We start from the raw sequence: 61,357 nt of genomic DNA on the forward strand, positions 1-61,357 counted from the left end.
CAAAAAAAAAAAGATATCACCCTGAATAATTTTCGTTCTAATGATCCGATTTTCACGAACTAAGTGTCAATCTTAATGGTTCCTGGGGGTGACCTCAAATATGCTAATTAATTAGTGCTAACTATTAATTAAGTTACGAAATCAGACACAAAAACGTACTTTCTCTGAATAAACATATATTTTTTTTTACATATTTGGAATCTAGACACTTGAATTAGGGGGGGTAGACAAAATTTTAAAACAATTGGGTCGTAAATTGGGTTGCAATAAAGGTTTATATATTTGGCGATAGTCCAGAAAACCGCCAAAAAAAGTCGCCTGCGCAAATAAATATTTTAAGATAACCCTTGACTGATTCAAAAGAGAAACGCTTAATTTTACTAGGTTGCTAGGCAACCAATTTCTGACTGTAAAAAAATTGAAATAATGTTTTGTGATTGCTCTGAGAGGTTTAATTAATAGTTAATAGAAAACACCTCGAAGTTTCTAGGCAATAGACAATTTTTAAGTTCATTTATGTCCAAAAAGCAAAAAAAAAAAAAAATAAATAAATAAAATAAAAAATTATTTTAATCTCTTTTGAAAAGAAAATTTGAATCGATTTATAAGTTTTCAGAATTTAAATACATGAACTTTTTATCTGATATTATTTAGATTATGCTATTTTTGCTATGTTTATTCGAGGATTTCATACTAAAATCAAATTAACATAACTTTTAATAGCTATATACAAAATTTTAGGGATAATGATTTTTACAGCTTTAATCGAGTCTTCTAGGCATGAAAGTTTGAAGGAAAAAAAAGTGCATGAAAAATAAAATGTAGATTGTATAGTAATTCTAATGCACATTCACAAGGTTTTCTGTAATTTACGATTTCTTTTTTCTATAACTCAATGAATTGCTGAATGTTTAGTGGCATTTTAAAAACATTGAAATATGTTATGTTTAAGAATAAGATATAGAAATAATATGTTGCATATTGTATGATTCATTGTTCAAAAAATTGCTTCATTTTGCTAGATATTTACGTTACATGGTTTTCTTTGGATAAAGATGATTAGCAAATAGCATCCACATGTTTCGATACATTCTGAAACTTACGTTCGCAAATTCACCATAAAATGTCGCACAGCATATTCTTCAATTACGATAAGCTACATTTACCACCAAATACTGCTACTATGATTATTTTTGTTATATATATATATATATATATGTAACATAAAAAGCTTTTATTAATCTTTTTATGTTAGTTTCTTTGCTATGAAACAACTCCTACTTTATTCCTAATTAATTATTCTTTTCCAAATTCTTTCTCACACTTTTAAAAGCCACATCCTGTTCTTAAATCTATTTTTGGCTCAACTATGCATTTAATTAAGAGCAGGACATATCTCCCTATGCTCTGTGTGGGAAACGCTAGATTTCTTTCATAAACCAATAGTAATCCTTATCACTTCCCTTTTTCCCTCAAATATGACTGCTACCCTTTCATATATATATATATATATATATATATATATATATATATATATATATATATATATATATATATATATATATATATATATATATATATATATATATAGCGTTGTTGCCGAGTGGAAGGATTAAAACAGGTCATAGGTCGGGAAGGAGGGTACAAAATTTATTTATTAATTATTAGACAAGAGCAGTCATGAGAATGAGTGAAAGTGCACATGAAAAGTTGCGCTCTTTGGTTATATGTTAGGGAAAATCTTGCAAAGTAAAATCCGTAATATGTCTTTATTTAGGAAAAGAGGGAACTCTTAGTAGTTGCTATTGGTTTATGAAATAGATCGAACGTTTCCCACACAAGAGCAAAGGGAAAAATGTCCTGCTCTTAATTAAATGCATACTTGAGCCAAAAATAGATTTAAGAACAGGATGTGGTTTTTAAAAGTGTGAGAAAGTATTTCGTTTAGAATAATTAATTAGGATGAAGTTTTATAGCAAAGAAACTAACATAAAAAGATTAATTGAAGCTTTTTATGTTACATATATATATATATATATATATATATATATATATATATATATATATATATATATATATATATATATATATATATATATATATATATATATATATATATATATATATATATATATATATATATATATATATATATATATATATATATATATATATATATATATCTGATATGATACTCTCTTTTTAAACAGAGCTCGTAAGGCCCTTAAGATACTGAAATGGGGGCACGAAAACTTAAAAGATTTTTTTTTTCCTAATGCCCGCCTGTGTTAACATCAGTCAATTCAGGCATCTACAGGGCGACAGATATCTGTGTGGCCTAAGGATTCCTAACGAGCATCAAACATTCTCAAAATTAAGTGTTCATTCACTGGAAAATTTAGTGTTTATTCAATTTAAGAACTGTTCCTTCACTTGGTTATCTTACTACTTATTATTTAAACCACCAAAAGCTTAAAACAATATTATGTAAGTTATCTAAATTTTTTTTACATAATTTGCATTTAATAACAAATATGTCGACATGCATTTAATAACAAATACGTCATTTAGCTAAAATTACAAATTTTGAAATTTTTATGATTTTTTTTTAAAGACAAGCTAAGCTTAAGTATTCCTTCACTGGTTAGTTTACCCTATAAGATTTTGAGAAATTTGCGATGTTGTGAGAGATGCTTAAAAATGTTGACTGCGTATTTTTATTAATATTTATAAAATATATATTCAAGAAATTGATGAATATTTTATTCCAAATTTATTCATTCGTATGTATATTATTGAAATTTTATCAGTTATTGAGAAAATAAAAAAAAAAAAAAAATCACATTAAAGAAGCACAATCTGTTGTATAATCATATTCTATCAGAAGCATGCTTTTATAAAACTCCACATTCTCTGAATAAAATGTATTTTATTCAATAAAATGTTTTATTCAAATTTCTTTACTAAATTGCAAATAGAATTTTAGACGACTAAAGAAGAAACATCGTATTTTATAGCTTAAAAAAATAAAAATGAAAAGATAAGCAAACGATTATTAGCGAAAAAAATATGAATGAAATTTTATGCTAAGCGCGCGAAGTCAAGTTCCTCGCAAGTTTATCACATTTTAATATTAATCGCTCCATTTAATCATTTCTTCATTGTCGCCAAATTATTTTTTTAAAAATAATTAATTTTAATTTTTCTCAGCTTCTAATAAATAAAAACAGTTGAAACTTTAGATTTTTCAATTGAAAAATATGTAGATTAATATGGTATAAAAAAATTCATACCTTATAATTCAAAAATTTTTCATCCTTAATTTAATTAAATAATAAAAAATAATTAACAATTATTAAAAATTATTTTTTTCGTGAAATTATCTTTGGGTAAATGAGTTTTATGACTGGGTGAAATTTTCTTCGAATTGCTTTATTAGTTTTTAAAATATGACTAAAAACGTAAAAAGTTAAATTAACATTAAGGGGTACGAACTTTGAATCGCTCTCCTGACCAAACTATGGGGATCATATTTCCCAGATTGCGGCTACCCCCTATATTTTGAAGGTTAAGAATCCAAATATGTAAGAAAAAATATATGTTTATTCAGAGAAAGTACGTTTTTGTGTCTGATTTCGTAACTTAATTAATAGTTAGCACTAATTAATTAGCATATTTGAGGTCACCCCCAGGAACCATTAAGATTAACACTTAGTTCGTGAAAATCCGATCATTAGAACGAAAGTTATTCAGGGTGATATCTTTTTTTTTTTGCCGACTGTACAGTGCTCAAATATAAATAAATTAATAACTAAATGGACCACCCTAAATAACTTTTGATCTATTGATCGGATCTTCACGTTCTAAGACTCAATCTTAATAAGCCAAGAAAGTGACCTGAAATATGCTAATTAATTAATGCAGACATTATTTTCAGTTTCGAAATCAGACAGTACTTATTCTAAATGAACATAGCTTTTTTTCGTTGGATTCGGATTTCTGATCCTAAAAATATTAGGAGTTGCCGAAATCTGTGATATATATTCCTAATAATTTGGTCCGGGGAATGGTCCAAAGTTCGAACCTCTAAATGCAAATTTCACTTTTTGCGTATTTCAAACTGCCTCAAGAACTTTTTGAAGCGAATTGAAAAAAATTTTGCACCCAATCATAAAATCCTTTCATCCAAATATAATTCCATGCAAAATGTAACGTTTTGTAAATCTTTATTATTTTATCTAGTAACAGCCGAAAAATTTTGAGATGTAAGGTATACAAATTTTTGCATCATTTCAAAAAATGCAATTTTAAATGGCAGAATACAAAATTAAGAAAAATCTGTTGAATAGTTCCTAAAAAATTGGAATTTTAAATATCCTTTTTTTTTCAGAATTCGATTTCTTAGGAACTATTCGATCAATTTTACTCAAATTTTGTATTACACTCTTTTAAATGATATACGTAATTGTATACCTTGCAATACAAAATTTTTTCGACTATTATTTCATAAACTAATAAAGAATAATAAATATTTACTATTAATTAATATTTACTATAAATAATTGTAAATATTTATTACTATTAATAATTACTCATAATAAATATTTACTATAAAATTTAAACAAATACTAATAAAAAGATAAAAAATATTTCAGGACAGTCAGATATTTAAAATTTGAATTCTAAAGATCTGTTTGAGCAATTTACCGCAAAGTTTGCATTTTGTCATTTAAAATTATATTCCTTAAGATGATACAAAAATTTGTATGCCTGACAATTCAAAATTTTCTTGACCATTATTAAAAAAATAATGAAAAATTATAAATATTTACTAAAAATTATATTTTGCATGGAATTATATTTAGATAAACGTGTGTGCAAAAAATTTTCCGTTAAAAAATTCACAAAATACTATGGTGAGATACGCAAAAAATTAAATTAACATTAAGGGGTCCAACCCTTGAACCACTCTCCTGATTAAACTAATAGGACCATATTTCCAAGATTGTGGCCACACATTCTATTTTGGGGTCCAAAATCCGAATCCGTCCGGGAAAAAAAAGATGTGTTTATTCAGAGAAAATAAGTTTCTGTCTGATTTCATTACTTCAAATATTGTATGCACTAATTAATTAGGATTTTTTTGGTTAAACCATTAAGATTGAGTACTAGGATGTGAAGATCCGACCATTAGATCAAAAGTTATTCAGGGTGGTTCGTTTTTCATTTTACGCACCGTACAATATATCTGTTTATTTTTATTTTTTGGGTTCATTTTTAGCTTACATGTTAGATGAGTGATGACATCTAGTTTAAAATAAAATAATTATCTCTAAATATATCACAAACTGTCTGGTTCTGCCATCTGGTGTGTAGATTGAGAAATTAAACACGATTCAGGGCATATAAGAAGTAGATTGTTTTAATCTTTTTAGTTTAGTTTACTGTTTATGTTGTTGAACTCTTCACCTCTCTAATCCTTCACACAAAGTTCAATGGCAAAAAGAATACTTATTCCTTCCTTCATATCAAATTCATGTCCATAAAGTTACAGAAAAGTGAGAGGCATAGGGGTATGTTGTCGAAAAACAATGTAATGGGGGTAATGAGGGGGTGTCATATTCAAATTCAGGAAGCCATTTTTTGTAAGAATCAGCTAAAACAGTGTAAAAGCTTAGATTTATTTATTTATTTATTTTATTTACTTTATTTATTAATTAATTTTTTTTTTGGCTGCAGAGTGTAATTTACCAGTATAAAACAATATTTATTTACTTCGGTACAGAGATATTTACAATATAGCGTTAGCAATAAAAACTTTATATATTATGATTGTTGACTACAACTTTATCTGGAAAACACAAAACAAACTTTCTTTAGAATATACGAGTCATATTTAAAGTAAATTTGCTTAAAATACACATTATAGAAGGGGGGAGAAAAACGTTTTTTTTTTAAACCTAAATTAAATAAGCATTATTATTTTTTTTACTTTAAAAACAAGCTATTCTAAAAAATAAAAATAAAATAAAAAATAATTTACATTCAGATAAAAAATAGAAAACCGAAATTCAAGTTACAAGTTTTGAATGTTAATCTTGCCACAAAGGCTAATAATCATACGCAACTAATGAATTTCATCATTTCATTTCATCATTTCATTTCATTTTCTATGGGAAATTATTTAAGATTTCTGTAATTCTCATCTTTTCTTTTCAATCTATACATTTTTCGAACTCTTGATAAAAAGTGACAGAAACTTAGACACTATATTTTGCGCATTAATATTGAAAGGAATAAAATGCGAAAGCTTTGTTAAAATCTTACACATCATTGTCGAAGTCAGTGAAAGTAATAAAGGGCTAAAAATAAATACAACAAAGTTTATTGTTTGTATGAAAATGATGTTTGTATGACGAAAAACCAACTTAAAACCGAGGATTAAGAAAAGACGTTCTAAGATAAACCTATGGGTCACGATTAGTTTTTTTTTTATATTTATTTTTGATTAAAGTGAGTAATTTATTATACTTTTATAAATCTCAAAACAATACTTTTAAAACACATACTTTTACAATACTTTTATAAATCTCAAAAATTTCTTATCGAAATATAGATTACTACTATTCGGTGGTAACTCATACCTTTGCCAAACTTAGTTTTCTGCCTTAGACTTAGTTTGCCATGAAGTAATATTGCTGAAATTTTAATTTTTAAATATGGAAATGGGACTTTGCTCTTATTGAAAAACGAAGAAAAAGTTGGGTCTCACAAACAAAATAAGTAATAAAAAAGCTGAGAATGAGCAGAATAATTTGATATGGAACCTCAAAATCTAATTTTTTGATGGTTAGAGTATTAAATCTCTGTAATTAAAAAATTCATAGTAAAGCAATTGAACTATAATTCATACTTACATTTTAAACGTAATAACAATAAAAGTACTCCATTTTTTAATTTATTCAAAAGTGAACTTTAAAATTTTTTATTAACTTTGAAGCAAATATTATTGAATTGTAAATTCTAGGCAGCCACACTCAACAAAACATAAGAATCAAATGACAATTGTGTTTATGAGACGAATTGCATATTAAACTACTTCACGAACAATTTTTATGACTTTCCATACATATTATACTGCAAATAAAGTCGAACGCAGAACATTACAGTGCAATTTTAAGCGAATGATGTAATTTATTCAATTGTTACCACAACAGTTAACAAAGCGCACTTTTGATTTATACTGACATGCTAATTATACAGTACCAGTAACAACTAACCAATAATTGAAGATACTTAAAAGCAAATGTAGCAGTATTGACATCTTAGCAATAGTTTATGACACCTTTTATCACATTTTATTTCTATTTCACTTAAAAAAAATGAATTTAGGTCAAAATATGCTCCAATAATAAGCTATTTAATGCAAACGAGTGTAGTAAGAAGGTAATTTTTGTTTCATTCAATATAAGTACACTTGTTCAAATTGTGCTGTTAAATGATAATGTATGTTCATACTTGTTAACACAAAATTCGATAATATTAAGGGTGTTTTTCGAAGGCTTAATATGCATACTTTTTTAATAACTTTTGTAAGTTTGTAACGTTTATTTATGACTATTGGGTAAACTTTTGCCCAACTTTAGATAGCCTCTTTTATGCTAATCATGAAAATGGAGCAGCAAAATGGCAATGGGAAGTAAAGCCACTGTTATGTGAAATTGAGAAGGTTTGCAATCTAATTTTTCTACAGTTGAAAAGTTACCATAACATTGCCTGGATTAATAAAAGTTTGCAAAAATTGAAAATTATAATTTGATTTTTACTGTTCTTATTTAGTTGTAAAGATGCTGCAAAAATAGTCCTTTTTTAATTAAATTTCAAGAAATTCTAAAATATATAAGGTACTTAAAAAAGTCTTGATAATTTTTTACTGCAAGATATTTACTGCTTTCGAGTTTAAGGCACTTAAACTGTGGTTTTTTTTTTCTTTGTCGAAAAAGCCTAAAAATAAAACGTGTACTTAAAAAAAAAAAAAACATAGATTGAGTGTTTTAACTTGAAGAAAAGCTTTAGTTTTAAATGATGGATGTTACCTTGTTGAAAAAGCCTGGACTCCAAAACAAACAAATATGTTTAATATCTCTATATAACATAAAAGCATAATGGTCTAACATAATTTTCCATTGTTGTCGGCGCATTGTTATTGACCGGAAAATCACGTGGCAGGATCCAGTTTTCCCTCATTCATTGCCATATTCTTTAGGTTGTCATCAGCATTAAATTAATCAAATTTATAAAGGTATTCGCGATCGCAACGACTATAGGGGGCGTTGTTGTATTAGACTAATACCTGCGATTTCTATATGAACAGTCATTCAGTTACTCTAGAGACGTCGTTAATGTAGCACGTAGCATTGCAACGTTCCTTCTTTATTGTGGCTAATTAAATTTAAAAAAGAAAAATGCTTGATATTCTTTCTTATGCAAACGAAAACAAAATGGTATCTCTTTTTATTAGAGAAGGAATATCCAAAACACATCCGAAAAATATTTGTACATTAACAGAAAAAAATATGTATATTCTTATAAGAGTTAAAGCCTAATGCCCGAGAAATAGTTTTACTAAATTTAATGATATAACATGAAAGGCCCATTTAAACTTTACATTCTATAGTTTTAAGAATCATATTACTTCAAAAATTAAAATGAACAAAAAGTATACATAAGCCTCATAATTTTATGTTACGTTTATTTATGTTAAGTTTTTTGACAACAATTTTTATCAAAAAATTTCAAGTTTCAATAAAAATCATTATTTAGAAACTAAGAAACGTAAAATAAAGAATGCTGACGAAACAAAAACAAAAAAAAAAAAACAATTCTTTTTTGTCGCCATTTTTAGTGCTGCAAAAATTCGTCTTTGGGATTTGCCAAAAACAAAGCAAGATGCAATTGTATTTTTTAGGAGGGAAATATTTTACCGAAAAAACGAAAATGTACCAATTCCCACAACATAAAACTTTATCTTGGTAAACGTACGTTTTGGAAATATTATTTCATTTGGAATCTTATTTATCAGAGTTCATATGGCGATATGATTGTTTTGAATCTATGCTAAACTCTATATCGGCTCATTTTCCACCGAAATCCGATTGACTATTTTGATTTTAAATAAAGTGTTTTATTTTATGAATTATCGCAAAAATTTTAAGTGTAGATTAGCGGCACTTAAAAACCGCCAAATCTGTAGCGGCGGTGGCGTTAATACGTAAGTACCGAATTTTTATTCCGTACTTTTCTGAATCATATTACTTCAAACATTGGAATATACAAGAAGTATACATAAACACATAATGTTATACCATTTAATTTTTCAAAAAAAGTATTTTGAGAACAATTTTTATCAAAAAATTATAAACTAAAAAACGGAAAATAAAGAATTCTTAGGATAAAAAAACGATTTTAAGAATTCTTTACATTGAAATAAAAACTTTCATATTGTTTCTTTTTTTATTATTCTTATAGTTCTTAATCAGACGTAAAAAACCATTCTGTAGAGAACCATCATCAAATGAAAAAAAAATATTTACAGGCAAATATTTTATTGTAAAAATCAGTGCACTTACCTGATTTATAATTCCCGGAGAATTCCAAAATGATAAGTTCCTTGTTTGAAAACTTTATTCTCAAATAATAGATACATAGTTTATCCCTTCATTACTTTTAGATAACATACTACGCAGCAAAATTTTATAATTGATATGAATTTGAATATGTAGCTAAAAACAGAATAGCTGAATTCTAGTTGAACTTATTCTTTCAAAACTAAAAAATACTTACCAAGAAAACGATTAAAATTAATTAAGAATCAGCACAAATGGCACTATTTCAAGTAACTTGGATAATTTTTTATTGTTGTTTTCCGAATTATATGGATACAGAAATATATACTATTCTATAACGAAGAAGAATATGTTATAACTAAGGCCCGGATTTTGATGACATTTGCATTTTTTTGCAATTTTTGCATTTTTTGCATTTTTGGACATTTTTTGTCCTTTAGAGCATTTTTTTAGATTTATAGGGCATTTTTCATTAAATTTATTGGCTTATTTTGCATTTTAAAACATTTTTTAAATTTTTTGTTAGTTTTTTCCAATTCTTATTATTTTTTTATCATTTTTTATTATTACACTGGCTTCCAAACAGTGAAAAAAATCTCTAGGATATTAACAGGTGAAGCAACATCTTTTCAAATTGAAGAAGAATTGTCAGTAAGTGAGACCGTCTTTTTCAAGTAAGCACCAATAACATCAGTAAACGTTGAAAGAAGCTTCTCCAGATATAAAAATTTACTTTCAGACAAGAGACGCTCATTTACATTTCAAAATATCAAAAAAAAATTTAATAATCCAATGTAATTCTGATATTTAGTAATATTATGAGATGGAAGTTGTTATATTCATTAAAGTTTCTATACAAAATGAAAATGTTTTGAAGTCAATCTATTTTCCTTTTTTTTTTGTTATTTTAGGATATAAAACATATTTTTCAAACCTTAATGAACGTAGAACAAGTATTGCATTGCTTTATAATTTTTGAAATGGCTCATAATAATTTTAAAGAGTAAAACATTGTTTTAGTTCAATATTTTTACTTTATTTAAGTCATGTCATAAGGCATTTTTAGCGCAATTTTCGCATTTTTAAGGGCATTTTTCGCACTTTTTAAGGGCATTTTTCGCACTTTTTAAGGGCATTTTTTGCACTTTTTAAGGGCATTTTTTGCACTCTTTAAGGGCATTAATGGGGATTTATTGGGTCATCAAAATCCGGGATCTAGTTATAACTATTACAATTCTGTATGTTCTGAATTCATATTTATTCACTGGAATGACGAAAGCAATGTTGACTTCACTTTAATTCGTAATGAATTGAAGACAGAAGAAATGCATTTTACCTTAATACACACATCTGTAACAGTATCCGAAATCGGAAGTCATCAGTTGCAAGTTTGTTGATAATAGAAATTAAAAATTATTGAGGAATTTTTCTTCAAATGTTTGGCGTGTTCTGTTCCTGAAAGATTTACTAATATTCTGGAGATTTTTTTCAAGTTCTTCGGCCTTTTCCTTAGGGAAATTTTGTTTCTTATTTGCTCAAAAAATATGGCGTCTGATTCTGTCAATGATTTCAATGGAACTAAATGAAAACGTGATAAATTAATGTCTGATATTTACAGGCTCCCGCTAGACGGCATACTCGAGCGTTGCGATCGCGAATTGTTTTTCCATAAGTATTTGTGTATCTCTAATTTAAAGTTATTTTCCTTTACCGCTATTATTACGCTTTGAATTCCAGAGTTTAAAACTAAGAAAATAAATTATTTTATTATTTTAATATAATTATGCCCTACATTTTAAGATAAAGTTGTATAGAAAGGTGGTCTAATATTATTAACCATTTTACAATAATTATTTTTGTGCAAATAACATTAATATATTCATTAATTAATATAAATTACAGTTAAAGAGATCTGTTAAATGATTTAAAACTTAATGATCAGATTCATGCATAATGAGATGCAAGCAGAAATTGTATTTAATATATCCGCCCCTTTGGTAAACGAAAATATTAAATTACGGTTGTGAACTCATAAACTCACAATATAATGTTATAGTAATATAAATGTTATTTTAAAAAATGATTACTTTGAAAAATTACTTCTGTTCATCAATCGATCTAAATATATATAATACTAATAGATAATAATATTTGGACGTGGAAAGTGGAGGCAGAAGCGTAAGCAAACTGAATTCCTTTCATTGCATATATGTAACGTGAATAATTTTAACTTAAGTAGAAAAACTGTTTTCTGCCAAGAAATGACGATTATTGCGAAGCAATCATCGGGGTTGGTGAGCGGCAGCGAACAGGGGTCTTAGCCCCTTAGTTTAAAACAAAATTATTACTTTACAAAACTAAAAAATTATTGATTAGTAGCTATTACGAAATTTGGAATACAAATGTCTTCATATAATTGTTTGTTTTTATGTGGGGAATATGAAAGTGGTACTTGGAAGTATCATCAGTAAATAAAGGATTAAAACATTCTACACTTTCCTGAACGATTTTCATATTGTATTTCGGCCAAATAAGCGGCCGATATTTAAATCGAGCAAAATTTAGAAGAGCTTGAAGATCTGCGTGAAATTTTTTCTTATGAACATGTTTAAATATTATAATACAGAAGCTATGTGTCAGATCGAACTTACATAGCAGAATATATATATATATATTGGCTTATTTGACTGTGGCGCTTATGATCATTTGCCTAAACTTGTTATTTCAGCTAGAAAATACTTTACATGCAGGTGCTTAAGCAAAAAAAATTTTAGCATTCCATCACAACTTTGAAACTCAGCATAAAGGAGGGCTTCCTCTGCTTGGTAGCGCTACGACGTCGTCAAAAACTTTATAGTGGAATAGTTTAACGAGGACTGATACCGGACACCCGCGGTCCATCACAAGCTGATCAAAGTTGTCATCCAGCCACACAATAACCGCAGTGATGCGTGACTTCCATGTTCTACTGGAAACCATGTCTTTATTATCAGTTCACTGCGGAACTCGAAATTTGGAGATTACCAGGCTTATTTCAATGTTATTCTATTTCAAGAGTCTAATGCATATAATATTATCAAAGCCGTGTTTGCTTGTGATACTACTATTAGTATCATGTTAATTAGAGTTAAAAATCGATTACACAGATTAAAGTTAATTTAAATTTTAATGATTGAAATTTCTTTACTACAAATTGATTCCATTGCACTTAGTAACACAATAAGGGGGGAGAAACTAAGATCACTCATCAGAGCGTCATGTCTATTCCTTCTTAATCACCTTGCAACTGCTAGGCAACGCTTCGACTGATTCCTAAATGGATGCAATCCCTACAACAAGAGGGAACTTCAACAAACTCACCCTTTGGCTCACTTTATCGATGTTTTTGGCGCATTTACTATTTTGGGACTCCTTACTCTGCATCACTTGCATCAGAGAAATCGCGAGTTTCTGTCACGGAATCAGCAGTATCATAAAATGAATTGAGGATGTGTCAAGGCATTATTAAATTTTGGAAGTTCGGAATTTCGAGACATGATTGTATCCATATCTCTTTAATGTCAGGAAGAAGCTCTTTCTCTCCTGAAATACCTCTGATCCATAGTTTTTTGGAATAGACAATAAATTCTTAGAGCATAAGGTGTCAAGAGTCCTAACTGATCTAATTGTGATTCTCTACTACTTTTAAAAGAAAACGCTTTGTGTTTTGAGCTATTCTTAAGAGCTCCAAAACATTGTTTGCCTATAACGTGAAATAGTCACTTCCAGGGTTTCAGCTAAAGCGGGTAGGTTAACAATAAACTCTCAAAAGTTGTAGTTTTTGGGCTTGTATCGCAGGGTTTTTGATTTTATTTCTTAAGAGAGATCTTGAACTTTAAAATAAAAAATGATTATTGCGTTATTTTAAATTTTATGATTATTTATTATCAAAAATAAAAAACACTGAAAAAACCCGCTTTGCCCTACAAGGGGCCTAAAGCGGGTAAGCCGTTCGGGCAAAGCGGGTAAGCACCATAGATTTTATAAATACAAGCGCATATTAATTTTCGTAAACTTTAATAATGAGATCTTAATCACACGTATAATAAACGTTAAAAATAACATTTAAATAACAATTTTAGACTTATTTTATCAGTCTCAAATTATGATTTGTTATTCTTGACATAGTTCGCAAAAATAAGACCCTCTTCCTGACTAAGTTGTGCAAGCTTCATGAGCCCAGCCTTTACAATCTCCACATTCAATCCTATCTTCTAGCGGTGGGTCCTCATAAAGCCCCCCACAAACAAGACAAAAATACTCTTTTACAATTTTTTTCTATGAAACTCTTTGTTTTTTTAGTTTTACTTGGTTTACTTGTCGAAGGAAGATTTTTTAAATTTTTTTTGAACTGCAGCATTGTTACTAAGACGTTTCTTCTTTTCTTCATTTTCTATTTGCATATTTTTAAATGGTGAACTTGTTAAGACTTCAGCTCTTTGAGTTTTACGTTTACGACTAGTTTTGTTCGGAGTAGGTTTTGGTAGCGGTCTAATATCCAAAGGCTTCACATGAGGTGTCAATGGCTCTTCTACTGACTGAAATGAGTTGTCACTAGTTGTCGTAGATCATGAAAGATCATCTTCAGCAGCAGGATCATACGAAGTTTCTCCGTTTGTGCGTCGTAGCGAAATCCTTGAAGCTTGAGAGTAATTGTGATCCATGTTTTCAAATACAGATGTAGAAGTGGAGCAATCAGAAGTATTAGAAAGACGACCAGCATCAGTAGATTGGATCTGCGATGGGCTATCGTTGGTGTTTTCAATAACTTCAGTCCTGTCTGTCAGATTAGCTGGCAAAAAATCAGCATCACTAAATATGTGTCGGTTCGTGGACCATATTCCTGAGGATTTAAATCCTTGAACAGCATTTTGTGCACTAGCTGCTCTTGAATATGCTTTTCCGACAAGTGAAGCTACGTCGTACTGAGTAATTATTCTACCTGCATGGCTTCGTTGAAAAGTAGAAACTTCTTGTTCAAAGTAAGTTTTGAACGGTCCATAAACGCAACGGTCCAGAGGTTGTATGCGATGAGTTGTATGAGGAGGCAGCGATACAGAAATTACATTATTTTTTCTAGCATATTCAAGGGCCTTAATATATTTGTGAGATTCATATACCCGCTTTGCGGGTAGGGCAAAGCGGGTATCTACCCGTTTTGACCTACCCGCTTTGCCCAGAAGCATATTTTTTACTAAAAAAATAAAAACCTTCAAGAAAAAAAATTTAACATCGCAGTTTATAGGAGAATAGTGTTAAAATAATATAATAATATTGACAATAAAAAAAATAAGCCGGCTTTCGACTAGCCACAAGTTACATACCTTGAGTTTTTTTAATAAACTTATTAATTTTTTTATTTTGTGCTTGGTTACGCCATGTCGCTTTACTTCTGCTCCGCTGGGACAGATTGAAACTCGCGAGTATTCGGGTAATCACGGCATACTTAGATATCGGCGCTTGCGCGCCATGCTGCGGGATACGAATGCCTACCCGCTTTAGGCTGCCCTCCTCTAAGCATAAAACCTTCAATGCGCAATGCACGAGTTTCTAACTAAACATTGGAATGATAAGAATGTGTATCAAATTCAGAAGTCTCCCATCTCTGGATTAAATTTGGATAATTGGAAATTTATTTCCTGAATATGATTCCTTCATTTTTCATGATACTATGAGTTTTATTAATGTTTTCAATTGCCTCTAAAATATTATTCGACCCCCCTATTACGCATCTATTAGGGACAGTTCAACGAAATGTAATACAATTTAGGATTTATAAGTAATGTTTAAGTACTGTTGCTACAATTAATTCCGAAAAGTGTGAATTAGTCGGTAATAACTTAGTAATTAATTTTTCTTCATTTTTTGAAGAGTTATCTACCTATTAAAACCTAATATCCATTAATTTTTTTAGTAATTGGCATATTTTATAAAATTTTGTTTCCTTTTTTTTTGCAAAAAATAAAGGAAAATATTAGTATGTTGAGTACGGTTATTATTAATAATCGCTGTTTCTGGTTATTATTTTTTAACAACAGAATTAATCTATTGATGTGAGGGACAAATTACAGGAACCTGCTTCCCCATACACTGATATTTTGATGTTTTTTTAAAGTTAAGTGGTATTGCTAGATATACCTCACACTTCACGGTCAAGTGCTATTACAATTGGTATTCCCAATATTAATGTATTTCTTAACGTACCTTAATCGATTAATTAATAATTATCATAACAAAATGAGAAAAGTGATGCTTGTGTTTGATAAAAAAATTATTTATTGAAGAATGAAAAGGTTTTTTTTTTTTTTTTTTTTTTTTTTTTTGTCGTCAACTTAACAACATTTTCTTGCAACCAAGAGAATTATTATTAACAATAAAAAATGTTTATGTGATTTTATAATTAGGTTTTGAAATACAATCCTTATTCTCAATAAAATGAATGTGTTATATTTACTTTTTGAACAAAATGACGCAGTCTGAAATTCAAGGTTATCTGTCAATCATGTTTAAAAAAGCCACGCGTCCAATAAAACGTAAAGAGTGACCGCGCAGCTTGTAGTTGACCTGACGATCAACGCTCTTGGCATCGCCAGAGATCTTGGTGGCCGTACTTACCCAGGTAGATAAGCTACATTGTTTCTAATGAAAAAATAAAAGATAAGGAAAAAAACAGAAGTAGAAAAGACCGCCATAATAAGAAAAAGCAAACCAGGGAAAATTTATTTCCATACTTCGTGGAGAATTAGTGTGGAACTCATGTAGTTAACAAGAGATTCGGCATTAATATGAATGAAACGAGATTCCAGGGCATCAAGATATGCGAATGTAACAGGAAGCTTATGTAACTATTAAAAATTAAATTTAAGCCTAAGATTCTAACAAGATGATGACGTAAATTTCTATCGTGCTCGTTTAATCTTAACTGCACGCCCGGTTTGTCCTATGTAGCCACTGTTGCTGTTGTTGTTGTAGATCATTCACGTCACACCAGAGCTGCACAATGGGGTATTGGCGACTGTCTGTGAAACATCCCAGAAGATGATCCGAAGATATGCCATCACAATTTCGATCCTCTGCAGAGGGGATGGCTATTCAAAAATGATTGCACAATGCTATTCTAAAACGAAATAAATCCATAATTGATAACAGCCTATAATCGAGTGATAAAAATAAATGACTAAATAAAACGAAATAAAATAAATGAATAAAAAAAAAACTTCATTTTTTGTTGTTTGTGGTGCTGTGTTATTTCAACATAATTTTATAATTTTGATTAAAAGTAAGCTTAAAGATGTTCCAAAAAAGAGTCTATGCAAGTTTTTCTCCAATATCTAAATATTTTTTATACACGAAAAGAAAAGTAATCTACAACTGCTAGTGCCTGATTTATTATAAGGCCAGTGAGGCCCTGGAATAGGGCCCCACATGTCTGGTGGCGCGTAAATGTTATGAATATTTTCTATTTGTGTTTTTCCCTAAGAATTGTCCATTAGAAATATGAGAATAAATATTGAAATAAGTATAAGCTTAAATTTACTAACATATCGTAATTTACTTTTGTTATAAATAATTTAAAAACAATTTTAATAAACCTAAATTTATGATCGATATAAATTTGTTGTCATATTTTGTAATCATAAAGAAATTGTGTTATTTTTTGACCATCATTTACTATTATTATTATCTCTGTTATTATTATTATTCATTATTATTATTATTATTATTCATAAACAACAAGTAAATTTGGTAATAATTGAGGAGCCTCTGACAGCCCTGTGCGAAGAGCCCTGCTTTTCTAGATCAGATGCTGCTACAGATACTATACTAGATTATAGATACTAAAATCTGCAGAGACCGCTCTGAGCTTAAGGGTTTCTGCTTGCGGATTAAAAAGAACTATTTTTCTTTAAAATTTCCAGAATTCTAATATGACGCGGACGATATTATATTATTCAAAAATATTTGAACAAAATTTTATGGAACTCGCTAAGAACTCCTTCCCCACTATTAGAATAGCGATATTATTATTATCATTATTATTTTTATAAGAAAAACAATTGAGCGACCCTATCCTACTATTACGCAAGGAGTTTTTTCAATTTCTTTCAAATCTTAAACGTCAAAACAAAAAAAGAATTCAAGACAGAAAAAAAATAATTTGGGAAGAACTGAGCTACATTATAGCTTCTGTCCGCAGGATATTAAAATGAAAATATATCAAAATAATGAAAAAGGATAGTAGTTGTACTTTAAGCAGTGTCAGATTATTCCTTATTATAAATTATTATAACCCATAAAATAAAAAAAAGGAGAGAAACTGTGATTTATATAATTTTATATTGCATGATTAAATTTTATTACAAATTGTGCAGTTTGAATTTTAATAATATAAAAACAAAAATGGATTAAAAAAAAGGCAACGGTATTTGTATTATTCCTACGCCATTACACGTAAAGAAATGAATCACCTATGATATAAATATAAAAACTTATTTGTAATATAAGTTGATTTAATTTCCTATTTTGACATTTCATTTCGTGCTACTAATCCTCTTTCTCAAATTAACTCCTTCATTTCTTCCCTTGGTAGCCTTGCAGGTTAATAAACTTATAAAATTTATATGAGTTAGAATTGTAGAACGCCATCTATGATCTTTAAGTTTCAGGATATCTTGCAGAAATTCGATAACATAGGCGGGTAGAAATAGTCCTTAAAAGTTGTAAACAAATGCTCGACTAAATGCAGACTTGTTTAATCATTCTTTAGCTAAATACTATTCTTTAAGTAGTTTAAATACTTGTTCTTTGTAGTTTTTATATTCGTAATTCAAAAAGTACTTCTGTTAATGTGTATACGATGTTCAAAACATCTTGTTCATTCTGTTTTATTTAAGCTGCTGTTAACAAAACAAAACAAAAAGAGACTTGTTTTGAATTTTGTGAAGGGTAGCAGCAATGAAGTAAGAAAACCTTCTGATAAGTGGATATTTTGTGCTTGTTAATTTTATATTAGTGGTAATTTGGTGTGAGTGGATAGTCGGTGCTTGTTCGCGCTTGTCGGTGCTTGTTTACTTACTGTCTCATAAGTGGAAGTAAAAGGAATCTCTTTAAAAGTTACTATGTTTTAAATGTTTTTCATATAACCTTACTTTTACTTGATATTGTTGCTAATGATAAATTTCTTTACTTGATAATGTTTTGCTCTATTCTTGCTTTCCATGCAAATTTCTTTTATGGTTAAGATTTATAAAATAAATAGTAGATACTAGTTTACAAGATAAAGGTATATCAATTGCTATTTTTTTAATTATGTCTAGTGTTTATGAATTTAAAAGCTGTTTTGTATTGTTTTCGTATTTCAAAATGTGATTTTCTACTTAATGAATTTTTCATTTTATGAACTTATCGGGATTTACCGACTTCGTTAAATAGAGGTCCGACTGTATTTAAAGTGCAGAGAATTTTTAAAAGTTTGTTTCTAAAATTATAGGTGGGGAATTTGCATCCGCAGAGTGTAAATTGAACTACAAGTAAAGCAAGCAGATCAGAAAATTTTGTTTTTGATCATGTCTTAAAATTGAATGAAGTTCTCTTCAATTCTACAGAAACAGAACACTCTTTAATTTTGATTTCAATGCCATATTGGATATTAGAGCCTATTTTTGAGAAGGGCAGCGGGGGGGGGCAAGAATAAGAGGCCAAATGATATCTACTAACATGCAACTGTCTACTTGTTTACTGCCTGTAAAAATCTTATTACTACAATATGTATATTTTTAGGCTAGCTACCTATATGGTATCCCAGTTAATTATTGAAGCTCTATTTCAGATGTTTTTAATGTGTCTTAAGTTTAAGTACTATTTATTCCTGTTTTTTTTGTATATTTATGTACCGTGAAACTTCTTGAGAGTGACTATTCTTTATTATTATGTGGAAAATTAGTCTCCTCAAAATTTCAACATTTGCTTATACAACTAACCTAAATTTATGAACGATGTAAATTTGTTGTCTTATTTTGTAAACATGAAGAAATTTTGTTATTTTTTGACCATCATCTACTATTATTATTACCTCTGTTATTATTATTATTCACTATTATTATAATTCGTTATTAGTATAACCCTTTTATAAGTTGATGCGAAATGGTGAAAAATGTTAATGAAAATTTTCCTACTTACTTTGAATGCATTTTAGCTTACTTTAACTGAAGCAGAAAACAAGAAAATTAATAGCTTCTAGTGGGTCGTTTGGTCTTAGCGGAATTTTTAATATTAAATTAATAGGGTAAAAAACTGCTATCTTAAAAAGTGCTGGTTAAAGGAACTGGTTGTATAGAAGCTCCTCTGTGTTTTGTTGTATGAAATAAATAAAATGTGCTTGGATAAAAAATAATAATATTTAAAAGTACACTACCGGTCAAAAGTGTGCGAAAATTTTGAAATCTACAAAAAAAGGTCTAAGTTCAAATGTTCATAGAACTGCAAAAAATCATTCAAATTACATGAAAATTTATTATGTTCTAAAGTGAACCCTCTACAGTTAGTTACATGTGATCAAATTGCAATACTTTGTTTTTTGCAAACTGAATCCAGCTTTTTATCATGGGTTGTTTATATGGTGAAAAAAGTTGCTAAGTTTGAACACTTGCCAAACTTGCAAAATTTTTTTTTGTATTTTCTGTTAATAGAAAATAGTTATTTGAGCCGTTCTATGTAAGCCCTCAAAATTTCAGATCGATTTGATTTTTTTTGACGAAGTTATGGAATTTTGAAAAACATGTGTATTTTTCTCGATTTTTGAGCATTCCACATATGCGGTCTTTTAGTCTATACATCTTCTACCAAAGAACTTTTTAATTTTAATGCTTTCTATATTTTCAAATAATTAATATTGATTTTAAAACAAATATTCTTATTCATTATTGTAATTATTGTTATTATAAAGAATTTATTATGAATATAATTAAAACAATATCTCAGGGATGTCACATTTCATTGAAAATTTTTTTGTTCTTGCAAACGATGCTGCGATATTTCGAATCGAAATCAGTTATGGAACATTTTACAACAAGAATGAAACTCTATATCACTTGAAGTGATTAATGGATGGTTAGAACAAAAGCCACGCATATGTAAGGCTATAATAAAAGCAAAAGGTGGATGGTTCGAGGAATCTAAGATTTAAATGTTAATTTATTTAATTACAAAATAGGAATAAGAATATGTTAAATATTTGACCTGTTGTAAATAAAATAGTTTAGTAAAAATGCAAATTTTTTATACTATTGTTATTATTTTTTTAGAATTGTTTATGTAATTATTGTTATAACTTTTTATTTTAATTTAATGTAAAGTAAAAATATCACAACAAAACTAATACATAAAAGCAATAAATATAAACAATAATAATTACATTAATGAATAAGAGTATTTGTTTTATAATAAATATTAATTATTTGAAAATATAGAAAGCATTAAAATTAAAAAGCTCTTTGATAGAAGATGTATAGACCAAAAGACTGCATATGTGGAATGCTCAAAAATCGAGAAAAGTACACATGTTTTTCAAAATTCTATAACTTCGTCAAAAAAAATTGAATCGATCTAAAATTTTGAGGGCTTACATATAACGGTTCAAATAACAATTTTCTATTAACAGAAAGTAAGGAAATTTTTTTTTGCAAGTTTGGCAAGTGTTCAAACTTTAGAAATTTTTTCACCATAAAAACAATCCGTGATGAAAAGCTGGATTCAGTTTGCAAAAAACAAAGTATTGCAATTTGATCATATGTAACTAACTGTAGAGGGTTCACTTTAGAACATATCAAATTCTCATGCAATTTGAATGATTTTTCGCAGTTCTGTGAACATTTGAATTTAGACCTTTTCTTTGTAGATTTCAAAATTTTCGCAAACTTTTGACCGGTAGTGTATATAATTTTTTGCTATTAGATTTTTGTTATGAAATAAATTACTGTTAGGAAACCAATTAGATAAACAAATTTTTTTTAGTAGTAATTTTCTACTATATTGAGTGCATTTCTACCATATTAAATGCATTTAGATTCTGCCAAATGGGATAAGAGGATCACTTTCCTCATTGTTATTAATTTTAATCTAAATCTCCTCCTGATTGTTGGCTAAAATCACCATGGTGGGTATTAGGATATTGGATGAAGGAAAACAATTTAGGCTTTTTTATCTCTTGTGACAAATGTGGTACTAAATTATAGTAAAATTAGACTATTTTGCTGCCTGTCCTTTTTACCCCATCTGACCCTGCTTGAATAACTGTTATGAATTTTTCAAAGATGAAACAAATAAAATTTGAACAAGCATCATAATTTTCTTCATACTAATTAGAAATAATATCATGTGTTTGTGATAAAAATAAGTGAATAGAAGTACAGTACAGAACCCGTTATCCGGAAATCAGAAAACCGGAAAACCAAAAAACCGGAACAAAATTCAATAAATTTTCCCCCCATTTAAAAAAAAATTTTTTTTTTTCCTCATAAGATTTTAGGATTTTTTTTCTTTTTTGAAAGATGTTTACCTTACCATCATTTTGGAAATAATCATTAGTGTATTCCTTCAGCGTTTTTTCTTCTTTTTAAGATTATAATTTCAAAAAAACATATTTTTTTTGTTAGGTTTAACAATAAACCAACGGCTTTTTGTAGCGATTCAGAAAACCGGAAAAATCAGTTATCCGGAATAGTGACGGTCCCGATCGTTCCGGATAATCGGTTCCCTACTGTAATAATATCTTATACCTATACATTTTGAATTTTATGCATTTAGTTTTCATGATAAAAATAATTTGCTTAAATATAGTTTAGATCAACAGTTTCTCAATCATAACTACTGAGAAGCTTTATTCAAACTTATTAAGATGATAACACCTCTTTTTTCTTCTACTTGTTTCCTTTGAAAAACTATTTAAATAATTGCATAGCTGTACTTGTACAACCAATGTGGTTACTGAAAACTGTCATACCTGTTAAAAACTATAGTATGCATTAAATTATATGAAAATATATATTTTTTATTACTTTTCAGGATTGCCTTTTAAAGGTGAAGGTATTGTTTCATCGTGCTTGAAGATAGCATAGGATAATAGTCAAGAAAATATTGTTATCTAACACCTTGAAATTAGTTTCTACTGCCATAGTAAAAGAAGAAACAAAGGAATTTTTGTTTTATAGCAGGACTATAATTATGTGACATGTTATTTTATTATGATCCTTATGTCACCGATTTTCATTCATTTATTGGGTTATGCACCATTGATTAATTGATAATACATTAGATATTTCGATCGGCTTTGCTTTCAAAGCCTTTTAATAGGTAGTGATATAAGTATAGATTAATAGCGTAATCACTCATTTTACAAAACAATTTTCTTGTAATATATGTATTGTGATCTGGTCTAAAACAGTCGCCCCTTATAAAACCTTGTAATTTCAGTACATGCAAGAGTCTTTAGATAATTAAGCTACTTAATTTTATAGAGGGTGGCAGTATATTTAATATGAGTGTTGTAATAGGCAGCACCTTGCTAGCACCTACTTTTCATGCTGATGAGAAACGTTATTCCTGTATCATATGCAAGAAGCATTTTCCATCAAATTCTCAGCTAATTTATCACAGTCGTGTTCATACTGGGGAGAAACCATATTCATGTGATATATGCAATGTGAGTTTTTCAAAGAAGGGCAATCTAAGTAGACACAACAGTCGTATTCACACTGATTGGAAGCTTTATTTTTGTAGTGTATGCAATGAGAGTTTTTTGATGAAAAGAGACTTAACTAGGCACACTCGTATTCATACAGGAGAGAAACCTTATTCTTGTACTGTATGTAATGAGAGTTTTTCGAGTCAGAGTGTCTTAACTGCCCATTGTCGTGTTCATGCTGGTGTCAAACCTTATTCATGTAATATATGCAAGAAGCATTTTCCATCAAATTCTCAGCTAATTTATCATAGTAATGTTCATACTGGGGAGAAACCATATTCATGTGATGTATGTAATGTGAGTTTTTCAAAGAAGGGTAATCTCACCACACACAGTCGTATTCATGCTAATCGGAAATCTTTCTTTTGTAGCATATGCAACACAAGTTTTTCAATGAAGAGGGATTTAAATAGACACATTCGTGCTCATATTGGAGAGAAACCTTATTCTTGTTCTGTATGTAATAAGAGTTTTCCGTATAAGAGTAACTTAATTGTCCATAGTCATGTTCATACTGGTGAGAAACCTTATTCATGCAATATATGTAATAAGAGTTTTTCACAGAAGCGTCTACTAACCACACATAGTCTTACTCATTCTGGTGAGAGACCTTATCCTTGTAATATTTGTAACAAGAGTTTTTTGCAGAAGGATGAACTAATTAAACACTTCTCTGTTCATATTAGTGAAGGACTTTATTCTTGTACTATATGTAATAAGAGTTTTTCAAAGAGCTACTTTCTAACTGAACACATGCGTATTCATAATGTAGAGAAACAGTTTTCTTGTGCTATGTGTAGCAAAAGTTTTTCAAAGAACTACTCTCTGACTGAACACATTCGTATTCATACTGGGGAGAAACCGTTTTCTTGTACTATATGCAATAAGAGTTTCACGTGTAAGACTTATTTGACTGTCCACATTCGTACTCATACTGGTCAAAAACCTTTTTCGTGTACTACATGCAATCAGAGTTTCGCACAGAGGAGTGTCTTAACTGCCCATAAGCGAATTCATTCTGGTGAGAAACCATATTCTTGTACAATATGTAATAAGAGATTTTTAACTAAGAGCACCTTAAATGTTCATAGTCGTGTTCATAGTGGTGAGAAACCTTATTCATGTAGTATATGTAATAAGAGTTTTAAAAAGAGAGAGAGTTTAAATAAACACAACCGTGTTCATATTGGTGAATAACCTTATTCTTGTTGTACATGTAATAAGAGTTTTTCACTGATAAGTAATCTTACTAAACACCGTCTTGTTAATATTTATGAGTAATGCAAAACCTTATTCTTGTACAATCTGTAACTAGAGTTTTTCACACAGAAATCATCTTAGTAGTCATAGTCATATTCATACTATTTAGAAACCTTGTAAAATTTGTAATAAGATTTTTTTCTCAAAGGTTTACTTGAACTCCTCACTATCTTGTTCACATTACTGAGTAGTTTCATTCTTGTAGTAAATGTAATAAAAAAAATTTACATCAAATTTTTATATTGTTCATGTTTATTTCCATTGTGTTTATAAACTTCACTCTAGTACTTTTTATAAAAAGTTTTTATAGAAATGCTTTCTGACTGTTTACAGACATGAAAAATTGTCCCTAGTAAAGAACCTTATTATTGACCCTTTATTGGACTCGGCATTTGATCCGAAGGGAGCCTAAAGATGCAATAAATCAAGCTGATAATGTCAAGTTTGTTTTTCTGGCTGCCAGATAGTGAACAAATGTTTTTATAAAAGCAAAGCATAGTATGCATTCTAGTCATAATTCTTATATATTTAGCTATTAAAGTAGGCCCTTTTGTATTAAAAATGAATTTTCCAGCTAACTTTTACTTTACCTACATTAAGTAAAACTGAAAAATATTTAGTTCTATTCAGTGTGAAATTCCCCCCCCCCCAAAAAAAAATGAATGAAGAAAATAAAATTAATACAAAACCTTATCCAAATTTTATATACAAGGTGTCCCATAATTGTTGTGAAAAATTTCTATTTGAAGAAGGTCATATCATTAGGGTTAACAATTGCATAGTATTCAATGACTAGTAATGTCATCGTACACTGCTGGGGGTGCTTTCCTATAATGTACATATTGTTTGTAAGCTTTTGAATTGATACTTTTATTTGTCTAAAATGCCTAATTTTTGTGTTTTCAAATAATTATTGTCAAGAATTGTATTAAAGTAAGCGCAGAAATCGCTATTTTATTATAGTTTAGTGATTTGGCATGGCTATGCACCAAATGTGTAATATGTTTCGGTTGTATAATATCTGTAGACTCTAATTATAATCATTATTATATGAAGTTTCTAAATTGAATTAAAAAAGGAAAATAATTTACATTAAATTAACTATAACACTCAGAGTTTGAATGTAGGGAGACTGCTGTGTCTTGGACCAATTTTTACTCTTTTTTTTTTTTTTAAAATACAAAAAGTAATTATTTTGCTTATTAAGTTTTGTGAGAAATACATTATACACGTGTTTATTAATATCATTATATTGTGAACGAATTCTGCAATTCACTTCTAAAAAAAAATCACTTCTGAAAACTGATCCAAGGTATAACATAATACTTGTACTTTTGGACCAAAATATGTTCATAAAATATTTTATTGAACTATTTAAAAAATACATAGCCATACTAAAACAAAATTTTTTACTTATTATGAGTGGCAAAGACTTTACTGGAATATGTAATTGTGCTAACTGTTGCACAACCCTTGAGCTGATTAAAAGTACACTGTCTCAGTAGTGTACTTTCAAAAGTATGAACTATAGATGTTCACCTATTAATTGAAAGAATGGACTATTATACGAATTTTCTTTAAATTGATTGAAAGTATGTACTCTGAAGATTTGCTTTTCATTAAATTGAATTTAAAAAAATTATTCATTAACTAAAAAAAGTTCTCTAGTACGTGCCTGGAAAACCATAAAATAATGATCGCCAATATTAGCAGATAGATTAATTCGCTTTGTTAAGCGTAAACCTTCGAATCATGAAGATCGAGTTCTAGTACGTGAAAATTCGATAATTAAAAGTTAGAAGATGTTCCATTTTTTCTTATTTATTTTTTTGTGCATTGTACAATAATTTCCTTTGTAGTTCTTCCAGATATTGACGATAGAAATACAAAATAAAGTACGTTTTCTTCAAATAGAGTAGGTAATTTTTTTTTCCTTCATGAATTCCATGAATAGTTAATAAAAACTTTTCACGAATAGCTTCTAAAATTTAAAAAGATAATTATTATTCTGAGTGGACTAGAAAATCACGTGGTATGATTCGAAATATATTAAAATCTAAATATCTTTGGTTGTTATGAGCATAAAATGATTTTTATCGTAAATTGTTACCATAGCATTTACTAGTAAATCGTTTATTTATCCCTTGTTTAAAGGTTTAATTAGAAATATTTATTTATTATTCCTTATTATTTCGTGTTATTTTTACATTTTCGTTTTTATTATGATTCAAAATTAAAAGCAAAAAACTGAAAGTTAGGTTTTGTTCATTTATTATTCTAAAAAGTAATTATAAATTTCTTTATTCCCCTATGTTTTATGATGCACAGATATATAAAACTTTTTTGCAATTATCTAAGAGTAATTTTTTTATTTAATTTTTAAATTAGCTTCATTTACTAATGTAATAAATTTCAGGAAAATTCAATGCAGTCAACATATTGCTCATTTGGTGAAACAATGACGTAACTGATAAGTACTCTAATTGTCAGTTACGTCATTGCTTCTCCAAATGAGTGCTATACAATTAAGATAAAGAATTCAAAATTTTTTTTTAAAGCTCTAGAGCAAGCAATTACCTTTTTCCACTATTGCTAAGCGATCTCTTTAACGAGGCTTCTTAGAAACCAAAAGCTAAATTAGAATTTAAAATCAAGTTAATTGTAGAAATAGCTATGGTAGTCGTTTTAAATCTTATTCCAATTGAATCTAAATCGATGGAAACAAACTTGTGTTAATACCTGTGTAATTTTAATTGAATAATTTTTAATTTTAATGATATAGTTGTGATGATTAATGGCATTGTAGTTAAATAACTGAATTTAAAAGCTTAGAACAATTTTTTTATAAAAATAAATAAATAAATAAAAATTAAAACTAAGTCTTTTTAAGATGCAGTTTTAATTTTCTCCAATGCTGCCATCTATACTACGAGTAGGAATGCATTTCTTTTGATGACATTGATATGCTCCATTTGTTTTAAAATTCGCATTTCATTTGTAGACAATTTTCTAAGTTTCTATTTAACAAGCTGAATCTCAAGCGTAGCCGTGATCGTATAGTGGTTAGTACATTGCGTTGTGGCCGCAATAACCCAGGTTCGAATCCTGGTCACGGCAGTGGTCATTTTTACCCCGTTTTTTAACTTTTGTAATGTTGATAAAATCAAAACTTTATTGAAATGAAAGTTTTTGTACATATATTTCACGACCAGAAACGTCTTAACTCTTGGTCTACGTTATTGCAGTTATTACGCATTAGCAGTATTTGTATATCTTTTTCATTTTTTTTACTCATATTAACTTACTTTAATTTAAAAACTTGTGAAGATCGTTAACTACTTTAAAAGGAAAAATAATCTAAATTTATAACGATTTTTTCATTCTGTTTTCTTTACCTATGTAATTACAATCATGGATCTTTTCTTTCAGGAAACATCTCATACATCTTTTTTTCTTAATGGAAGGACATTTTAACAAACTGTAGAATCAAAAGAATGAACTATTGAGATTTACCTATTAATTGAATGAATGAATCCCCATACGAATTTTCTTTCGTATTAAATTGATTGAAAGTTTGAACTATAAAGATTTGCTTTCCATTAATTTGAATGGAAAAATAAATATTTATAAAATAGAAATATTCATAAAATAAAAAAGTTCTCTAGTACATGCCTGGAAAACTTTAAAATAAATGATCACCAATATTGCAGATAGTGCCTATTGTTACAAGTATCAATTACATGCACTAAATGTAAAATTTACTCTGGTCCACACACAAAATAAATTTTGATCGGAAAATCCTCTATTTTTAATATCTCAAAGGGGTGACCTCATAAACGCTAATTAACTACAGCAGACAATATTTTATGTTACGAAATCAGACACAAAAGCGACAAAAACCTTAGACAAGATCAGACGGCATACCTTTTTTTCAACAGATTCAGATTTTTGACTCCCAAAATAGGGGGTCCCCTTAATGTTAATTTTTTTAATTTTATTTAGCAGGTAGTTTCTTTCGAGAACTTTTAGAGTGATTTGAAAAATTTTTGCACACAGTTATAAAATTCATTTAACCAAAGATAATTCCATGCTAAATATAATAAATGTTTATTATTATTTTATTTAATAAAATTCGAAATTTTTTTATTTCTAAAGTGCACAATTCTCTACGTTTTTAAGAATGTAATTTTAAATGGCGAAATACAAAATTTGAGCGAAATTGACCGAATAGTTCGTTAGAAATCGAATTTTAAACAGTAATATTTTTGAAATTTGATACCCTTTATTTTACGCACTGTACAACACTTGTCCTTAGTATGATTTTTAAAGTAACCGTAAGAAATTTTTTTTTTTTTTTCAAAAATCTTTCACGGTGTCGAAATACACAACATTTCACAATGGGAACGTATATAATAATAATATATTTCTGAGGTAAAATGCTTAAAAAGATAAAAGTTGGAGGTAATTTTTTTAAAAATTGTGAAAAACTTCTTATTTTGGCTACAATCATATTTTTCTTTTTTTGAAATTGTTTTTTGTATCCAAATACGGAGTATTTCAAACTTAAAAAGATCATGAGATTGGTTTTTAAAAAAATAAAGAAATAGCCTAAACATTGAAAACTAATCCAGTGTTAAAAATTAAGAAACACATGCTTTTAAATAGAAATGCATGGTCTATTTCATCAATCTTACATCAGAGAAAAGCTAAATCTAATAGAATTGTGATGGCATGTCTTCGGATCATCCTCAGGGATGTTTCCCAGACCGTCGCCAATAGCCCGTTGTGCAGCTCTAGTGTGACGTAAATTAACTACAGCAACTAAATCTAATAGGTTTTTTTTAGGGTCTTCTAATTCTTCATAATCTTATCTAAAAGTTTTTTTCAGTTTCTTCTTATAATCAGATTTTCGCGAAGTAAGTGCCGATCTCATTGGTTTAAAGAGGTGATTTCAGATATGCTAATTATTTAGTGTAAACAATAGTTTAAGATGCAAAATCGGAGACAACGTACTTTTCTTTACCAAAGATACAATCGTTTGGTAGTTTTAGATTTTAGAAAAATTAAAAAAAGAATAGAAATATTAGCAATATTACTATATTAGAAAATTTTTAAAAAAAATATTTTGCATTACAGTTTTTTTATATCCATAGATCTTCCACACAAAAAGTTATTTTTTATTACGATTAAATATTTTTTTATTTTAGTTTTCTAATGATCGAAAAGTGTTGAACTTAAGGTACGCAATTTCTTGCACTAATTTTATTTAGAGTTATTGTACTTGTAAAAATCTAAAATTTGAAGGAAATAGGTCCAAAAAAAGGTTTTATGTAATAAAAATTTAAGAATACAACATTTTTGAGAAGGCGGAAAATTAACGTTTAAAGAAGGTCAAGCAATCTCCTACCTAAACTATTGGGAGTAAAATTTTCATATGGTATCCAAATTTCATATGATTTGTTACTTTACGTGTTTTGAGGGTCAAAATTTTAAATCCGTTGGAGGAGAAAAGGCATGTTTTCAGAGAAAGAACGTTTTTGTGTTCAATTTTGTAATCTAAAATAACGTTTGGCAAAAATTAATTCGCTTAGATAAGTTACCTTCGAATCATGACGATCGAGTCCAAGTACGTGAAAATTCGATAATTAAATCGAAAATTAGAAGATGTTCATTCTCTTTTTTATTTATTTTTTGCGCAATGTACAATAATTTCCTTTTGTAGTTCTTCCAGATATTGGCTATAGAAATACAAAATAAAGTACGTTTTTCTCAAATGGATAAGATGGATTTTTTTTCCTTCATCAGACCTATATATATTCCTTGAAAATTTCCATAAAAATATTTTGTGCATACTTCTATAAGTAAAAAGGATAATTACCTGTTATTTTTTATTTAATTATTATTTATCTGAGCGGGCTAGAAAATCACGTGTTAGGACCCTAGATATATTAAAATCTAAATATCTTTGGTTGTATGAGCGTAAAACGATTTTTATCGTAAATTGTTGACTTATAGATGTTGCAATTTGCAACATCTATAAGTCAACAAGGCATTTAGTACAAGTAAATTGTTTATTTATCCCTTACATGAAGGTTTAATCAGAAATATTTATTTATCATTCCTTATTATATTCTGTTATATTTACATTTTGTTTTTGGTTCCTTTATTATCCCAAAAAGTAATTTTATATTTCTCTATTCCTCTACGCTTTATGACGCACATATTTAGTTAACTTGCTCTTGCAATTATCAAACAGTGATTTCTTTTTATTTAATTTTTAAATACGATACATTTACAATTGTAACAAATTTCATTTAAAATTGAATGCAGTCAACATATGCAATTACGATAATGACTTCAAAGTAACTAGTATTTAAAACCGTGAAGCAAAATGTTAGAAATACCTTTTCGCACCATTGCTAAACGATCTCTTTTGCGAGAAATCTTTAACGAGGCATTTTAGTAACCAAAAACTAAATTAGAATTTAAAAAGCAGGTTAACTGTATAAATAGCTATGGTAATCTTATTTCATTTGAACCGGAAATGAAATCAGTGGAAGCAAACTTGTGTTATTAATACTAGTTAATTTTAACAGAATAATTTTTAATTTTGATGAAATAGTTTTGAGAGTTGATAACATTGTAATTAAATAGCCAAATTTGAAAGCCTTGTTTATTTTAATTTTTTTGTAAAAAGAAAGAAAGAAAAAATTTAAAACGAAGTTTTTTTCAGAAAACTTCAATTTTAATTTTCCCCAATGCTGCCACCTATACCAGCAGGTAGGTTTGGTAGGAAAGCATTACTTTCGATGGGATTGATATGCTCCATTTATTTTAAAATTCGCAATTCATTCGTAGACGTTTCGATAAACTACTATGTAACACGCTGAAACCCATTCGTAGCCGTGATCGTATAGTGGTTAGTACATTGCGTTGTGGCCGCAATAACCCAGGTTCGAATCCTGGTCACGGCAGTGGTCATTTTTATCATGTTTCTTAACTTTTGTATTGTTGATAATATCAAAACTCTATTAAAACGAAATTTCATGCATATATTCAACGACTAGAAGAGTCTTAAATTTTGACGTATATATTATTATAGTTATTACACATCAGCATTTTTTGTTCTTTTACTCACATTAGCTTTCTTTCGTTTAGAAACTTGCGCAGATGGTTAAGTATTTTAAAGGGAAAAGTAAATCAAAATTTATAATGATTTTTTTCTTTACTTATTTAATTACAAAACATGGAGTAAGGGCTTTTTTTCTTAATGGAAAGAACATTTTAGTATGGACTATAGTATCAAAAGTATGAACTATAGAGAATTACCTATTAAATTTAAAGACTGAACCATTATACGAATTATGTTTCCTATTAAATTGATTAAAAGTATGAGTAAGAGATGTAAAGATTTGCTTTCTGTTGAATTAAATGGGAAAAAAATATTCATGAACTAAAAAAAAATTTCTTGTACATGCCTGGAAAACTTTAAAATAAAGGATCACCAATATTGCATACATTGCTTTTTGTTACATGAAACAATTGCATGTACTAAATGTTAAATTCCACCATTGTGAGGCGCAAATATTTACACAGGTCATAGCACGCGAAATAAAAAACGGACCCCTCAGGAAAATTCTTTTATAAAAATTGTGCATGGTATCGAATTACACGACATTTCACAATGGGAGCTTATATAATAATGATATATATTTCAGATGTAAAATGCTTAAAAAGATTAAGTAGGTGGTAATTTTTTTGAAATACTTTGGTCATTGTGAAATACTTCTTATTTTGACCACTATCTTAAAAATCTTTTTTTTCTTCTTTTCTTTAATTGCTTGTGGTATCAAATTACGGAATATTTCAAACTTAAAAAGATCTGGAAATTGGTTTTAAAAAAAATAAAGAAATAGCCTAAAAATTGAAAGCTAATACAGTGTTAAATAGCATATTTTTATAACGAAACACATGCTTTTAAATAGAAATTCATGGTCTATTTCATGTCTTCTTACATAAGAAAAAAGCAAAATCTGATAGTTTTTTTTTCAGTCTCTTCTAATTCTTTATAATCTAATCTAAAAGTTTTTTTTTAGTTTCTTCTCATGATTGGATTTTCTTGAAATATGTGTCAATCTTATTGGTTTGAAGAGTTGACTTCAAAAGTGTAAAAAATATTTTATGTCTCAAAATCAGACGCAACGTACTTTTCTGTACAACGATACTATCGTTTGGTAGACTTGGATTATAGACTTCAGAAAATATGAAAAGTAGCATTACGTTTTGCATTTTTTTACTTTATTGCATTACGTTTTATGTTGCATAGATTTAGTTAACTTGTTTTTGCGATTATCAAACAGTAATTTTTAATTTAATTTTTAAATTAGCTTCATTAACTATTGTAACAAATTTCATGTAAAATTAGCGCAGTTAACATAGTATGCAATTACGATAAGTATTTCAAAAAAGTTATTTAAAACTGTAAAGCAATGTTAGCAATTACCATTTTGCACTATTGCTAAACGATTTCTTTTGCTAGAAATTTTTAGCGAGGCCTTTTTAGATTAAATAGAATTTAATTAGAATTAAAAAAAAAGATTCTTTTAGAAATATCTATGACAATAGTTTTAAATTTTATTCCAATCGAATCGGAAACTAAATCAATTGAGATTTACTTGTACTATTACCTGTGTAATTTTAACAAAATAATTATTAATTTTGATGAAATAGTTATGAAAGATGATAACATTGTACTTAAATAGACAATTTGAAAGCTTTGCTTATTTTATTTCATTTATTTATTTATTTATTTTGTAAAAAGAAAGAAAGAAAAAAATTAAAACAAAGTTTTTTTCAAAAAACTTCAATTTCATTTTTCCCCAATGCTGCCACCTATACCACGAGTAGGAAAGCAATACTTTCGATGAGATTGATATGCTCCATTTATTTTAAAATTCGCATTTCATTTGTAGACGTTTCTATAAACTACTGTGTAACACGCTGAAACCCGTGCGTAGCCGTGATCGTATAGTGGTTAGTACATTGCGTTGTGGCCGCAATAACCCAGGTTCGACTCCTGGTCACGGCAGTGGTTATTTTTACCACATTTTTTTAACTTTTGTATTGTTGATAGAATCAAAACTTTATTGAAATGAAAATGTTTATTTATATTCCACGACGAGAAAAGTCTTAAATTTTGTCGTATGAAATTACAGTTATTACGCATTAGCATTTATTTATTTACTTTACTTTTTTTTTTAAAACTCATATTAGCTTTTTTATGTTAATTTGGCAGTATGAAGATTCGAGGACATTTTCAAAAAGAGAACTGATAAAGCTTTAAAAAAAAGAGATAGTTGTGAAATATCTAAAACTGGCCAGTGTGTGTGAAGTGATTGATGGAAGATATCGTTCAGTAAGTGGGTCCCACTGAAACAAATTTGACAAAAAGAAAACTAATGTGAACCAAACATATATATTAAGAAAGTTGATAGCTGGACACATTATTTACAAAGAGTACATAACTAAATGGAGTACATATAAGAGTACTAAACATATATTCCTCTTGGTTCAGGATCATATGAATAAGTCGACAGTTTTTTTAACATATATCTTATTATCGAAACCTTTGAAGACTTTACACCTTGAAGCTATCTTATGCCCTTAAAGATATTAAAATGTGGATTGGGGTGGTTGCTTCACTAGAAAATCCAATGTGGACCACCTATCTTCTTTTAAATGAGGTTTTAGAAATCATTTGTAGTTTCTAGAAATCATGCTGCTTGGGGAAACAGTCACAGTCACACTAATTTACCACTATTGTCGAAGACTTCCCACATTTATTTAAATGATTAACAGTTAATTTCTGTGGAAGTTGAAGTAGCAAAAGAACTCACATTGAACTACTATAATAAACACTTGCGGACGCTACCATATGAATAACCTTGGTGTTTTACCTCAAAAACTCCATGACATCGACTAAAGTATTACTACAACTACTACTACTTTAATATAGGTTTAAATATTTATGTTTTTATTTCTTAAGGGCCATTCACTCTGTATCCTGTTACCCTAGATTGATTAGAAACTATGAAACATGTAAGATGAATTGCTTGCGCGTGAATCATATTTACTTTTGCTCGCATAAGCGTTCCGCATGCAGTGAGAATGAATTCCTTTAAATGAATCATAAACTGACTCTTTAGCAAAGGTATTGTTCAACCTAGAAGATTTATTGACTCAAACCTTACAGAAAATATATACTATGTATCTTATTTCATTGCAAAATATCCTTGTAAATCATTGCAAAAATAGATTACCACTTCGATCAATTCCAATAAAGCAAATAAAGTAAGCCCAAGCCATAATCCCAACTCTCCTCCTAGATGACTAAATATTTCACATTCTTCAAACATCGGAAGTTGTGTGTAAACATTTTGTATCAAAGTGGAATAAAATACTTTCAAAAAGACATAATTATTCTTTAGGTAATCAAAGGTATAATAATCTGTTCTATTCAAAATGTACGCAGACTTCGATGGCCATAAAGCTTTAGAGAGCCCCTCCTCGTATGATGTCGAAGTGCATGCTAGCGGGCAATCGCAAGGTGAATCTCCTAAAGCAATTCTGTCTTGAACATCGTCCAGACAGCATACATCCGTCTCATCCAGCAAATTGCAATGTTTTAGATCACGAAGTATCATCACAGTCGGGTCAATGCAATTGCACATTTGAAAGCTCTGCTCCTGCAGACAAATTTTCATGCAATCTTCTTCATTGCTTTGATTCACGCGAGTTATGTAATTTATACAACGATCCCGATATGGTGCAGGTAGCCGTTCAATAACCGTTTGTTTCAAAGCTATAGATGTCTCAAAACCTGGGTTTATGTTTATTCCTACTTCTTCTGGGTTTGGTTCTTCGGTTATATCATGGATCAAAACGCGCAGTCCAACGGAAGGAGTGAAAGATACGTATTGTTCTACCTCTAGATTTATAACTAACTCCAAACCACTAGTATATCCTATTGATGTGGATTTTAGAGGCAATTTACTTCCATCAACTTTGTTGAAAACATAACAGTTTCCATAGCGTAAGCTGGGAAAATGTGCAAAATCAGTGTGCGAGCATGGTTTACCATCAAACCAGCAATATTTGATCAAGTCTGATGCTTGATGTCCAACAAACTCGCGATTTGCTTCATTCATTGTCATATACTTACTGAGAAATTCTATTTTCATTTTAGTTTTGTCTCCTACAGTTTTGTTTTTAACATTTAAACAAGAAATGGTGTCTCGACGTTCTGAAAAGTGGTTCTTACTTTTGGAAGGATGTGTATGAAACATTCCTCCTGGAGGACGCATCGAATTGCTTTGAATACATCCTCGTTCAATTATATCACTGTTTTCACATCTTTCATATTCATATTTCATACGATTCAGATTACAGATTGTAATGCCAGGGAAATTTAAGGCCGTATTTTGCTTTTCTTCCAATGTTATAACCACAGGATAACTTAAATAAATATTGAGAAATCTTTGAGTTTGGTAGATGCAAGCTATCAGACCTATTAGAAGTATAAAAAACCAAAGACCTTTGCCGATTTTTGTTCTAGCGTTGCCAATCTGTGAGATGATGGGTATAGACGAGTCTTTTAAAACATGATCAGTTACGAAATTAGCTAATTTTGGAGGGGAACTATTGACTCTGAACATCTTTTGACGATATTTAGGAATTGTCTCATTTAATTCCAAGAAAAAAGGATCGAGTTTCTTTTGCCATGAACTCATGCTGGTTTATTTGTATTACATTTGCATTTACGACAAGTATTTTTAATTGTCTGATTAGTTTGGAAATTCAATGAATGCTGATTAACTCAATCAGTTCGTCAAATGCCAATTTCTAGAAAGAAAGAAAATATAGTTTTACTTCAATATTTTCTGTTAAAAAAAATTTAAAAGAATTATTGAAAAATTGGTAATTAATTTTTTTTCGGGTCAGACAATTGATAATAATTTCTAAAGTGCATTAGAAGAAGAAAGATGATTATTCAAAGAGATGATTACTAAGCAAATCAATTTATGTTCACTAATAGATCTTAATTGAATCATAGGGGAAAACTATTATACGAGATCTTTTATACTATTTACCAATTGAATTTGACTTAAATTAAACATTTAATTTGAAGAAATGAAGGTTGACGTGAGAAGGGCGGGGGGGGGGGTAAGAAGCGTAAGCAAACAGAACTCTTATAATACAAATAGTAAAAATAAATAGTTTTAGCTTTCGTAGAAAAAACTGTTTTTTGATAAGAAACAACAATTGTTGCAAAGCAATCATCAGGATTGGTAAGCGGCAGTGTTCAGGGAGCTTAGCCCTTGAATATATTGAAAAATATAAATTATGCAGCAGTAATTTTCACGTTTGAAATTGATGATGAAGATTCCCAAATTTGGTTACATCTATGAAATTACTTAAAAAAATATATTTTACTGATGACTAAAGCTACAAGTCATATTTTATTCAGCATAATTTATAATCTATTCTCATTCAATAATTTATTAATTTAACAAGGACAGATAGAAAAACATAACTCAAATAAGTATATACATACTTGATTCAAATAAAATTTATTTAAATGCGATTCAGGGTATAAAGAAACATTTTCTTTAGAAGGCATCATTTCATGAATCATATTTTAATTTCTCTCTTCTAATAATACTAAATATTCTTACTATTGTATAACAAAGTATTGTTCCTAGCTATTGACTAAATATTATAAAGTGGTTTTAGTAAAAATAATACAAATTCCTCTCTTAATGGTTGTTTTGAATCTCACTGAATATTTTTTGTCAGGTTAAAAGTCTTTGCCCTAATTGTAATTTATTATCTCTGCTTGAGGGAAAAGTAGTGGGATTCATTTATTAAAAATTGAATTCAAATTACCATTTCTCTAATAAAATAAATTTATGAAATCATTAAAAGTTAAATTTATGGAGTGTTTTCCATTTTGATCAGGGCTCGAAAAAACTCAGAAATTTTACCCGTCCCCGAGGACGGCTTGCCCAACAATGTACCCGTCCTCCTTTGAAACTTACCCGTCGCTTCTAAATGAAAAAATAATTAATTTTCTCTTATTTATTACAAACATTTATATAAATTGCACAATGAATTAGTAGTTACTAGGATTACATTATACAGTAATACGCATTACATTATATAGTATATACTAGGTTACTAATAGTAACCTAGTATTTCCTTTATGATATAATTTAAATGACCAAGGTCAAGTTATCTGGAATGTCAATTTATCCGAGGGTACTGCGTTTCATAAATGAATCAAGTATGACGTTTGGCAGTTCCACAATCAAGCCAATGATTTACAGAGGTTTCTGCATAGAAATCTGAAAGGGGTTTTCCATTTAGGTGGATGTTCATAACTGCGTTAAACGCTTCTTGTTTAAGGCCAGTACGTAATGTGTTTTTTTGTAAGTTCATTGCTAAAAAGCCTCTTTCAACCGCTGCAGTACTCCCAAACAGAGAAAACATCAATTCCACCATGAACAGTATGTTGCTGTATTTCTAGATTAGAGGGTCATTTTAGAAGTGAGGCGCTAGACTCTTGTAAGATAACAAAAATTGAAAATGTATCACGAACATTAACGGGAAAATGGACGTCCGTGCGGACGTCGGATTCTAGAAATTTGTTGTCCGCGGGGAATTTTTGACCGCCGAGGACGGGCTGTTTTTCGAGCCCTGATTTTGATCACGTTTACATATTTTTAAAATGCTATAATTTTGCTAAAAAGGAAGACAGAAAACTTTATACATTGGGATTAAATCCTGATGTGGTCATCAGGATGGATATTTAAGCGTGGAAAAGTTATCGAAATCAGAAATATCACTATTAATAAAGGCGGGTATTCTGAAAGTCAAAACCTAGTCGTTTATCGGTCTAAACTTAGGTGTTTCGAATGATTGTCTTATGACAACCAAATTGATTCCCTTACCTGTCTTTCTCAGTACAGTTTTTTTTTTATATTCTGTTTTTTCCCCTCGTTTGCAAACTAATTTGTGTCATCAATGTGTTTACTTTTTTTGTTCTCATTTTTGACTAAAAATCCAGAAATATTTATTAACGGTGTTCATTACGACTCACCCTGCATTGTAATTTGTTCAAATTGTAATTTATCTCTGAAAATTATCTTTTAATGAATTTTAAATAATTTTTCTGATGGGTAACATTCTCAAAATGCAATACTTACAAAATTGATCTTGAATGAAATCAAGGAATATTCAGATTGAAGAAGATAAGAAACTGGAGTAAGTTTATAATTCTAAATAGTAAAAAGATAATGGAAAAAATTTTAAACAAAAATAAAATTGAGCTAATTATTTTTTTTTTTTTTTTACAAAATTAAATTTTTAGTTAAAAAAAACTATTTCACATTTACCGGCATTTTTTGAATATTTCGTTCTATTTCAATTAGACACCGTTGTTCGGACAACAACTTTAAAACTCTTCCATATTACGACTCATATCAAGCTTACTATTAAAAGACAGCGTGTCTTTCAAATATCTGGAGAACCTATTTATTACATCATAAAGTTGCCAAACTGAAAACAAATTGTTTTTGTCATACCGAAAACTATAACAAAACTGAAATAAATTTAGGTTCTCCTCCTGGTTTGAATCATAAAATGTCTTAATAAGCTGCATGAATAAAAATTTATTTGGTCGAAGACAGTAAAAACATATGAAGCTAAATAATCAGAATTATATTTCAGCACAAATTACTTCTTTTTCTCACGTATCAATTAGTTTTTATATGTTTTTACAACTTGATGAGATAGTAACGCTGCTGTTTGCTCAAGAGATCAATTTTTAATTAAGTTAAAAAACTGAAGAAAGTAAGTTGTTGTAAGATATTTATGGTTGAAAGTTTTAATGAAAATTGTATTTTTCCAGAATGATGGTGAAAGAGAAGTAATCCAGAATCATAAAAGAATCCAGTGAAGCACGATAGACAATCCTTATAATAATTTATTTTATCAAAATTTTCTCATATAGAAACCATTTCTTTTTAATAACAAAATGGAATTATCAAAAAAAAAGAAAGAAAAGATAATTTGAATTTCAAAGCTTATTAGTTTACTAATAAGATTCAGAAGTATTTTTAAAAGGAAAAATATCAACGTCCTGGTGATGAAATTAATAAGACTGATATTTTTTTTTCAATGAAGAAAAATTTCGAGTAAAGAGTTAAAATTTGAGATGCGTTGATTTTCAGGAAACTTGAATGCAGTGTCCATAGACACTGACATTTTTGGAATGATTTCCCTATCATAAATATTTAATTAAAATCAGTACTAAAGCTTTTTTAAATAAAAATTTTAGGCTGAGTATATCTTCTCAAAGACTCTTGTTTCTGATTGGAACAAATGTTTAGCGATTATGAAATGTTGAAAGATTATGAAAATATCCAGAATTGGGTTACGATCTGCAATCATTTAATAATAACTTGTAACAACTAATAATTCTCGAACAATTAACCGAAGCAACCATGAACAAAACTTAATTATTTCATATTATCTGAAAGATAATATGACAATTCCTATTCAAGGTTTGAGGAAAAGTTTAAAACAAACAGTCTTGATTCTTATTTATTAGAAATTAAAGCGTTTTTTTAATTAATATAATGAAATTAATGAGGTAAGATTTAGATATTTTGCCAGAATAGGTAATTTTTTGGAGTGTATTTCAAAGTTTCCAAGAAGTTTTTTTAAATTTATTTTGTTTTCTATAATCATGCGTTCTAATACAAGAAGAGCCAATGCTCATGTTTGGTGAATGGCTATAGGTTAAAATTTTTTTTTAATTTTTAAATTTCTAAAGGAATACAGCAAATACAATTCAACTATTGAGTTCGACTCACATATAATCAGTATACTTTTTATTAAAAGGAGGATTTTTTACTTGATACGATTTTTTGTAGAAATTAATGAACAAAACTAATATTGTTGTTACAGAAATAAAACAAGCTATTTCAGTTCTTCCAAAATTTTCACAACCTGTTACAAATCCATATACGGCATATGATAGGATGACAATGAAATGCGCCTGGAAATAAAGAACAAAAATAGTTCATGATAATACACTTTGAAAAAAAGCATTTTCAAAACTACCAGAATATTGTAAAATTTACCGTGTTTCTGGTTCTATGGGAACACCAAATTAGCTCGGTTGTTCTTACCGAAGCACTTTGGTACTTTGGTAAAATTAACAATAAAATATTGTTTTATACTATGTGATAAAATTTAGTAAATTAGTGCTTTTTTTCCTTACCAGAAATGTCATTACCATTTAGTACGATAATTTTATTTGAATTGTTTTCTCCGTGTAAACATACTGAAAATCTTAGTGTTTTAAAAAGCAGGAGAGAGAAATCAAAGCTTACATTAAAACGTTATTTTTAGAAATAAATGAGCAAAAACAAATTAAATGCTAGAGGAAATATAATGACCAATCACATTTTCAAAAGATTGAAGAGAACGTTTTAGGGAGAATGAGATCAAGAATTTAGTGTTGGCCATAAGGTGTTATATTAAACAGTTATCTAAAGGATATTTATCTAAGGGATATTGTAAACAACATACCTCGAAAAAATACTAAAGGAAAATTTGATTTAAATGCCTTACGACTGAAAAAGAAATGTAATTTGTCATTATATTGTCCAAAATTCTATTCTTCATATAAATGATTTTGAAATAGCTAGTCTATGATCCGAAAGACATAAGTAAAGAGTACAAGTACAAATTAGGAATTTTAACGAGTGTACTTACAAAATGAAAAATAAATAAATCTGTTTTTATTTTATAACCGTCGTTAAACACTCGACCCAAATTTGAGTTTACTACTACTGATGTTCAATTTCACAGCCTCGGAATTTTGAACCCAATTCAGAAGACAAAGGAACTCCTGGATGTAAGAAATAAATTGAGAAATTCCCGAGAAATTTTGCCTTCGTGGAGGACTTTTTGATGGAACTAACCCGCATTCGCCTTACCTGGAAAGGAAAACCACGAAAACCTCACACGGTTAGCCTCATAGCAAGGGGACTCTAACTCATGATCCGTCTACTAATGCGGAATTTTGAACCCAATTCAGAAGACAAAGGAACTCCTGGATGTAAGAAATAAATTGAGAAATTCCGAGAAATTTTGCCTTCGTGGAGGACTTTTTGATGGAACTAACCAGCATTCGCCTTACCTGGAAAGGAAAACCACGAAAACCTCCCACGGTTAGCCTCATAGCAAGGGGACTCTAACTCATGATCCGTCTACTAATGAGGATATTTTACGTCAGCACTGTGGTCGGTGTGAGCCGGGTGCGTAATTCGTATCGATCAGCCATTGCTGGGATTCTAACTGGGGTCACCTTATTGGAAGCGAGTGCTCTATCCCCTGAGCCACCATGGCTCAAGTAAATCTATTAAGCATATTTTACTGAAAACTTGAAATGAAAGTCATTGCAAACAGTTTTGATTAAGTATAAAGTAAAAGCTAAATTTTACTTTAAGCTGAGGAAGAAACTTTTTATTTCTTTTAATTCAATTTATTTATTCATTTGTTAGTCTACTGCCTAATGAAGTTTATTCATTCACGTGAATTCTTAAAATACACAGTTTTTTAAGATTGCTATCCTTAAAATTATACTTAAATATGACTTAAATAGCAGCATATTTTTGGAATTAAAAAGTTAATTATGTTTATAAATTTTAGATAGAAGCCAAACATACAAAAGAAATGTATTGCATTAAAGAGTTCGACAGTCGATCGCTAGTTTTTAAAAAAAAAGGGCGGGGGGAAGCACCCACACACTATACATCAAAGTAGCCCCAAGCAGTGATCCAACGTTTTACGAACGTTTTTTACACGGGAAATAAAAGAATTAAAATAAAAATGTCACTTATATACTAAAAACCCACATTTGTAAAAAATAATAATTTCAAAAGCATTAATCAACCAATTTTACTATCCTAAATTTTATACAATATCCAACTTACTAGAGATTACTTCAAAGCGTGGCTCACATCAATTAATGTTCCAACGTAGTTTCAATTGTATTTTTTAAATTCTTTTATTTCAATATACGCTCGTTAGTTTTTTGTTTTAATTTTAAACTACAACGAGACAATAAGGGCGGTAGTTGAAGGACATCGTTTACTCGTGTAGACAAGAGCAGAATGATTTTTTTTTAAAATTTGAAACTGAAATAAGTAAAGACAAAAAGGGTAATAATGCAAATGCTTACTATTTGGAGTATTGTTAAATATTTTTTCCACCATAAATACTTTTGCATACGTGGTCCAATGGATGCTAGTCCATAATACAAATACATTACCACATGAATGGATATGTTTAATGTTGTACCAAACAAGCATAAGAAAGCTAAAAAGCAATAAATAATTAATGTTTCATGCAATAATTAAAGCAAAACTGAAACAGAGCTTCAGTTGGACAGAAATGAGAGGTTAAAAGCGAAGAGTTCATAAGAACAAATTTTTCTATCAATTGATTTTGACTATGCCAAGTAATTTTCGTAAGTAACATTACAGTTTAAAACTATACTTTAGTTTTAATGATGCATTGATAGTTAATTATGATTCTAGTATTCCTTACAAGCTTGAAGCGATTTTGAAAAATATCGCCAATGCTGAAATGGCGCCTTGACGCCTGTCGCCAAACTGTCGTCAACACCGAATTGACATTTTTACGATTGTTGCCAAGAATTAACGAAGTCCAAAAATCCACTGAGTAACGTATACTAAGCTTTCGAAGGCCCCGAAATGATGCTTTTTTGCGAATAATATGCTATTTTTACAACTGCTGTGAGTTTGCAACATTTACTCACGACTGTTGGATCAAGTTTAGCCTATCTAAAACCAGCGATATCTACGCTTATTTTGAAAATGGTACAAAACATCAATATGGAGAAAAGCCACAGTTTTGTAAAAATAAAAAGCTTTCGTAGTCTAATTTTTTAACATTTAAAAACTTACTCCCATGCTGGATACATTAAAATTGTAAAAAAAACTGAGAATAAGGCAATGATTTTGATAATTTTCGTCCAGGTGGAAAAATATCGCCAAATGGGCGATTTTCTAAAAAAAAACTTCAAAACTTTTAAAATGTTTAAGTTATTTGGCTGTTCTAAAGTCAAAATAATTCTTTAAGACAAGATTATACATATAGTTGGAAATCATCGTATTGCTTCAAGTGTAAGGAACTTAAACTATAGCTATTTTTAATTTTCCTTGGGGAAGAGCTTCGAAGAACAGCGTTAAGCCATTAACGCAAGAGAAAGATGCGTTTTATCAAAGGGAGATAGGATTAGGTCTATTAAAGGGAGGTAGGATACAAATGGGTTTTTACAAAAGTAGTTAACCCACTAACGCAGAGCAGACGTAGAAAATTTTTCAAACTTCTTTTTTTTTGGATTTAAATATTTTTGACAAATATATAATCTAACACATAATAATAATAAGTTCCAATAATCTAACCCATTTTCTTAGTGACTATTAGACAGTTTTTTATAATTAAAATATGCCAAAACATGTTTTTGCTTGTCAGAAAAAATATATATATAAAAATTTCTCCGGTGTCAAATCTGCGTTATAAGGTTAATATGCGATTTTAGAGTTAGTTTTATTTTATATATTTTATAAAAATATTACAGAAAAAGATTGCGATTAAGAGGTTCCAATCTAATTAATTTTCTTACCAATAGTTCTCAGATATAAACCAAGCCCAAATACGAGAACCATTGCACAGTGATGAAACAAATGAAGGAAAGTTATTTGATTATTCTTCTTACGAAGAGCAAAAAATACCTAAAAAGAATAGAATGTACAATGATGCATAACACAGAATAAATAGAAAATAAAATAGTCTAAGAAAACAGGTTTACAGTTAGGTACTTTTTTTTTTGAACTGCAATAGGAACTCCGTAATCTAAAGGAATTGTGTCTGAACCTGCTTTGAAAAATCAAAACATTCAAATTTTGAAGATTATGCCAATTTTTTCAACCTTTTCTTCCTGGTTACATAGTATTTTTGTTTGTCCGCTGAGTCAGAATGCTATATCGAATCCCTTATAACTCCAGAACCACTTGGGCTAGGGATCTGAAATTTGGGCAGTGACTAAAAGGAGCAAATTTATTCTCCGATCATAAAAATAAATTTAAATTTTAAATTAATCCGATCGGGAGAGATGTTTTAAAAGTAAACATTTCTAATAGGTTTTGCGCTAGTTATTGTTTAAAGTTAAATTGTAAAGGATTCTGTTTCTTCAAATATTAAAAAAATAATGCCAGTGATGTTTGGTAGTTTAAAGTTCTATTTAATCAAAAAAGACGTTTAATGCTTTTTTTTCTAAGTTCAATTATTATTATATTTTTGCAAGCTCTGTGATTATTGTAGCAGACATCCGAGCCACCGAATTAGCATTTCTAAAGTTATCGGAAACCAAATGTTTATTCTGTGCTTTTAAAAAGTGTTTCTATAAAAATAAATAAATTAAAAACAACGGTAATTGAAATAGAGAAAAATAAAGTATGTTTTAAAAAGCAAAATTAATGAAAAAAAAAAGGTATTTATTTGTTAATAGCAACCGTAAAAAATCGTCATACTATTATTGACTCCAATGATGCTTCATTAATTTCGGTAATTAGTATTACTGGTATTTTGTAAATTGGGATTATTTTTAATAGGTACTAATTTCACTAATAAAGGTGTTACTGTAAGTTCTGTGGTAATAGGTTTTTTACGGTCCAGCGAAAGGAATAAGAAGAAAATTGATTTATTGTGGTAATTTTTGACTAGCATGAGTTAGCCTTGAGCAACAGCATGATGTCAAATGATACTGATTATAGTTAATATTTATTATTTTGGTTGCATAGACATAATAAAACTTTTTATAATAAAGCCTCCTGAAAGGAAAATAAATTTAAAGAAGAATGAAATTCTTTAGCTCTATTAATTGTTTCAGTGTATTTCTTTCAGTTTTGTGCAGATTTCATTGCGTTGATTAGAGCTTTGTAGCTAAAATGTTCGAATCCAACTCCGACTCCCGAATTTCTTGAAAGCTTGACTCCGATTTTAAAAAAGATAACGTTCTTATAAAATCATGACTTTAAGAAAAGAGCTATATACAGATACATCCAGCAATACGCTAGTTATATCGCTAATAGTTCCATAGAAGTTACTTATAAGTTCCATATAAGATCAATATAAGTTGCATATAAGTCCACATTTGTTGCATATAAGTTCCATATAAGATCAATATAAGTTGCATATAAGATCCATATAGGTTGCATGTAAGTTTTATATAAGTTCCATATAAATCCATATAGGTTGTATATAAGTTATATATAAGTACATAAAAGTTCCATATAAGTTATTATATATTTACACGTGAAATAGTTCTAAGCAAAGTAGAGCTTAGCACCTAGGTCCTTGAACCGTGAAACACAGTGGTAATGGAAAAGTTATTCTTTTTTCTTCACTACAAAGGTTTTAATACATTGTCGTTATTGATATTTTTCGATATTTAGCATTGTAGTATTGTATGGATATTATTGTAGCTCATAACATTGATATTTATTGTATTTTTGATATATCGTTAGAATCTATTTAATATCGTTATCATGATTAGCAAAAAATATCAATATTTCCCAATATATCGCCCATATTTACTTGCTTCACCTTCGCACATGCCATGCTCCTCCTCACATTTTAATTTTGGACTGTTATTTGGTGACTTGTAATGACCCTGTATTCATTTGATGGACGTCACTTCTTTTCATTTTTGGTCCCGCAGTGGACTGATCGTTAAGACACGGTTCTCATCAGATCACCGAAGTCAAGCATCACTGGCTGCGGTCAGTGTGCGGGTGGGTGACCCACTTGGATCAGTCTGCGTAGGGACCGAGGGTGTGCGGTATTGGTCCTCGTTAAACTGTGCTACCGTAAAGTGCTCGACTTCGCGCGCAGGTCGTCGGGCTACCGAAGCGGGGGTGCCATCCCCTCCGCAGAGGATAAAAATTGTGATGGCATGTCTTCGGATCATCCTCCGGGATGTTTCCCAGACCGTCGCCAATAGCCCATTGTGCAGCTCAAGTGCGACGTAAATTAACAACAACATCTTTTCATTTTTGTTATCGATTTCATTTGAAATTCAGTTATTTTGCTACGAGATATCATGAATTAGATTTTGATTGATTGATTTGTTCATTTACGTCGCACTAGAGCTGCACAATGGGCTATTGGCAACGGTCTGGGAGACATCCCTGAGGATGATCCGAAGACATGCCATCACAATTTTTATCCTCAGCGGAGGGGATGGCACCCCCGCTTCGGTAGCCCGACGACCTGCGCGCGAAGTCGAGCACTTTACGGTAGAACAGTTTAACGAGGACCAATACCGCACACCCTCGGTCCCTAAGCAGACTGATCCAAGTGGTCACCCACCCGCACACTGACCATAGCCAGTGATGCTTGACTTCGGTGATCTGCTGGGAACCGTGTCTTAACGATCAGTCCACTGCGGGACATCATGAATTAGAACAATTATTAATACTTAAAAAACTGGTGAATAAAAATAAGTGTGCAAAAAACAACATAGAGACAGAAAACAGTTCTAATCATTTGAATCATTTTGGTAAATGAAAAATGTTTGTATAACCGAAATTCTATTATACTTTAGAATTGAAATAATAAAATTTGAAGACGGCATTAGTGGGAAAATAATTTATTAAGAGCCATGGTAGTCCAGCGGTCCAGCAGAAGTACCGTGATTTCTGATAATTCAATAAATGCTCGTAATGTAATACGTGCTCTTAAAAATTTTGGTATCGAAAGTCCTGTGGTCAGTTGCTGAGTAATATCATGGATATAGATATCTCGGGAAAATTTCCTTTTCCTTCAGATCTATGTCTAAATTTAGGAAATGCACAAACGAATAAGTGGTGCTGCTGTCTATCCGTGGGATTCTGAACTATAATCTACTTTCACCCATGCGGTGCTCGCTTATCAAACGAAGGGCAATATTAATTTAATTCTCATTCGTTATACAATTGTGTTTTAGAATTGTAATAATAGTTTTATAATTTTCATATATTTTTACACATCTTTATCATATTATTCTATTTCATTCATTCTAATAGAATAGTATTTCATTTACAAAGCAAAAAATACAGTTATATTTCACTCATAAAATAAATCATTCATTTTGTTAATCAATATTTGTTTCAAGTATTAAAAAAAGGCTATGCGCAACTCTCATACTTGGCTGTTAAATATTATATCATGGAAAAACAATGAAATTATGAATTATAACTTTTCGGAATTAATTTTCGTTCCTTCGATTTAAAAAAAATTGTAGCATAAAATAAGACAGTAAGAAATATTTCGTAAAAACATGTATGATTACAAAATTGTAAATAGTAAAAAAAAAAAAAGAAAAGAAAAGCATAACATGTGCTTTTTTTTACCGTATCCAACAATTCCAAATGCTTCACCATCCAAACATACCACGTTATGTGCAAGCCTCTCTGTTAAACAAAAGAAAGGGATGAAAATGAATATAAAGCAACAACACTATTCCTATAAATATTATTGTAAAAAAAACTGAATTTGGTAACTGATGACGTTGTTTGGCAAGTGTCGAAAATTACGTATATGCTTTGGTAGAAGTCAGAAATATTTTTTGGATATCATTATTTTTCACTTATACAATCATGTGTTGACAATCAACATACACTAATGGGGTTACCGATTATGGTTCTAACATTGACAAATGTTGATAACTAATGTATGTAGAGTGCGCAAAAAATTAACAGACCACCTTGAATAACTTTTGATATAATGATTGGTGAATCCTCATGGTCTAGGACTCAGTCTTAATAGTTTGAGGGTTATATACAGGGTGATTCTAAAAAGATGGGCAAAATTTTAGGAAGTGATAGTACACACCCAAGCAAACAATTTTTATCACAGAATGCATAGTTGAAAACAAAACGCAAAGGTGCTGGCGCATTTGGAAAGTTGTTTCATGCAAACGTGAAAGCTCTATTCCTGTTGTGAGTTACTGCGCTGCGTTACTTGTCGCCAAGCTTTCGGCGGCGGCAGGGAAAGTTCGTGATATGCTGGTGTGTTTCAGAATGCTTGCCTATCTTTTCTTTGCCGTTGTACTGCGTGCATAGCCGCTGCCGGCCACTGTTTTGAACACTTATTGTAATCACATGCTATTGAATTTGCTTTTATAACTTAACTTCATCGTTCTTTGTGTGTTTTTGTCTCATATAAGAACATAAACTTTGACGCCCTCTAGCGGTTTTGGGTTTTGTTTTCGACCATGCATTCTTTGATAAAAATTGTTTACTTGGGTGTGTACTATCACTTCCTAAAATTTTGCCCATCTTTTTAGAATCACCCTGTATACTAATAAATATGCTAATTAATAAGTGCATACAACATTTTGAGTTACGAAATCAGACAAAAAAACGTGCTTTCTTTGAATTAACACAGCTTTTTTTTGACGGATTTAGATTTCTGACTAAAATGGGATGGATTTATAACTATATGGCCCCAATAAAGCGGATAAGAAGAACGGTCAAAAGTTTGGACCCCTTTTTGCGTATTTCACCATATCCCGAGAGCATTTTAAGCGAAATGAAAAAATTTACACTCAATTATAAAATTCGTTTGTCCAAAGATAATTTAAGATTGTCCAAAGATTTTTTAATATTTTATTTAGACCGGCCTGTGTAAGGCTTAGGGAACTGCCCTTGCATCAGAAAGGTTCTGGGTTCGAATCCCGGGCAAGGCATGGATGTTCTTTCCTTCTCTGTACTATCTGTCCTGACTGTGGGAGCAACGTTGGCCCACCTAATATGGTGCCCCTGAAAGGGTGGCCTTCAAATCTGCCCTTCAGGTGCCTGTATGACCTAGGTCATTATCCAGGTGGGCTTTGGAAAAAAAATATTTTATTAATTAATAGTAATATGACTTGTGCACATTTGGGAATTTAATAAATTGTAATATTTCAGCAAATGAACTATATAGTTTTATTGTAGAATAAAGTAAAAGAAGATGAATAAAAAAATATGATACAAAGTTAAAAATTACTTGTATTTGCTGTTTGTTTGCTCCATTTTTAACTGTACATCTATTGTTCCAAATTTCAGCAGTCAGAACTATTGCCTGTAAATAGAGAAAAAACAAATAAAAGCACTTATCTTTAAAGGCATGATTTTACAAGGAATCTTAACTTCAATAATTAACCAAATTGAAATTATTGAACATGAATTTTACAATGATTCCAAACAGTCTCCCTATATTAAAAAATCGAAAGAGCCGTGTCCGCTGCTGTTTTGTGCTCCAAAGTAACATGTAACTTAACGCTAGATATTGTTTTGTTGCACAAAGACTTAATAAAATTGATACTGCAATGGTTTTTAGAAAAAGCTAACAGGAAGTACAATGAAATTAGAAAAAAATTTAACACTTTATTATTAGTTCGAGAGTTATTAACTGCTAAACTTGTAAAGAAAAAAACATAAAAAATGTTAAAAAAAAACATATGGGCTTCTCTACAAGCCATAGGAACTCAACTTAAAAACTGAAAGTTGGTATGCTGAAAGTGCCATATTTGTTTATTAATTTAACACAGAATTTTATTCGAAATTTTAGTTTGTTCGAAAGTTATTGCAGTTTGAATTTTTTTTGCTTAACGTAACATTTTGTTTTTGCTGCAGAAAATCATAGATTTAGAAGCTTGAAATTACGTAGAGAGAGAGAGAGAGAGAGAGAGAGAGAGAGAGAGAGAGAGAGAGAGAGGGAGAGAGAGAGGGAGGGAGAGAGAGAGGGAGGGAGAGAGGGAGGGAGAGAGAGAGAGAGAGAGAGAGAGAGAGAGAGAGAGAGAGAGAGAGAGAGAGAGAGAGAGAGAGAGAGAGAGAGAGAGAGAGAGAGAGAGAGAGAGAGAGAGAGAGAGAGAGAGAGAGAGGGAGGATAGCAACGGAGTAAAATTAAGTATTCTTCTTGTGAATTAGTCTATGGGTTATCTTAAAATAAATAAGATTTCATCATTAAAATTTCTTTAATTTACAATATCAATTATCGATAGATTTTTTAATATAAATTTAGAAAAATATTTTCAAACTACTTATTTAAGATTTTAGTACAAATATAATTACATAATCTAACATTTAGTTTTTAGCAACTATTAGACTATTTTTTATAACTAAAAAATACCAAATTGTATTTTTACTTGTAATTAGATCGCCAAAAATATAAATAAAAAGGACACCGGTGTTCCAACTGAATCAAAAGGCTAAAAAAATAGTAGTTATAGGGAAAAAAAAATTTCTCACCATGTAAGCCAAAATGCCATTCAGTAAGCAAACCAACAAATTATATACAACAATGGTTCTTTTCATCTCCATTGGTTTCCGTTTTTCCAGTATCCATGGTATCAAACATTTGACTAGTACTATATATGCAATTGATATGAAGACTGTAACTTCTGGATGTCTGACAAGCGTTTTAGTTTCATATACATCCCCTAAAAATATGACTTTTGTGTAGTAACATAAATATTATTGATATTTACGCGTAAAACGTATGAGTAACGAAATTTGTAAAGATATTTGTAATTTTTCATGTATTTTAAATATTAAAATATAGGTAACAATGAATGGGGAAAAAATTTTGGTTAAATTAGTTGTTTTAAGTTGTTTTTTTGTGTGCCAGGTATTTTATATTACCACCGTAATATAACACCCAACCCTATTCTGAATTTGAAACTACTAATGTTCAACTCCGTAGTCTTGTAACTTTGAACACAATCCAGAAGGCTAGGGAACTCCTAGATCAAGTATTGAGAGAAATTTGCCTTCGTGGAGGACTCTTTTGACGGAACTAACCTGCATTTCCATTACAAGGAGAGGAAAACACGAAAATCTCCACAGTTAGCCTGTTGTAAGGGGACTCTAACCCAGGATCCGGCTACCATTGAGGGCATATGAGGATGAATATCAGTTTGTAGTGGTTGGAAAATATCTGGACTCTGGTCGTCATAATAGATTGCTCCGGAATCGCAATCGGTTAAGGCTTTGCTCACACCATTGGTTGGAGAGCTGAGTTTAGTTACTTCGATCCTGACAGTCGATAAAAAAAAAAACAGCTTGTATATTCAGCAGGGTGTACGTTAAATCTGTCGTGGCTGAAAGCCGTCTCGTTGATTATGGTGTGTAAGTTTGGACAGAGGGGTACGAACTCAGGTACTATCCACTTGTCTGACCTGGGTTAAAATTAAGCGCCATTTCTATTATAGCCGCTAAAAGATACAGCTCTAAAACTGGGGCTTGGGGCCTGACCATGGTTGTGTGACAATGATGGTCGCTATGGTACTTAAATTATCTTAGTTTGCGCCATATATTTGGACGTTTCTAAACAGTTTGCTACATAACTGTACATTTCGGATCAAAACTCTGAATATTTCAGAGCCAAAAAACTTGACTCTGTAAAGAACTACTTCACTTCCACATCTGTTTTTTTCATTAAAATGTTTCTCTAAAAGTGAGGAAAGTAACTTTTCAAACTAATTATTACTCATGCCTAAAAAATAACACAAATGGTATTTGAGAGACGGAGACAAAATTAGTAAATGACTAATAGTTTTTCGAACATCCTTGTTTAAAATGAACATCTTTATATCTGTCTCTACATCATTAGGTCTAACAAAATCATTTTCATAACATCTCATATTTCTAAATGTTTGTTGTCTACATTATAAAAAATTCCTATTCAAATTACTTTAAAAAGTACTGACACCCTGAGTGCAGCATCCGTAAAATCCGTTTCACCGTAAAAATTCATACCGTAATTTTTAGATAAATACTTTTTTAATTACAGAGAAAACAAGCTAAGAAGAGAAAGATGTTAACGAACCATATTTTCTCATTAAAAATCATCTTACCTAATGACTGTGGGAAAAAAATACTAAATTCTAAACAGAAACAGCTGAACATAATGTATTTTTAAACCCGCAATTTTGATATTTTTTAACATTTAATTTGGCACCTTCTAATGTTTTGTTCTGTTTTTCAAGATTAAATGTAGCTGTCTATAACGAGATAAGGAAGCGGTACTTAAAAAGTTTATGTTGAATAACTAATATTAATTCAAAACATACTAATATTCAAAAAGATATACTTTACTTTTTACTAAATTTATAAATACGTTGTGTTAATTCTTACCGTCAGCTTTGAAGAAGTTGTAAATGTCTGTCAGGAACATTTTCTGTATCATAAAGTTTCTTAAAAACAGTGCGTTTTAGGAACCTGTAATATGTATGAATGAAAAATTATCACTATTGTTAAAATTGCAAACCGAAAAAAGTTTTTTCCAAACATAAAAAAGTTCTAGTTCTTCTTAAACATAAACAAAATTAGACAACAATCAGTCAGACCTTACTGACTTAGACTTTCAGATATTCTAATACAGACACTTTTAATGCCCTTAATAAGTATTAAAAACTTGTCAAAAATGAAGTAAATATTTGTAAATTTTATAAAAATTTGACGAGCCATCATCGATGTCGATTACAGAAAGCATCAGAACTAATTTATTGTTGGCTGATAACGTGAGATTGAGCGATGAAGGTCGTTTGGGTCCTTCATATTTCACTTACACATAAAATAGATTTGATATTTTTAATCTCTCTTTAATAGACATTTATTGATGTTTGTGATTTTTTTCACGAACGATAATACTAGAGGGCGATCCTCTATGACGTCATCATAACACTTTTCTCAAAGTTTCAGCTGAACAGCAGACTCAATTTTGGGTTTATTACTACTAATGTTCAACTATCTATCAACTATCTACTACTATCAATGTGTAGCCGTCTAATTTTGAAACCAATTGTGAAGACAAGGGAACTCCTGGATTAAATATTGGGAGAAAATTGCCTTCGAGGTGGACTTTTTGATGGAAATAACTCTCATTTGTGTTACATGGAGAGGAAAACCACATTGTAAAAAATATATAAAATCCTACGAAAATTCCTTTTTCGGGATGAAGCGCGCGAACCGGGGATCAGAGGAAGTTTTAAAGGTAACAGTTAGGATAGATAAATTTGTGCTTGCTATTTAACTTAGGACTTAACTGACTTTTTGTATCAATACTATGCCTATATTCAATTTATTATAATACAAATAATAATAACCTATAATATATATATATATATATATATATATATATATATATATATATATATATATATATATATATATATATATATATATATATATATATATATATATATATATACAGGTGGTGTATATATATATTCTTGTATATATATATACTTGTGAATAAAAGGGACATTTAAGAATTCGCTTCATAAGCGTTAAAATATAATCATAGCTACCAGTTTTTTTTAATATAAAAAGTACATATATCAGGTGGTATGAGAGAGCTTTAGCTGAGTTGTCTACGTTTTGATTTTTTGTCAGAAGCGTAAAATGTCAGACCTCACAGATTTTCAGAGAGGCCAAATTGTAGGAGCCCGACTAGTTGGAGCAACAGTGACCAAACATCCCAGCTTTTAGGCGTTTCTAGAGGTACGGTGTCTGAAGTCGTGACAGCATACACACAGCGCGGAGAGACAAGCTCAGCAAAGCAAAATAGTGAACGGGAGGAGAAGCTGAGTGAAAAAAACCGACGGGCATTGAAACGGATTGTAATGTCTAAAAAGAAAACAACTGCGGCCAAAGTGACCGCAGCGCTCAATCAGCATCTGGATTTTCCAGTGTCAACAATTACAGTTAGGAGATACCTTCATAAAGAGAACATCTACGCCAGAACACATTCAAAATCTAGGGTGTTTCTATTATTTCGATAACCACCTGTATATATATGTATATCGGTTAGGTTACATATATTATGGGTTATTATTATTTTGCAAATTATAGGTTAGTGATCAGTTAAACTACATATTAATCGATAAGAAAATTAAGCTATTGTTATGCACTTCATAATTAAAATACCTTAAAAGGCCGAGATCAAAGCTTTTCACAGGATAATAGCTTTTTTAATTTCCATAACTTTACAGCTACAGTTAAAATTAAGATACTTTGAAAGACTGTGACTAAAGATTATCTAAAAAGAGCAGTAATTTCAATCTCTACAATTTTAAAGCAAGAGTTTATGTTTCCAAAATTGAGATACTTAAAAAAAGTTTTGATCAAATTTTTTCAGCAATCAGCATTTTTAATTCTAACAATTTTAAAGTAAAAGTTTACATTTTAAAATTAAGATACTTTTTAAAGTTTGCGATAAAAGTATTTAGTAGTTGAACAGCATTTTCAATCTCTATAATTTTAAAAGTAAAAATTTATATTTCAAAACTAAGATGCTAATAAAAGCTGCCATCAAGGCTTTACGGAATTGTACAGTTTAACATCTTAACAACGGTCCCTTTTTGGAACCGCGTCAATGCGACGGATGATAAGTGGTCGACATTATTCAGGGTTATCAAAAAAATCGATAGTTCGAACTAATATTTCGAACTGATTGTTCAAAACATAAGAATGAATAAATCACCAACAGAATAAACAACAACAACAATGTGTAATTACAAACAAGAAAATATAAAAGCATACATAATTTACTTACCTCCTGTTTATTATTTCACAATTTTCTTTAAACGAAAGTAATAATACTTGGGTGCTATTTAAAAGAAAATTTCCATCTAAGTTCCTGATATAGATCTTTTACATAAATATTGAGAATAATAATCTTACGGTCACGAGTATTTTACGCAACTTCAGATTACTTTTTCTCCCAGACATTTTCAATCCATTCGAGTCCAAAATCGTCATCGTTTACCTCTACTTAATCTTATTTTAGTTCTCAGTGTTTCTAAGGTATTAAAAGAAACACTATAATTCTACTTATATTTGAAAATGCAGACAACCAATGAAAAATCGGGATTACCTTCAAAGTCTGTATCAAGCTGTAAAATCCTACTAATGATTCACTAATGCATGAAAGAATTTTAATACAAAATAACCTTGATATTTTAAAGTCTTCGAACGCAAAATATCTTGTAATTAAGGCAAAATTAGAACGGAATAGTTACACACTTGCTTCATTTTTAAATATCAGACGAACTAGAAAGTTTGATTTTTTTCTATAAATGGGCCTCGTCACAATCTAGCAAGCATGCATTAAAAATTACGTGAATTTTGCTTTTTGTTTTGCGTAGTCATACTAATGTTCAAGTTCTTTATTCTTCATAAAAAATGAAGTTTAAAATTGCTAATTTCAAACGCAAATTAAACGTTCCCCTCAAAATATTGTTTTTATAGCACTCAGAATATAAAATATAAGATCTGCATCACTTTTGATCAAACGATCGGATTTTCTGTTACTGAAATGCCATATTAATGGTTCAAAGGTCTAATCTCAAATACGCCAATTAATTGAACAGAAAATATTTTAAGTTACAGTTACTAGTTCAGACACACAAACGTACTTCTTCAGATAAATATAAAATTGGGCTCTAAGATTTGAAGAAGATTTGAGCTCTTGACGCTCATCAATATATTAGGTAGCCGCAATATGGAAAATACGGATTCCATATTTTCGTTCAAAGAGCTGTTGAAAGTTTGGACACCATAATGCTGCATTGAATTTTTTTTTTCGTATTTCCCGCATTTTAACATAATCAAAAAACTTTTTCAGCTGAATTAGAAACTTATTTATTCTTAAACAATTTCAAGTAAAATATAATTTTTAATATTATTTTTTATTATTGAATTTGATAATTGTGATAAACTGTTTGAATTAGAAATTTTAGAAATTCCTCCCCCCTATTGAAAACTATATTATTTAAAATACGGGTCAATTTTTATATTTTTGATAATAAAACTACGAAATGTGATTTAGGTCGAACAAATAGCGTCTGAGAGTCAATTTTTAGAAAAGCTGGATTGTTAAATATTCACTTTTTTTTCGAGAAATTTGATATTGATGTAGTTGAAAATTTTTGGATTTTGATTTTTAACGGTGTAAAAATTTCAAATAATTTATAATCCAGTACTCTTTCGACTAATACTGAAAAGAATAGTATAATAATACGTAATGACAAAAAAGATTTGTTACGTTGAATAATTTTCGGTTAAGCTAGCTTTATAATTACGTGCATGGAACTTTTTAGAACGGAGTAAAACTTAACGGTGTAAAATTTTCAAATGACTTGAAATCTAATACTCTTTCGACTACTACTACTAATAAAAAAATATTTTTTTACATGGAATTATTTTTGGTTAAATTTTATTTTATAATACAGAACTTTTTAGAACGATGTGAAATTTTCAAGTAACCTACAACCTTGCACTCTTTCGACTAATATTAATAAGAATAATTAAAAAATAAGTAAGAGAGTGTTGGGTACCCCCGCCCACTGTCAATTTCATATGTATAGAATATTTTTTCAAGTTAATGGTACATCGGACATTAATTGTTATATTAAAAAAAGATTATTTTCAAAGTTTCAAGTATTTACGTAGCTGGTAGCATGGTAAGCAATAGTTTTCAAAATATGTTGAATACAGTAGTCATGAAGTTAAGAAAAATTGGTTGAATGTTTCGATTAAACTTCATTTTGATAGTAAAAAAATAATTTTTTCTATACATACAGCATTAAAGTATGTAGTCTTAAGTTTAATTTGCACAAAGATTATTATTGTATTGCGTCAAATTTGAATGTTATATGCATTTTTAACAGCAAATATTGTTGTTATTAAATGATTGTTATTAAATGATAGAATTCACTAAAAGTATATAAATATGTAATGAATAAAATAATTTTGTGATAAAAATGATAAATGAGGCTTATCTATTGTCAATACATTGGTAATTTTCATTTTCACCTGAAAAAACAGTCAAAAAACATAATTTTTCTAACTGGGTGGAGCTACCCGACACATTTTGAAAAGAGCTGAAAAACATGTTTTTTTAAATTTCGATTTTTCAAAGTTAAACTATTCTTTTTTTGGTTTATTCTCTTTGTTTTATTTAATTAGATGATAAAGCAATAGAAACATACAAAAATATTGATTATTACTCAAGATCATATGGAAATATAAGCAATACTCCTTAAGTGGGCGGGGTTACCCGACTCTCCCCTAGTTTTTTAGAAGAAAAAAAATTTTTGCGTAAAATTATTTTTTTAAAAACTTATTTTATAATTGCGTGCATGGAACTTTTTAGAACAGTGAAAATGTGAATGTGTATTTTAGAATGGTGTAAAATTTTCAAATAATTTATAATCTAGTGCACTTTTGACTAATGCTAATAAGAATAATAAAACAATAAGTAATTATAAAAAAAAAACATTTTTTAATGTAGAATTAACATAGCAACGAATTTTTTAACGTAACACGAAATTGTGAAATCGGTTAAACTAATTTCATAATTGCGTGCTTGAAACTTTTGCTTAGCGTAAATAGCATAAGAGATATGGTAAAATACGTAAGAAATTGAGTAAACATATATGGCCTGAACTTTTCGAACCATATAGATTTTTAGAAGTTGTCGTACATTGCAATCTGTGTGAAAGTTAACGACTTACGTGCATTGCTTAAGTAGTAAACTTTGACAGGTGGTCAACATATAGAGCTGTATGACTCATAGTTTTTTTTTTATCAGTACTTAAATCATTTATATAAAATATACTACAATTGAAAGCAAGCATTTGATATTTTTGTAACATGACTTTAAAACAATAGCATCCCATGCATCTAAAGCAAGAAGATTAGTTAATAAAATGATTAACTTGTAACTGTAACATAATTTTGGAATTAGTTCTGATATAAATTTGTATTAAACTACTTAGTTATAAAAAAATAAATGTACATATTTCTCTTATTGATGTATGCCAGTATTTATTATAAATAGCTTTATGAAATATCAGTGCTCAAACACTAGAACATAATATGCAATTAGAAAGCTTAAAGTTATATTTATTTCAGCATTTAAAAAATTCATTTTGTTACTTTTAGAAAACTACTTTGCTTTTTTTATGAAAGCCAGTAGTAATTTTTCCAAATGCTTAACTTGCAGAGATGTTTAGTTCAGCTTAAATTATTATTTCATCATATGAGATAGCAACAAATAAAAGTTTTCGAGAAAGCTTACTTTTCTAGTCAAATTTTGAAAAGTTTTAAACAGCAGTCAATAACTCTCCTACGCAAATTTGACTTTTTCAGTGGTAAACATGCAAGATAGACAGGTGGTCAGTTTTACATTGGCTTTATCCTCTTCTATAAATTTTTAGACTGGTAATTAACTAAAAAAAGTGGGCAACTTAACAGGTTTGATATCGCTATTTTATTCATAAAAAGACTTCGAAAACTTGGGATGTGATTTTAAATTAATTAACTTCGTTTACTGACTGCTAATCTGTCTAAACACTTTTGAGGTAAAACCTGCATTTTTGAGAGGAAAAAATTATGCTTTGACGCATAAATTTACTGCAAGAGTCCCATTTTTTAATCCTAACCAATTTACTGTCATGAAGTTTTGAAAAACGAAAGTGTAATCTTTGCAATTTATTTTCAATGTACAACAACACTTTGTAAATTATTTTCAATGAAAGTGAATTGTACGTGATGAACAAACTGATTTAACAAAAAGGCATTTCATTTAAACAGTTAAAATATTTTTATTTTTTAAACAAGAAAGTTTTTGTTAAGTTCCATGCATAAATTACAGCCTCTATTGCTTCAAATAAAGCAAATAATGCAAGCCCTAACCACAAGGCTAATTCCCCACCTAAATGACTGAAAATTTCTGAGTTTTCGAACATCGGTAGTTGGCTATAAATTTCTCTCTTCAAAGTTGAATAAAACACTTTCAGTCGAACGAAGTTGCTTCTTAACCTATACTCTCTCTTAAAATCCTCAGTGAGTATACATTGTCTTCTTACTTCACGAGTATTTGTTTTATTATTACAGTTCATTTTCAAAGGTAATAAAGACCACGATAGATCTGTATGGTAAGAAACTGTATAACATGGTAAGGGACAATCACAAGAAAATCCATATTTGCTAGCATGATCCTGTGCATCATCCAAACAACATACATCTTTTGCGTCTGTTATATTGCAACTTCTCAAACCAGCTACAAAAATTAACGTTGGATCAATGCAGCCACATAACTTTAAGCTCAGCTTCTGAAGGCACGTTTTCATGCATTCTTCTTTATTTCTTTGTTTAATGTCCGGAGTGTAGTTCTTACATTCGTCGGGGTAGGGCGCTGGTAAACGGGTGTAGACTATCTGCTTCAGTGCTATGACTGTCTCATAACCAGAACTGATATCTATACCATTCTCTTCGGGATTAGGTACTGAAAATGCATCATGTATGGATACCCTCACTCCTGGTTTTGAGGTGTGTTCCGAATACTGCATCAAATTCAAATCCAGAAGAAGATCTAAGCCACTAGTCCATCCAACTGAAGATTTCAATGGATTTGTCTCGTTTCCAGAAGCTCCATTGAGCGTGAAACAATTACCATAGCGTAGACTTTGAAATAATTTAAAGTCATCTACAGAACATTGTTGGTTACCGAAAGAACAAAATTTGATCATTTCTGTAGCCTGATGACCAACAAAAGCTCTATTTGTATCATTCATGCTTGTGTACTTTCTCATAAATTCAAGTTTCTTCCGCGTTCCATTATTCATTTCCTTATTTAGTAAAGTTTTGCATGAAAGTGTGCTACGCCTTTCGGATATTCCTATTTTGCTTTCAGAAGGATCTTTTCATCCCAATATTTTGTGCACGCATCTTCGTTCCACGATATCTGTGTTAACGCATAATTCATATCTTTTTTTCATCCGATTAAGGTTGCAAATAGTTATGGCTGGAAAGTCAAGTGATTGAGTCAGCTCTTCTTGAAATGATGTATCTACTGGATATGCCAAATAAATCAAGAGGAATTTCCATGATTGGTATATACAAGCTGCACGGCTCAATAAAAAGATCAAGAGCCAAACTATTTTATGAATTTTAGAAACCGCGTCGCCTATTCTGGTTATGGCATAAATCGATGATTCTTTCAAGAAACTATCTGGTCTAGAATTTTCCTTCATATCTTGTGCGTTTTATATATTTTGTTATTCCAGATTCTTTTCAACTGAATTACAACAAATTTTTTTTAAAAAAATTGGTTAGCACAGGGCTTAGTAAAAACACAACTCCAATTAGGCTTAATTACCCGAATTAAGCATTTTTTAATAGTTTCAAATTACAGGTGTCCCAATCTTGGTCTAGTTTGGAGTGAAAATATTTCAAAATGTTGTTAGAAACTGCGTTTCTGTTACTTTTTATTAGCCGGCTTTCTTTCAACGGCATTACCTCACAGGCTTTGAAATTTAGTTGTCACAAGGCTTAGTAAGAAAGAATGAACATTTTTAATAATTGAAATTCATTTCTAGCATTATTGAACTTGTTCAGATTCAAGATTCCTTCAAAAAGTTTCAAGAACTGCATTTCAGCTTCCTTTTGTGTGTTCAGAATGTCTCAAAATTTTTTAATTCAGCCACCACAAAAAATGA

General features: G+C 29.7%; 4 protein-coding genes and 3 non-coding genes across 8 annotated transcripts; 4 read left to right on the forward strand and 3 right to left on the reverse strand.

Moving 5' to 3' along the window:
• The first annotated feature begins 18,361 nt into the window (after nt 1-18,361).
• Nucleotides 18,362-24,900, forward strand: LOC107453614 (uncharacterized). The gene is made up of 2 exons (XM_016070494.4): nt 18,362-18,625; nt 22,728-24,900. Exon 2 carries the CDS (start codon nt 23,200-23,202, stop codon nt 24,601-24,603), a length of 1,404 nt encoding a protein of 467 aa, XP_015925980.3. The 5' UTR covers nt 18,362-18,625; nt 22,728-23,199; the 3' UTR covers nt 24,604-24,900.
• Nucleotides 24,901-27,711: 2,811 nt separating this feature from the next.
• TRNAH-GUG (transfer RNA histidin (anticodon GUG)) lies at nt 27,712-27,783 on the forward strand. Its single transcript has one exon. It is a non-coding gene; the product is annotated as a tRNA-His (tRNA).
• Nucleotides 27,784-31,568: 3,785 nt separating this feature from the next.
• TRNAH-GUG (transfer RNA histidin (anticodon GUG)) lies at nt 31,569-31,640 on the forward strand. Its single transcript has one exon. It is a non-coding gene; the product is annotated as a tRNA-His (tRNA).
• A 2,042-nt stretch (nt 31,641-33,682) lies between these two features.
• On the forward strand, nt 33,683-33,754 carry TRNAH-GUG (transfer RNA histidin (anticodon GUG)). Its single transcript has one exon. It is a non-coding gene; the product is annotated as a tRNA-His (tRNA).
• Nucleotides 33,755-34,937: 1,183 nt separating this feature from the next.
• On the reverse strand, nt 34,938-35,873 carry LOC107453606 (epithelial sodium channel subunit beta-2-like). Its single transcript, XM_016070483.4, has one exon. The coding sequence runs from the start codon at nt 35,871-35,873 to the stop codon at nt 34,938-34,940; it is 936 nt and encodes a 311-aa protein (XP_015925969.3).
• A 4,701-nt stretch (nt 35,874-40,574) lies between these two features.
• LOC107453608 (very long chain fatty acid elongase 7) lies at nt 40,575-55,541 on the reverse strand. 2 transcript variants are annotated; one of them, XM_016070484.4, is made up of 8 exons: nt 55,408-55,541; nt 52,986-53,069; nt 51,099-51,289; nt 49,855-49,929; nt 48,219-48,278; nt 44,450-44,558; nt 42,980-43,116; nt 40,575-40,786 (listed from the first exon to the last, which is right to left on the reverse strand). In XM_016070484.4, exons 2-8 carry the CDS (start codon nt 53,035-53,037, stop codon nt 40,598-40,600), a joined length of 813 nt encoding a protein of 270 aa, XP_015925970.3. In that variant the 5' UTR covers nt 53,038-53,069; nt 55,408-55,541; the 3' UTR covers nt 40,575-40,597. The 2 variants fall into 2 exon arrangements, with proteins under 2 accessions (XP_015925970.3, XP_087021696.1); XM_087165570.1 differs by lacking the exon at nt 42,980-43,116 and having other exon boundaries at nt 40,605-40,786.
• Nucleotides 55,542-59,461: 3,920 nt separating this feature from the next.
• LOC147807712 (degenerin mec-10-like) lies at nt 59,462-60,484 on the reverse strand. Its single transcript, XM_087166771.1, has one exon. The coding sequence runs from the start codon at nt 60,482-60,484 to the stop codon at nt 59,462-59,464; it is 1,023 nt and encodes a 340-aa protein (XP_087022897.1).
• Nucleotides 60,485-61,357: the final 873 nt, after the last annotated feature.

Source organism: Parasteatoda tepidariorum, chromosome 6 (genome assembly GCF_982258835.1).
Source record: "Parasteatoda tepidariorum strain Cologne lab strain chromosome 6, Ptep-v5.0, whole genome shotgun sequence".
Classification (NCBI taxonomy): Eukaryota; Metazoa; Arthropoda; class Arachnida; order Araneae; family Theridiidae; genus Parasteatoda; species Parasteatoda tepidariorum.

What these genes read in the sequence shown, in the direction of transcription:
- LOC107453614 (XM_016070494.4), top strand. Translation starts at nt 23,200, where the DNA reads ATGAGTGTTGTAATAGGCAGCACCTTGCTAGCACCTACTTTTCATGCT.
- LOC107453606 (XM_016070483.4), bottom strand. Translation starts at nt 35,873, where the DNA reads ATGAATGAAGCAAATCGCGAGTTTGTTGGACATCAAGCATCAGACTTG.
- LOC107453608 (XM_016070484.4), bottom strand. Translation starts at nt 53,037, where the DNA reads ATGATACAGAAAATGTTCCTGACAGACATTTACAACTTCTTCAAAGCT. An exon ending in CAACTTCTTCAAAGCTGACG is followed by an intron (nt 51,290 to 52,985) that starts GTAAGAATTAAC and finishes TCATATTTTTAG; the next exon opens with GGGATGTATATGAAACTAAA. An exon ending in TTTATATCTGAGAACTATTG is followed by an intron (nt 43,117 to 44,449) that starts GTAAGAAAATTA and finishes ATTGCTTTTTAG; the next exon opens with CTTTCTTATGCTTGTTTGGT.
- LOC147807712 (XM_087166771.1), bottom strand. Translation starts at nt 60,484, where the DNA reads ATGAATAATGGAACGCGGAAGAAACTTGAATTTATGAGAAAGTACACA.